This window comes from Diuraphis noxia, unplaced genomic scaffold, assembly GCF_037042655.1.
Source record: "Diuraphis noxia isolate RWA-SAM2 unplaced genomic scaffold, SU_Dnox_SAM2 contig0001, whole genome shotgun sequence".
In the NCBI taxonomy this organism is placed as follows: Eukaryota; Metazoa; Arthropoda; class Insecta; order Hemiptera; family Aphididae; genus Diuraphis; species Diuraphis noxia.
Genome location: NW_028301711.1, coordinates 44,800,189 through 44,872,277, shown reverse-complemented (window position 1 = coordinate 44,872,277; position 72,089 = coordinate 44,800,189). Strand labels below are relative to the sequence as shown.

At 27.5% G+C, this 72,089-nt stretch overlaps 3 protein-coding genes and 1 pseudogene across 4 annotated transcripts; 3 read left to right on the top strand and 1 right to left on the bottom strand.

Annotated features, from left to right (window-relative positions):
- The first annotated feature begins 14,502 nt into the window (after positions 1 to 14,502).
- LOC107165188 (venom dipeptidyl peptidase 4-like) lies at positions 14,503 to 44,173 on the top strand. Its single transcript, XM_089216463.1, has 16 exons — positions 14,503 to 14,630; positions 16,433 to 16,637; positions 19,879 to 19,973; positions 20,060 to 20,134; positions 20,878 to 20,930; positions 22,295 to 22,500; positions 23,120 to 23,289; positions 23,364 to 23,464; positions 32,533 to 32,665; positions 32,735 to 32,952; positions 33,686 to 33,893; positions 35,183 to 35,370; positions 39,644 to 39,838; positions 42,046 to 42,206; positions 43,674 to 43,879; positions 43,944 to 44,173. Exons 1-16 carry the CDS (start codon positions 14,628 to 14,630, stop codon positions 44,031 to 44,033), a joined length of 2,307 nt encoding a protein of 768 aa, XP_089072589.1. The 5' UTR covers positions 14,503 to 14,627; the 3' UTR covers positions 44,034 to 44,173.
- A 2,943-nt stretch (positions 44,174 to 47,116) lies between these two features.
- LOC149060759 (uncharacterized) lies at positions 47,117 to 48,015 on the top strand. Its single transcript, XM_089217978.1, has 4 exons — positions 47,117 to 47,371; positions 47,449 to 47,553; positions 47,752 to 47,883; positions 47,947 to 48,015. Exons 1-3 carry the CDS (start codon positions 47,117 to 47,119, stop codon positions 47,854 to 47,856), a joined length of 465 nt encoding a protein of 154 aa, XP_089074104.1. The 3' UTR covers positions 47,857 to 47,883; positions 47,947 to 48,015.
- Positions 48,016 to 57,089: 9,074 nt separating this feature from the next.
- On the bottom strand, positions 57,090 to 60,164 carry LOC107165189 (mitochondrial import inner membrane translocase subunit Tim23-like). Its single transcript, XM_015513311.2, has 4 exons — positions 60,137 to 60,164; positions 59,776 to 60,022; positions 59,486 to 59,658; positions 57,090 to 57,217 (listed from the first exon to the last, which is right to left on the bottom strand). The coding sequence occupies exons 1-4, from the start codon at positions 60,162 to 60,164 to the stop codon at positions 57,090 to 57,092; spliced, it is 576 nt and encodes a 191-aa protein (XP_015368797.2).
- Positions 60,165 to 64,179: 4,015 nt separating this feature from the next.
- Positions 64,180 to 69,544, top strand: LOC107165201 (isopentenyl-diphosphate Delta-isomerase 1-like; annotated as a pseudogene). Its single transcript, XR_016189843.1, has 4 exons — positions 64,180 to 64,288; positions 65,925 to 66,380; positions 66,440 to 66,674; positions 66,815 to 69,544. The product of XR_016189843.1 is annotated as an isopentenyl-diphosphate Delta-isomerase 1-like (transcript).
- Positions 69,545 to 72,089: the final 2,545 nt, after the last annotated feature.

Below are 72,089 nucleotides of genomic sequence, written 5' to 3'. Positions count from 1 at the left end.
ATTATGCATTAGGAAATTGTGTTTCTCAAGATTTCTGTATGAAAAAAGGGATAGGTCTCGAATTTAGAAGAAAATTTGGTCAAATTAAAAAACTAAAGAATCAAAATAAACGGGTAACAGAAATAGCTTCGTTACAAATAAATGGAAAAACTATTATTTACCTAATTACAAAAGAAAAACATTGGCAGAAGCCTTCTAATGAAAAAATGTTTTTAACTTTAAAAAATTTACGAATTTTCTGCGATTCAAATAAAATAAAAAAACTCGCATTACCAAAAATATCTTGTGGATTAGATCAATTAGATTGGTCTGAAATACGCACAATGATTCGATTCCATTTTAAAGGCTCTGAAACCAAAGTACTAGTGTTCATTGATGACACATATACAGAAGAAGATAAATATAAGATTATAGAAGAATTTCACAATTCACCACTTGGAGGTCATCAAGGAATTTCCAGAACAATCAAAAGAATAAAACAACAACATACATGGAAAGGATTGAAAAAAGATGTGCAAAATTTTATATCGTCATGTCAATCATGCCAGCGAAATAAAACCCTTAATAAAACCGTCAAACAACCCATGGTTATAACAACTACATCTTCAAAACCCTTTGAACGTATATTCCTAGATATTGTTGGACCAATCACCACGTCTATAAAAGGAAATAATTATATATTGACACTACAGGACGATTTAACAAAGTTTTCTGCTGCATATCCGTTAGTATCTCATGATGCGAATTCAGTATCGAAAGCATTCGTTGAAGGTTTTGTATGCCAACATGGAATACCGGAGTCAATCTTAACAGATTGTGGTACAGAATTCATGGGTAAAATATTTACTGCCTGTTGTAAGCTATTGCAAATAGATAAACTGCACACGACACCATATCATCCTCAATCTAATGGTGGACTTGAAAGGTCACATCAAACGTTAGCCGCTTATCTTCGACATTATGTCGATAAGCATCTTGATGACTGGGATGACTATGTACCATATGCAATGTTTGTATACAACACAACGATACATACAACAACCAAACACCAACCATATGAATTAATATATGGATTCTCTGCCTCAATACCACATACATTAAGTAGAACTCCTCAACCTAGATACAACTACAATGATTATGTCTTCGAGTTGAAACAAAAACTTCAAGAGTCACACAAACTAGCTCGAGAAAACATATTATTAAATAAAGAAAAATCCAAAGAAACATATGATCAAAATCGACGTGAAATTAACTTCAATGTAGGTGATCGAGTTTGGATAAAAAATCACCAACCGAAAGGCAAATTAAGTCCTAAATGGCTTGGACCGTATTTGGTTACTCAATTAGAAGACAATGAAAATGTCATAATACAAAAAGAACGAAAAGAAGTGAAAATGCACATAAACGAACTTAAACCGTGTTTCCCATAAAATAAAATAATAAAAAAAAAAAAAAAGGGATAGTGTAATATAATATAATTTCGTATTATTAAATTTAAGTGTAAAAAAAAAAAAAATATAATAATAATAATAATATAATATATTTTATATATTAACTTGTAGTCAAATAATACACAATGGTGTTTCAGAATAATATGTATGATGGAAAATCTTATTAAAACAGAACCCTTGTACAACATCTCGTATGCAAAAGAATCACCAGGAATCTACTTCGACTATATCTCCGACATGCATACAACAGCTGCAAATTGGGAGATAGCAGTATATTTAAATGTCTCCATTTATCAGGCACATTATTTACAAATCAAAAATTTTCAGAAAGAAACTCTAACACTTTGTAATGAAGCGACCGAAAGTTTTTCAAATGAATGCAGTTTCTTATGCTTAAAAAAGAAATTTTATACATCTGAAATTTGTTCGTTGTTTAAGACTACATCAGAAAAAGTTCTGAACGAATTTGAATTTGAGACTAACAAATTAGTCCAAATAGTTGAAGAACAGGATCATTCAAAACATAAACGTGATGTAACCAACAGTATAAAAGAAATGATATATACTCTGTTCGGGTATATAAAAATAGACGATGTTTATAAATTATACTCAAATATTAGAACAATGATAAAAAGTGGTCAGAAATCTCAAAATTTAGCAGAAAGTAAATTAATAATTACTCCTGCGAATACTAATGATGCAATAATGATCAATAAACCAACTATAGACGCAACGACGGAAATACAAAATAACATAAGACAAATTCGACGATTTATTTTATCAGAACGTGAAGAGTTTAGTGATGAAAATATCAAAATTATATTGGAAAATCAAATTTTAAATCTAAAATTAATATATAACCAATATGCTTTAGAAATAGAAAAAATTATTCAAATCTTACATTCGGCTATGTATGGGAAGTTACACCCTTTAGTACTATCATCAAATCAATTGCTAGATGAAATTAAATTGATAAAATTAAATCTTTCACCTGACTTAAACATTCCTGTAAAATTAGATGTATCTGGTATGTCTGAACTGTATAGAATAATGCAAACTACAATCGTTAGAAGTAATGATTTAATTATATTCATCAATACGATTCCCTTAGTATTAAGTAACATGTATAAACTATATAATGTTCTACCAAACCCAGTATATTTAGAAAATAATAGATTTATGTTTATACAACCTAGATTTAAGTTTATAGCCATAACTATTGATCAGGAATATTTTATTAACTTAAGCGAAAACGATGTTAGTTTGTGTACTGATACAAACCGTTTTAAAATTTGTAAAAACTTTTTAGCCAAAAGGGTAGTGACATCAAACGAATGTGAAATAAATTTAATTTCTTATTCAGATATAACAGAATTAACAGATTTTTGTAAAATAAAATACACTTCATTTAAACATGGGATTTTTCATAAGCTCATGTCATCAAATTCGTGGATTTTCACGGTAAAACACCAAAATTTAGTTTTAACGTGTTCCAATAAAGATTCAATTACAGAAGTATTAACTGGATCAGGTATATTATCCCTAAGCGAACAATGTTCCGCAATTTCAGGAGGTTATCGCATAATTCCGTTTAGAACTATTTATTCAGAATTAAAATCAGACTTCATACCAACTATGAATTTGACTCAATATATACATAATGTTAACACAATAAAAGAATTTGTAGCCCCAGAAGTGGTATTTTCAAAGTATAAAGATGATAATGAAGTCACTATCCCAAAAGATAATTTATATTATAAGCCATCTTCAATTTATATAAATTATTATGTTATTGGTTTAATTATACTATGTTGTTTACTAACAATTATTCTGTCAATTATAATAATAAGAAAAATATTTAATTTTAAGAAAATTAAAAATGCCAATGTAAACCAACCGAGTTCGACGGAACAAAATGAAGTAGAACTTAAAATAAGAAAAGGAAAATCATTACCCAAAATAATTGTTTAAAAGTAGGATAATGATCTTCCGTCTAACCCGGGGGGTGTTATATGCCCACACTATAGACTATAGAGACGTTTGTTTTACAGAATATAATAACGCCTGTATGTAGTAGGCGTCTTATCTTAGTTATTTTGCTTTTGCGCGACAAGACGATAGTATCAGTCCTGTCGGCAGTTTAGTCTGAAACTCGACTCATTCGAGCTGAGTAGTGTGCTTGCTTATAGTATAAATTACATGTCAATTTAAAAACTAATAAAGTATATAATATCAATCATCATTTAAATCTAAAACGTGTGTTCTTTTATTAATAAATTATTTAATAACATTTGATTATCACCCACTACACAGAGAACGGTTTCAACAAATTGTCGTCTTCGGATACAACCGGAGACACAATATAAAATATAACGGGACATCACAGGCGTACGCGGTGGCGTTCATAACAACTGTTAGCAGCCAACGCGCCACGCCAAGCCACAAAAAATAATGTAAATTACATGTCATAAATTTCAAAAAAATAAATAAATAAACTAAATGTAATAAAATTGTAAAATTGTGATATTGGAAAGATTTCTTTATCTTTCAGAAATAAATCTTTTTTTTTTTGAGGAGGTGTCGCAGCAATTTAACTCTAAGAATTCATTCAAGCGATCGTAATAAATAATAGAATATATTAATACTATTTACTATACATTAATCTATGAATTAGTATAATCGATTATAAACGAATAATACAATATATCACATTTGACTTTTGAGTAATAGCCTTAACCTCATACAATTCATAAATTGTAAACATACATAAGTATTCAGTAGTGGATCTGAAGATCATTTGAGGAGGGGGTAAATTGGTGTCATAGATTGATAGGTAATAACAAAGTCGTTACCGAATACACATTTCCGATTTTAATATTAAAAAAAAAACCTTTTTTGTATCATTTATTCATAAGTTTAATGTTATAGCTATGACTTATGAAATTCATATTCTATTTATCATACGGCGCTATAGCTTAAGTAAAAAAAATTCCTTAGGGAGGGGTAATTGCCACGTCGCCCCCCCCTCAAATCCACCAATGTAGGTACTTGTATACAAAAAACTGTTGAACCCGAATTAGCTTATAACAATAATTAGATACTACTAATTACTGTATTAGTATTCATAAGGAAATCTGCAGCAATCGTGACTCTTCCAAATCAAAATATTCTAAATTATTTATAAGGAAGCTCAGAGACAGCATAGATAGAGTGTACCATAGCCATTAACACCTAAGCCCCTTAGCGTGCGCCGTTCATATCAACACTAATTTTGTTTAATTTACTAGAAATTAACTATCATTTTTTCACTGTTGAAAAAAACACATTAACATTTTGATCGCTTGCAGCTCATATACTATAATGTATAAGTGCAAATACAAGAAAAGAAAATATACATGGTGAAACTTTTGAGGCTTACTATAGTTGGAAATTAGAAATATGAAAACTGTGTTGCAATCAAAAAAAATATCGAATACAACATACTATTAAATATAATTATATTATATTACATATTATTCTGTACTTATTATTACAGTGCACATTCACCAATATTTGTTTTCTGCATAAATATTGCATTAAAAAGTTTAAAAATTGAAAATGTCTATTGTCTATAAATAGTTCAAAAAAGTTCAAATATTTTGAAAGATATTATATAATTTTGTCTATGAAGTAATAAAATGTTTATAATTTATATTTGGGGAAAAGTTTAATTTTAATCTATCTACGGCTATTTGTTTTTGAGTTACCCTATAAAATAAGCTTCTTTAACTAATTAGTTACCTAGGTTACAATACAGTTATTTTGAAAAATGTTTTTGATATAATATATTTATGATACATATTACATAATATGTGTTTTCACATCCTGATGTCAATGAGACCGGTTGGTAGTCTTATTTTTTTATTTTGATGGTTTATGTGCGTGTATGCTTATTTTCTACTACTGTCAATTATTTTGTGTTCAATAAATGTATGTGATTTTTATATTAAAGTTATGTATAAATTCACTATCTCATACTGTTATTCAATGTGCAAAATTATTGTATTTGAGGAGATGGTTTTACGAGGTCAAATTCGATACTCGGTTTCTACGCAACGTATAATTGAATTTTAAGTCACTTTATAACTTATGTACTTGAGCAAGTTAAAACAGCAAAGAGACGTTCCCAATGCAAATATTAAGGTTAGACTTAGGTAGTCGAATACTACCGTTTATGTATGTTGTTTTTATATATGTATTAGTGAGTATTGTTCTAATCGATTATTATTTATCTTAATTGTAATATTATGATTAGGTATATAATCAAGGTTTTATCTTAAATTGATATTTTATTTTGTTAAATTTACTATAATTTATATGTTCTAATATGATCAGAAAATATATTCTAATGTTAAAATAATTATAATGAATAATATGGTTTATTTAATTAAATACTCTAATAGTCTAATACCATTATAATTAAAATCTCTGAAATAGCGTTCAATTATTATAATTTACTTTTCAATTATTTATTAATTGAATACTATTTATCAGATTCACATGATATTCAATATGTTTTACATATAATATGAAATTATTTTAACCCATTATTATTATTTATTATTTAACAAACAATTTTAATATTTACAATCATTACAAAAACAGCAGAGTTATAGTAAAATTCATTTTTAATGCAGATATGCTGTGTCATCATCTTAGAATTTTTTAATGTTCAAATCAAATTTTTAGAATCATTATTACAATTTTTCATAATTTATAACCATTGGCCAAATAAAATAAAATAATGGATAATTATGGATTTATGTCAAACATATTATTTTAATTAATATATAAAAGTATTTACATTAAAAACAAACAAAAATTATTTGTTAATATTAGATTACTATTATAGTATTCTAAAATAAATCTGTACGAATGTTATCAATTATGAATGATTGTACTCCGTATTCCTAAAAATATAAAAAGGTACAATACCTTGACAACAGAATATACTGTGATTTGAATGTTGTTGCAACAAAGAATGAGAATATTTCTAAAAAATTCAATTTATTTAAAGTCAAAAATTTATTTTTTGTTATATTTATAAAGCTGCCATAAACAAAATGTTAAATGCCAATGGAATGTTGCAAAGTAAACGTAAAATTATTGTTAGTACAACTATATTAAATAAAGGTAACTTTCTATTGTAAAAATCAATGTTTTATAAGAATAAAATAGGTTACTTTTAATTTATAGTAGTTTCAAAAATATTTAGGAAAACAATAAAACTTCAAGTATACAGTTTTTCGTCAAACAAAAATAAAAAACTTAACTTTTTCATTAGAAATTGTGCATGAAAAACATTTTAACTAATTTAATTTAGTTTATTTGGGTTATTTACCATACATACTTCTATTTAGAATTTTTTCATATGTGTGTATATATATATATAACCTAATATGTTCAATTTATTATCGATTCATTTTTGAAGGAGCGTAAATAACTTCTTTACGAATATATTCATATGTAGCTATTTATGTGAAATATCTTAATGTATTTTTAATTAATATTATAGTTGACAAATTACCCGGGTTACACTTAACAACAAAACACGAGTTTGGAAATAAGGAAGTGCTGCTAAAATGTAACGACACACAATTCGTGGAAATTATAAAGCAAGATATGTACAATATTGATATGGTGGATAGATTACTTTTGTTAATAAACTCAATATATGGGTGTACTGATTTTCATTTCAAAGGAAGTAAAACATATCTTTTTGGATCACGTATGTCAGGTCTAGCACTTCAAAATAGTGATGTGGATTTATACTTTTCTATCGGTAACATTAATATTTTATATATATATATATATATATAACATTATATATACTAGATGATCCTCGTGCACTTCGTTGCCCATTAAAAATATCGACTCTATATGATTCAAAATTATTGTATAATTTGTGTTTATACCTGGATAGTCATGATCAAAACTTCCCATGACAAATTTCCGTGGATTTACTCTATTTTAATCTTTATAAAAGATTTTTAACAAAATTATTTAAAATATAGGACAACAAAATGAAGGATCACTTATCAATAAAAAGTCTATAGCCTGTAGATATGTGGGATAGTGTATAGCTTTCTGATGGTAAAAAAAAAAAAAAAATGGAAAAAAGTTAAATAGCGTCGTCACAAAATGGCAATAAAAAAAGCTTGTTCTTTAAGGAAAGATTATTTATATTATGTACCCCTTTTAACCCTTGTATTTATATGAATTTGAAAAATCTTTTCTTAGGAGTTTTTGCATCATGAATTGAACTTACTAATCAAATTTCATACTCATAGCTTTAGTGGTTTCAGGAGATTTTTTCATTTTCACTTTAGGTACTTGTTTTTTCACCGTGGTATCACAGCAAATATACCTAAAGTGTATTTTAATTAATCCAAATATCAAATAAGGTAATTAAATTGAAACCAAGAACTCGGATATATCTTTTTTTTATATCCCAAATTTCTTCTTATCTTCTTATTTAATCGAATCCTATAAAATAGATGATTTGAGTGTGTGAACTTTGTACCTACATCAACATTGTTGGCGTGATTAATCAATTTGTATTGGGATCCTATTTTTGGAGTTTTAAACACGATTTATAATAATCTGATAAATTAATCAAACCCTGTGTATTTTTTTATTTAGTTTGCTGTAAAAATTTAAACAAGAATAGTTCAATATTTAATTTTTGATTAAATTCTATAGCTGGAACTTTTGGTGGAACATTAAGTTATGATCATAATGGTCAAATTAAACTAGTACGGTACTTTGGAAAAATGCTTCGTAGTAAAAAAAATGAATATAGAAATATACAACAAATAACTAGAGCACAAGTTCCAATAGTGAAATTTGTACATGTCCCTACTGGCCTAAATTGTGATTTATCTTTTAAAAGTGGCATCAGCACACATAACAATAAATTAGTCAGGTAAATTATATACATTACCATTATTGAGTAAATTAATAAATTAATATTCTTAGTTTGTTTTGAAAATTCAGATTGTATTTATCATTGAATGAACGTGTTCATTGGGTAGTTTGTGCAATTGTTAAACGTTGGGCGTTACAAAATGATGTGAAAAGTCATAGTATGTTTACTACCTTCGCTTTAACATGGTTAGTTATATTTTATTTGATGGCTGTTGAAGTTGTACCTCCATTAATATTACTCAGAGAACATGCAGATTCTTCAAAAAGTACATTTGGATCAGATTTCATGTTTATAGAAGGTACATTGATTTTTTTATCCATATTTATGTATACGTATACTTGTATTAAAATTGCAACTAAGTTTAATTAAATGTGCCTATTTTAATAACTGTAGGTGTATACAGTATACATTTTACAAATACCTATAATATTATATCACAAATTAATTGATTTGTTTTATTTTTATTTTAGATTGGGATTGTACCTTCTGCACTCTAGAAAAAGCCAAACAATTTTGGAAAGTACCAATGATTTCTTGTTGGGACTTATTATTTGGATTTTTTAAATTTTATTCAAACTTTGAATATCTTAAGAAATTTGTTTTTTGTCCAGCTATTGGAAAGATTATATCTAAGGACAATTTTTATAAAATTGCAATCTTAAGACCCGATATTATAGGTTTAAAAAAAAAAAAAAAAGGCAACCTTACTGACTGGTGTGCAACATTAAACAATAATTTTCAAGGTGAAGGTCTTGCACTACAAGATCCTTTTGATCTTTTTAACAATTTAACAAAATGTATAGAGCTTAGAAAGCTAAAAACTTTCTCTCATTTATGTAATAAAACCATGGAATTTATGAACAATTAAGTTCAAAAAAAATATTATTTTTAATTTTTATAATTAATACAATAACATTTAGCTTGATAAATAATTAATAAATATTATAACAAGTTTTTAACTATTAATTCACATTTTAGATTCTAAGTGGAGAAGCTAATGTAATTATTCTAATACGATGTGTGTGTATTTTTTTTTTTATATTTGTCGTCACTTTTTGAAGCAGTACATATGATTCTATTTTTAACTTTGAAGCTAGTTTTTGGTAGCAAATTAGATCTAGTTAGTATTTTAAGGGACAAAAGTAAAACATTTATGTACTTTAATGATCGGATTTAACAAAAACCAAAATTAAGGAAGGATGAAAAGTTTTACGTAACGTAATTGTATTTGTATTTTTAATTGTATTTGTTATTATATTTGTTAGTTTTTAGTAATTGACAAAATTGATATTGTTTTTTGGTACAACTTAAAAACGAATAACCATAGATACTTGAAATTTTCACCTTATTATATTTAAATTATAATTTTTTCACATGTTTAAATTTTAAATCTATTTTAAAAAGCCTTTATAGTAATTATTTGACATTTTGTTGAGTTTTTTTTTAATTTCAATAAAAAAATATGTACTTGATCAAAGTTTTAATATTTAATATAAGATTAAAACAAAAACATTTACTGGGAAGTCACATGAATTTTGAAGTTAAACATTGGATAACCACTTATGTAGATTCTTCTTCTTCTTCTTCTTCTTCTTCTTCTTATTATTATTATTATTTTATTTTTATTCTTTTCAATCGATTTATAATATTTTGTTGTAATTAAAAAATTAATAAGATTTGGAGATACTTAAAATATTTATCAATTTCTTATTTTATCATCATATAATTTTCGAAATATTTTTATTGTTTTTGAGCTGTTTATAAATATTATTAATTTTAGTAAAAGTAAAAACTTCTTAATACTTTTCTAAATAATTGAGAAAAACAAACTAAAAATTAAGGGAAAAACGGGAAATTTTACGCACACTCATTTTTCGACAAAATCGATTTTGGTTTTTGATGTAACTTTAAAACAAATGACCATAGATACATGAAATTTTCACCTAATGTTTATATAAGTATATTCTATCCACCATGCAATTTTCAAAAAATTTCGACTTAAGTTGAACTATTCATAGGCATTTCAAATTTTCGATCATTATTAGTTTTTTAAAAATTAATATCGATAAAAATTTATTTTTTAGGTAGAAAAGCTTGAAAATTTAATACAAGGCTCTTAACATATTGTTACAATAGCAATTGAAAAATAAAAGAAATTCATAGTCACAATTTTTTTTTATAAGCATTCAAAGTTTGAATTTTGACAAAATACGTAAAAATCACGAAAATTCACAAATTATTTTAAGCTAGAAATTCATAAAAAATTTTCTTTTTAAATCTAAGATTTAAAAATTTAATACAAGATTCCTTACAAGTTTTTCAATCTTTATCACAAATAAAAATTCCACCTGAAATTCAAATTAAATTTTTATGAGCATTTGAAATTTAAATTTTTACAACATTGGATTTTCACTTTTAGCGATTTCCTTATTTTGGTGTAACTCTAAAACAAATTACCACAGATACTTGAAATTTTGACTGAATGTTTATATAGGCGTGTTATATATTTGATAAAATTTTCAAAATATTTAGATTTGTTTTGAGCTGTTTACTGACATTTTAATTTTTAAACTTTATTAGTTTTTTTTTCTATAAATATCGATAAAAATGTATTTGTTCGGTAGAAAAGCTTGAAAATTTAATACAAGGCTTCTAACACATTGTAACAATAGAAGTTAAAAAATATTAAAAATTCGTACGCACAATTTTTTTTTATAAGCATTTAAAGTTCAAATTTTGACTAAATACGTAAAAATTACGGCAATGTTCAAATTATCTTAGATAGAAATTTATAAAAGTTTTTCTTTTTAATTCTAAGATTTGAAAATTTAATACAAGGCTCCTAACATATTTTTACAATAGAAGTTGAAAAATAAAAGAAATACATAGTCATGATTTTTTTTTATAAGCATTCAAAGTTTGAATTTTTACAACATATTATGTAAAAATCACGAAAATTCGTAAATTATTTTGTGCTAGAAATTCATAAAAAATTTTTCTTTTATATCTAAGATTTGAAAATTTAATACAAGGCTCATTATAAATTTTTACAATAGCAATTGAAAAATAAAATAAATATATAGTCACAATTTTTTTATATAAGCATTTAAAGTTCAAATTTTGACTAAATACGTAAAAATCACGAAGATTCGCAAATTATTTCAAACTAGAAATTCATAAAAATTTTTCTTTTTAAAATTAAGATTTGAAAATTTTTAATAATCTATAATATATCCTAGACAGATAAACCGTCTTCGCTCAGAATCGTTTTTCGTATACAATGATATAATATCATTGGATTCAAATTTAATTCCATCCATTACAGTAACCCACTTGTAACCTACTGTACAGCAGAGCGACATACACGACTTACCCGCTTTTTAGTGTTTTTTTTTCTATAAATGTTAATACAAAATATTTTGCTAAGTTAGAATGTTTGAAAATGTAATACAAGGCGCCTCATAAGTTTTTTCTATAGCAGTTCAAAAACATTACAGAAACCAACATAGACATTTTATTATTTTTTATGAATATTTAAAATTAGATTTTGACAACATTCATCATAACCACGACTATTTAAAAATTACGCCAAAGTTAAAAAATTTAAATAGTTAAGTTTGTTTATTTGTATTGTTCAGGATTGAACATTTTTTACAAGGTTTATATTTGTAACCGAAAAATCAAAAGAATATATTTTCTTATAATATATTTACTTAATTGTTCATTTTAATGGAAACTATGATTATGATTTAAAAATATTATTTGTGGGACTGGTGACCTAAAACATCTACGTTCATCATAAATTTTATTAAAGGTGCTCAATGATATTTTTACAAAATATTTAGATACATTTCAAGCTATTGCCTAGGGAATAATACCATTAACCTATTCACAATATATTCTGCGGTACGGTGTTATTGGCCCAAAATTCAGGTAATAACAATAATATCAAAATATCATTTAAATATACACCATTATATCAACTAAAAATTAATAATATAATATATCTATGTAATATTTTTGGAAAAATTTAAATCAATCTACCGTTATATTATCAGTGAAATAAATTACTTTTATACGAACATCAAAAAACACGACATACAAATATAAATCAATTTTGATTTTCTAAACGACAGCCTCTCTTTTGAATCGTTTTTCATATTTAAAATATAACATATTTGTTCACACCAAAGCAATAATCTGCGTTTCGCAGTCTGCTCTTAATTAACCTCCCTTCTCACCCACACGCCTATCGTTCCGTTAATTGTAAATTATTATAACTGTTGTGTTTATTTATTCTTTTTGTGTTTGTGTTCAATTTAATGAGTTATCGGTCGACCTGTTGCCTCATATTATCATAGATCTATGATTATTATCATATACTTATCTATCGACTATCTTAAGAATTGTATTATTTACGTTCTACGGCCAACGCACCATTATTATTATTTAATATTTATTATTATTTTTCTACAATTATTCTGTTATACATCTTCAACCAATTGTTGGTTCTATTGTTCCTAAATAATGTATGTATATGCTTCGTGTTCAACCTAAAAATAAAATCCATTTTTACAATGTAATTCTTCGCATTATTTTTATTGTTATTACCAACTTCAAAGTTGGTCCTGCAGCGCTTAAGTCCACCAGCAACTGAGTTGTGTGAGAGGCCGTCCAGTTCGTCTAGCTTGAATTTGCTGACTTGATAGCTGGGCATCGGTGTCGGTTCCCTATGTCATGTGCGTTCTGTGTTCATTGCACATTCGATCACAGAGATCCCTTCCCCATAATTAAACTGTATCATTCCGACTTCCTCGCGTGTTATCAGCTCTCGTCCTCGTATCGTAGGCGTCGTCGTGCTGCAGTCCGGTTGCCGAGATAGGCAATTACCGTGAGGTAACCGATACTAGGCGTTTGTTTTGAGCATTCAAAAAATCCACATAACATTTGGTCTTGGTCGATACTGAGTAGTCCTTCCCTCTTTTATTTTTTTATTTGAAAAATTTAACACCATCCGTTATTAGGTACTGTAACTCACTATGCAGTCTGCTGCACTTATTTTAAAGCAGAGATATACCCACTTTATCTTTTTTCAGGTTATTTGAGTATTTAAGTCTATTATTTCAGTAATTTAAACTTCATCCGTGAAGTTCTTAATTTATAAATTAAATAACAAAATTGTATTTTATTGGTAGATTGAAGTTTTTTGATATTATGTACCTACTTATTAATGATTTTCAACTTCAGTCGTAAATATTATTAAGCTGTAGGTACTCTTTTGGTATTTTTAGCATTTATTATACACAGTAAAAATTACTATCTATACGATTACCTTATACAATTATCCTAATATTTGGTATTACGTTTTATTTTATAGAAATTCATATTCAAATATTTTGTTTTTTTTTTCATTAGTGAATTATAAATAATTAATAATTCATTTGTCTTTATTGGATTTTAATATTGTTCATCGCAATTTAATTTAGTTATCAATTTTTATGTTAACGATATAATGATATCAATGTTGTACTTACTGTTGATAGTAATATAATAGTAATAGCTTACCACTATTTTTTTTTTTTTTTTTTTAATGAAGACTTCGTTAGTTACTGATATGCTTCAGCTGGTGCTATGCTAGTATTAATGATTGGCGTGATTTAAAAAAGATACATTTAAATTATGTTTTAAAATATAAAATAATTACCTTCTCAAAAAGAAGTTTATTTTTACCAAAAAATAGTTCAATTATAAATTAATAATTTATTTTTATTTTTCCCCTTATTTACGCCGCACTGATTGGTATTAATACTTTTTATTCAGTCTACGATCTATATTTTTTCTAGAAAGTATAGGTATGTATCATTAACAAAAACGAACCAAAGAAAAAAAACATTCGCTTCACCGATGATTTATTAAATAACTATAACTAGGTTGTAAAAAAGACTATACATTATACGTACAATATAAATAAAAATTGAAATATATACGAATATTTAAATATGGTATAACGCTGAAAATTGAAACATCTGTTTAAATACCATATGCTTTCAGACGTATATTGAATTGTCATCAAGCGAACGCCAAGCAGTCATACTTATCACATTAATGCATTCAAACGTATGGTACACGTATTCGTATTTTAGATTTAGTCATTGTAGAATTGTATTGGTGTATACAATTTGTTACATTATACAACATTTATTTTTATAATGGTAAGTGAATTAATATTGAATTATTAATGAAAATTATTGTTGAAATAGATGTTTATTTAATGATTTTAAATTAATTTAGTGACAAAAATGAATACAACATCAATAAATACTTATTAATTTATCGAATATAATAATGGTTTTAGAGAGGTGAATTGAAACTATAAAATTATTTTGTTGGATAATTATATTCTTCTTCTTCTTCTTTATATATACCAGATAAAGTATACCTAATAATATGAATATATGATATACCTAAAATACTATTTATTCAGAAATATAATTCTATTTATGAAATATTTGTTTATACTCGATAGCAGAGCCGGATTAAGTACGGATCAGAGCCGCCCTGGAGCAATATATATTTGATAGGTACTTCTTATCAAAAAGTCATCAAAACAATTTAATATGTATTTCATGTAATATTATACATTTATATGAATCTGTTGAACAATTTAATAAAAATACAACTGGTACCTTATATTATTACGTAAATAACTACTTCAAGCTTAAAACGTCAAATTATCAAAATCTTTAATTTATACATATATACAGTATACACACTCATTATAAATATTAGGATTAAAGTAAATACAATATAATAAAAAGAAAAAAACTAATACCCATGTTTAACAAATATGTTTTTTCTTCAACTTGACTGTAGAAAAAGTATTAAATGTTTCTCCTTAAATTTAATTAAACTTAATTTCTCTAACTATTTTACACTCGATGCACAGTATTGACAAATCTGACATTTTCTCTTAGTCTAAAGATGATCTTAAATATATTTTCATTTCTTTTCAAAAACCGAAAATAAACGTTCGTCGCTAGCATTTGAAGATGGTAGACTATAGATAATTCTTAAAATAATTTCTATGTTGGGAAATTATATTTCTTATGATGATGTTATTAAAGTTTTATGCAATGCAAAAAATGATTTCTTTTTTTTAGCTAAAATATTTTCCATTATACTTTTAAATTGCATTAATTCTTCTCCCAAGTCACTTTCTAAATATATATTATAAAATTCAACTAGATTCCTACTTTTTTTTCGAATGTTATCTAATGATTCGTTTCAATATTTAATAAAAATCCAAATTTATTATTTAATTCAGTGTAACTTTCCATTCTTCTATTTAATTCAAAAATTAATTTATCAATATTTTCTAAAAATGTTTCATTTTTCATTTTTTCACTTCCCATAAAAATAACGTCCAAAGTGTTCTTAAAAAACTACTACTCGATTTAATTTTGGAAAAAAACATGTGTACAATATTTAATATTTGTGTTACAAAAGTTATATGCCACCCTGGAGCAAAAGCTTCTTTTGCATCTGTATTAATCTAGCTCTGCTCGATCTGCTAAATCTGGTAATTAAAATATAATATATATAAGTGGAGGCCAACATACGTCCACTAGCCATATGGATAAATACAATGATATCAAGAGCCAAAATGTTAAAAAATAAATTTTATAGTTTTATAATTTTATCGATAATAAGTATATAATGGTTTTGTTTTTTTAATAAGACGCGAGCCGCAAGTTGGTCACCCCTTATAAATGAGACTTTATAATGATACGAGAGTTTGATAAAGTCACAATATATAATAGTACTGATTACGTATGGTCTGTGCATGCTCTAAGGGGATTTGGAAAATGATTGATAAATTAAGCCATTATATTTAAATAAAATATCTGCCTCGACTTTCTAAAGTTGTTTTAGAAAATTTAGTGATAAATATGAATTACAACTAATCATTGAAATATATTTTATATTTTAATAATAATTTAATTCCTATTTTCAGGAAAACTTTTTATGGAAAAATAGAAATGGATACATTGCGGTGTGGTTATCTTTCTGTTTTATCGTGTCGTTAATAACTATCATAATTTACTTCACTATTGATGAGTCTAAATATTCTAAACAACAAATTATAAAATCAGGATCACTTAAATTTGAAACATTATTAAAAAATAACCAACTTGATTTTAAAGCAACTTGGGTTTCAGGTAGGTATATAAAAATGTATATATTATATTTTTTATAATTTATTCAATTAACCATGTTAACCTTCAAACACTTAATAGCCGACTGTTTAATGTACAACCAAGAATAGGTTGAACACAGGATATCCTACAACTTAGGCACCGCACTCGGACCCAATCAAGAAAGATAAACTACATAATATAATTAATTTTATGAAACGAACAAAATTTTTCATTCTTATATTAACATATATTGATATATATATATATATATATATATATATATATATATATATATATATATATATATTATTTTTATTAAAAAAATTTAATTCAATTATATAAGCCAATCTTTTTATTTAACCTCATAATTCATAACCTGCTTGTAACTAAATAACTTTGTTATCGAAGTTATTTTTTGTGATCAATAAAAAAAAAATCTACCTGACTATGATGAATCTATAATTTAGACTCTAATTTTAGATTCTGAACGAAGTGATGAATGTATTGATTTTACAATTATGTGTGTTTTGTTTGTTTTTGTGTCTGTGTACAGCATAACTAGTCGAAATAATGCTTCAATTTCAAACTTTGGGGGTCGTTTCCGATGTAAAAGTGAATATCCTTGGTGCATTATAGAGGTCAAAAGTAAACATTTTCCAACAGTTTTCAAAAAAATCGAGAAAAACAAAAAAAAAATGACAGAAAAACGGGAATTTTTACACAAAACCAGTTTTTGACCGAATCGATTTTTTTATATGTTTGTAATTCAAAAACTAATCACGGTAAATACTTGAAATTTTCACAAAATGTTTATGTTAGTTTTATCTATATGCAGTTTAATTTTCAAGCGTTTATAGTTCAAATTTTTACGAAATCTGTCGAAAACACGAAAATTTGCAAGTAATTTTGAAGTTGAAAAATCATAAATTTTTTTGTGTTTATAACTAAATATTAAAAATACAACACTAAGTTTTCCATGAGTTTTCCTTCAAGTAGCTATAGAGAAAACTCGAAGCATCATTATAGGAAAAATTTTAAGTGCTTTTGAATTTTAAATTTTTACAAAATAGTGTAACGATAACGATTTATCCTCAAACGATTTTAAACATTTGTTATTATTCAAAAAGTATAAGTCATAGATACTTGAAAATGTTACCAGTTATTTAGATTGGAATTTACATGATTTATTTTTCAAAATATTTTGACATTTTTTGAAATATTTATAGACAACTGAAATTTTCAATTTTTCTGAAAAATTGTTTTTGAAGTGTCGATAAAATTTTTTTGGCCCTATCAAAATACTTGAAAATGTAATACAAAGTTCCTCATAAGTCATTCTTATAGTGATTAAAAAATTATATGAATACATAGGCATAATTTTTTTATTAGCATTTGAAGTTCAAATATTGACAAAAATTCGTCAAAACCATGAATATTTGCAAATTATTTTGTAGTTTAAAATTTATAAAATTGTTTGTATTTATATCTAAGGATAAAAAATTCAACACTAAGTTTTCCATAAGTTTTTCTTCAAATAGCTATAGAGAAAATTTGAAGCGTCATTATAGGAAAAATGTTTTTAGCGTTTGAGTTTTAAATTTTTATGAAATCACGTAATGATAACGATTTATCTTCGAACCAGGTATATGTATATCTATGATAATATAAGGTATTATGAATTATGATAACTACATGCAATGTTTTTGGAAAAATTGATTAACTATGCCCAAATCTAACCTACCCTAGTCAGAGATCCACCCCACCACCTAATGCACAGCAGAGCGACATCCACATACCCGCTTTTTAGTATTTTAATTTATAATTTCAAATATGCAAAATAGTTTTTGTACGTTTATCAAGGAAAATTATTTCAATATTTTTCTTTTCTATATACCTAATTAATGGCTATCTTCATACAAATGTAAGCATACCACGTTTTATTATTACCGAAACGTAAAATGTCTAATGTTACTAAATTATTTGAAAATAATTTAATCTTTGTTTCAAACCAGTATTTTGTGATTAATTTGAAAATTTGAATATTTAGTACAAGATTTTTCCCATAAGCTTAACCATTTAACAAAAAAAAGTTTACCGGAAAATCAAATGAATTTATGTGACCGGATGAAGTTAGATTATGGAAATTCACCCATAAATTAACAAAATCTGATTCAAAAAATCTATAAAATATAATAAAAGCACGGTTTTTTTTATTAACGTTTTATATTCAAATTTGGACGAAATTATTGATATTTGAACTAAGAATAACAATTTTAGTTATTTTGTTGTAACTAAAAATATTATTCATGAGTACTTGACATTTTTAAAGTAATTTTAATATTTTATGCACATAACAACATTTTCAAAGGTAATGTTTTCTTTTTAAGCATTAATTTAAATTACTGTACCTAGTACTAATCTCTATATTAGAATTTTTAGTACCTATATAAGATAAATTACTTCAATCACAATAATATCATAAAATATATTAACCAATATATCATACCGACAAACGACTTTCGGTCAGAATCGGTTTTGTGTCTTTACAACGATTTTGTATTACTATAGAATTTAAATTTAACCACCCGTTATAGCGATCCTCCACACAGCAGCTAATGTACAGTAGAGATAGGTATACACTTTCCAAGATACCTACACTAGTAATCTACTATACAGCAGAACACACACACCCACACAAACACAAACCCACACACACACAACATACATTATTGTGAAATCAATTAATTTATTAGTTCATCAATTCATATAGAATCTAAAATAATACCAAATTATTATACTTATTATAAAAATGTGTATTGATTTTTCTAACAAACAAAAACTGGGAAACTATGGATCTCTGAAATATTTTTTTCTTCTTTTATTATGTTCAGAAAGTCTGCAATCGACCAATTAGTGTATCATTAGTGACTTTCCTTCATTTTAATATTCCGTTATTGAAAATTTGAAAACAATTAATGAATTTATGTATTTTAAATTTTGTTCACTTACAATATGTGTGATGTTTTAATGCTACCCATGACGCTTGTTTCTATCTTCATTTGTTTCGCTCATATTTCTGAATAAAACATTATAGATAAGTATCTATACCTTGTACCAAATAAGAGCGCACCGGGCGGCCACAGGCAAAACCGGTTTTGTTACGTAAATTTGGTGCGCTCTTATTTGGTACAAGGTATATATGAAAAATTATTTTGTTATTTTAATTTTCTTTGTATTTTTTTTTTTTTTTTGCACGAATTAGATGAAGACATATTGACACATGATGATGACAAAAATATTATTTTATTGGATATTAATAAATCTATTAAATCAATTTTAGCATTCAATTCAATGCAGGTATAAACAATGTACAAGTATCAACTTATAATTGAATGATTCCATAAATGTTAAATGGTGTGTTTATTTAAATTTTAATGTTTCAGCATATGAAATATTGTCATAGATATGAACTTTCAGCAGACAAAAAATATTTATTGATAGCTTATAATCTAAATGAGGTAAATTTTTATTATTATATTATGAGTATATTCTTATTCTAAACTTTATAGTTAGGCTATAAGCCAAACATTTTTTCCATGCAAAATCCTTGCTGTTTTGTAATAAATTAAAATTATCAAAAAATAATTTTAAACATTTCTCTTAGTTTTGAGATTATGGGTATATTTACTGTTAAAAGAATAAAATAAAATTTATTTATCATAATATATATAAATACATAGAACATAGTTGACCTAACCTAACCTATGGACTAAAATTGTTTTTTAATTATTCTTATAATTTAATAAAAATATTAGATAATATTTGAAATAATTCAATTTTGAATTCTTATATAAATAAATAAATAATGAGTTACCAGTGTTTGGTTTATTATGTATTGGTTAATTTTTTAAGCACAATATTGTTTTTCACATATTTACTAGTATATTTTTAAAAAAATAAACGGAGATATGAAAAAAAATAATGATGAAACGGCTATCAAAGCTCCGTTTAAAACAAAATTTTGATTAAACCTAACTCGACTCTGATCATATCATTTTAGAAGGAAATAGCTTTTCTTTCTTTGAAATTTAAAAAGATCGCCTTAGTGGTGGTTAACTTCACTTCGGTACATGACTATTTTCAGTATAACATTTTATTTTCCACTTTTTTGTATTTTTATTTAAGTGTACTGAATAAATAATATTCATACATTCACTCTCTGAGTTTTATTTTATCTGAAATGTTTTTTTTTCATATAAAGAGTTATAGTTATCAAACGACAGCATTGTATGACGTTATCAACATTAAATCTGGGTAAGTCTAAATCATTTAAATAATTAACATATTTATGAGTATATTTTTGGGTTGTTTTGATAATTGTTTTGATAAATACACATTTTTAATAATAATATATGCATCATATAATGACTAAGTTCCTAATAAATAATTATAGGTATTTTAAAGTAGGTATATACATGTAGGTACTAGAATAGTATAGTAATTGTAACAACTCACACGAGGCCATACCCAGATTCGGCGTGGAGTGTACATTGACGAGGCTGGTAAAGGTCGCCAACCCACAGCCGAGATTCGAAAATCGGAGCATGCGGGATTTAATATATAATAAAAATCCAAATTTATTATTTAATTCAGTGTAACTTTCCATTCTTCTATTTAATTCAAAAATTAATTTATCAATATTTTCTAAAAATGTTTAATTTTTAATTTTTTCACTTCCCATAAAAATATTTTTATCGACACTTCAAAAACAATTTTTCAGAAAAATTGAAAATTTCAGTTGTCTATAAATATTTCAAAAAATGTCAAAATATTTTGAAAAATAAATCATGTAAATTCCAATCTAAATAACTGGTAAAATTTGCAAGTATCTATGACTTATACTTTTTGAATAATAACAAATGTTTAAAATCGTTTGAGGATAAATCGTTATCGTTACACTATTTTGTAAAAATTTAAAATTCAAAAGCACTTAAAATTTTTCCTATAATGATGCTTCGAGTTTTCTCTATAGCTACTTGAAGGAAAACTCATGGAAAACTTAGTGTTGTATTTTTAATATTTAGTTATAAACACAAAAAAATTTATGATTTTTCAACTTCAAAATTACTTGCAAATTTTCGTGTTTTCGACAGATTTCGTAAAAATTTGAACTATAAACGCTTGAAAATTAAACTGTATATAGATAAAACTAACATAAACATTTTGTGAAAATTTCAAGTATTTACCGTGATTAGTTTTTGAATTACAACCATATAATAAAATCGATTCGGTCGAAAACTGGTTTTGCGTAAAAATTCCCGTTTTTCTGTCATTTTTTTTTGTTTTTTTTTGTTTTTCTCGATTTTTTTGAAAACTGTTGGAAAATGTTTACTTTTGACCTCTATAATGCACCAAGGATATTCACTTTTACATCGGAAACGACCCCCAAGTTTGAAATCGAAGCATTATTTCGACTAGTTATGCTGTAAACAGACACACACACACACAAAAAAAAAAAAAACACACACATCATTGTAAAATCAATACATTCATCACTTCGTTCAGAATCTAAAATCAAGCATAACATTTTTTTTTTTGGGTTTTGTATACCTTTAGTATATATCCTTATATCCCTATATACCTTTATAATTGCCAATTATTTTATTTTATTTTATTAGGAAACAAGTAACACTTAGAGACACAAATCATAATCCAAGAAAAATAATGATCGCCAAATGGTCTCCTACTGATTCAAGTCTTGTAATTGTTGACAACTACAATATATATTATATTCCTACAGTCGCAAAACCAAATCATGCTAAACAAATAACTTTTCATGGATCTGAAGATTTCTATAACGGCATCCCTGATTGGGTGTATACAGGAAAGTCTATTTATTTAAAATTAGTGATATCCGACATTAAAAACTTCGCACGTGAAAAAAATAATCTACATTTTTTTATGAAATCATCTTTATGGTCGTATTTATACAAATCAAACATTTGTATTTGTATGGGTAGACACTCTATATAATATTATGTAGGTATCTATCTAAATCTCATATTTAGTTCGTCTAACTTTCAGAATATTTTAAATTACCGTATGATCTAGAATATAATATGCTAGGCTATAATATATTTTAGTTGGATTTTATCTGATCTCAGTGATATACCTATTAAAAAGTCTGAAATAATGAAGTGCGTGTAACTTTTAGTATGGGTGATAAGTCAGTCACCCACTAGCCACTCGTGTAAGAAAAATAAAATCAATAAATTCACTTCACCCCACCTATCACAGTAATAAGACGTATTAGTCAATAATACTTCAGAATATCTATTAATAATAATACTAAATAATATAGAAATATAGAACTTAAAATACATATGTATATATAAATATAAAGTATATTTATTCACAAAAGATTTTTCTTAAATAATTTTAACAATATCATAATACAACACTTTTATTGTATAAGTATTGTGATAATTTTTTAAACGTTTTAGAAGAAATCTTTGGATCAAATTCTGCAATGTGGTTTTCTACTCAGGGAAAACATTTGGCCTACGCGACATTTAATGAAAAATTGGTACCAAAGGTATATTTACCAACATATGGCATACCAGATACTATGTACGACCAATACAGCAGAATTTTCAGTTATCGTTATCCAAAAGTATTATATCAAAATAGTATACTTCTAAATTTAATAATATAATAATTTAAACAATAAAATATTCAACATTATAGGTTAATGACCCTAATCCAACTGTTGAATTATTCGTTCAAGTTCTAAATATAACAAACGATGAACTCATATCTATACCAGTAAAACCATCAAAACAATACACGTAAGTACCGGTAACAGATGATATTCAATACCTAGTCTGTGTGTGTACTGCGTACGGTGTACCTATATACATAAGTTATAATATACATGATACGGGTATAACACGATTACGAACATTTTACTTTTTTTTACAACACAATTGCGAACGAATGTCGCTTATCGATGAATTTATTTCTTTAGCTGAAAACCGAACGATGGCGAATGTTTTTTTAGGCTACGTTGTCAAGCTTATATTTCAAAATGTATATATTATATAAAAATAATATAATGTGACATTATAACTACGTTACAAACTAAAATAAAATTATACAAAATAATAGGTAATGGTTAAAATGTTGATTGATTAAAAAAAAATTCTATATGAATATTAATAATACTGTTCAATAATGTTTAATAAGTTACAAGCAAATAAATTTAAAACATTTAAATTGTTTTTAAAATGTTTTCTCTATATTTTTATTTTTTATAAAATTTTTTTCCTTGGTAGGAATTTTCAATTTTTTATAAATATAAAATTAGATTATTTTGGATTTTATAATCATTTAAATTTTTTATGTTGATTCAATTCTAGATTTATCTTTTTTGGCCATAGGATTATGTACTTTGTTTTCAATAGAATTTATTATTGTCAAAGTTCGTGCCTGTGTTTATTTTAAAACTGAAAACATTGTGTGTGCTGGTGGTTTTGAAACTGACTTAAAATAATTTATAATATAAAATCTTTTTTATAATATAAATATAATTTACTAACAACGAATCTGGCAATGCTGTACCGAAAAAGTCAGGTAAAAAGTTCTCAATCGTGATGCGAGAAAAGGTGCGTTTGCAATCGTTCCATACGCAATCGTATGTCACCCACATGATAGGTACATAATTAATTTCTCAAATACCTACTTCTATTCTAAAATCGATAAATATAAAACACTAAACCAGGAGACTGGCAACTTTATAGGCGAACTGAAGATCGGAAAAATCAAAATTATCTCACTAAAAAAGTCAAAATTTTACTCGAAGAATAGAGAATAGCATCATACCAAAATTACCTCTCTACAATTCATCTTTCGTACTCAAACTTATGGCTCGCTACCAGATGTTTAATGATATCAAACTCCGGTGTTATACCTCCGTTAAAATTGGATAATGTCAACAAATGTTGAAAAATGTGAAGTTTTTGCCAAAATTCTAGAAAATACTTTCTTGCCGAACAATATTATAGATATCGAAACAGAAGCTGCGGTGTACAACAAACTAGCTAAACCCGATATTCTTCCTCAAAACATACTTTCGTATACCACTCCTACTGAAATCAATGAAATAACAAAAAGATTACCAAACCAAAAAACTCTAGGACATGACCTCATCACAAATAATTTTTAAAAAAAAGCAACTATATATGTATATATTTATTTTATTCAATTCATTTTTAAAAATCGGTCATTTTCCAACTCAATGAAAAAAAGCTTTAATTATAATGATAAAAAACCTGGAAAAGATAACACAAACCCTAACAATTACCGCTCAATAAGTCTAATATCTTCAGTTTCCAAAATATTCGAAAAAATCATATGCACCAGGTTAATAAACCATTTAGATTCAATTGAAGTTATTCCGCATCATCAATTTGGTTTTACCAAAATATTCTACTAGACAACAACTTCTCCGCCTAACCGATCACATAAACAATGGTTTTGAAAAAAAACTTCACACTGGTGCAGCTTTTTAGATATTGCACAAGCATTTGATCATATCTGGCACAACGGGCCAAATGCTCAAATTAAAAACATTAAATACCCATCCGCCAATCTTCAATATAATTAAATCCTTCCTCCGTGATCGTTGTTTTTCGCATAAATGACACCAACTCAGTTACAAAAAATAACAGCTCGTGTTTCCCAAGGGTCCAAAATTCTTCCCCTACTTTTTAATTTATACATCGTGGATTTCTCTACTACATCTAACCAAAAACTTTCTTTTTACGATGACGATAGTGTTGTCTATTCAAGCTCCAGTGATGCTCACATTGTCCACTGAAGATATGCAGTAGTGGGTGAAAAAATAGAATATTATCTTAAACCCTTCAAAAAGCATAGCAGTATTATTCACAAGTCGTCATTCCAAAACCCCTGCTTCTAGTGATTAATGGCAACAACATATCCTGGTTTCCAACTTTAAAATATCTAGGAGTTATCTTAGATAAAAAATGAACTTAGAACCCCCACATTTCTTCAAAATTACAAGGCTACCAACGACTTAAAATTCTCTACCCTTTAATCAACCATCAAACCACCTTAAGTTGGAATTGCTCCCTGCTTCTTGACAAGCAAATTCTACGAACATTAGTTCTTTTTGCTGCCCCCATTAGGGGAAACTGTACCAAAACCTACATAAATAAGATTCAAGTCTTCCAATTCAAGATATTATGTATAATATCCAACGCGCCTGGGTTCATCAGAAACGAAGCACTTCATACCGACTAATAACTCCCAACATTTAAAACCTACATACAAAATATCACGATAAATTTTTTTGGCCAACTTAATAACGCCAAAAGCGCGAATCAATTCAAACTCTGCTATAAGCCTACTCTCCGGCGTCTCAAGCGTGGATGATGCATGATGCCCTATCTCAACACCAATACATATATCAATAAAAAAAGGAAAATAAATATTACACCTAGACAAATTAATTATTATTTCTTGTATCATTATATATTTATTTATCGATGTAAATTACTGAATTTTTTTGTAAATATTGTAATTAATTACGCTTACCAATTATTCTAAATGTTAAATATTATTATTATATTATCAATAAGTTTTGTTATGTATTATATTATATATATTACATATTATATTATATTAATATAAATATTATACATATTATACAGACATTTATCGTTAACAGTATATTAAATCGTAATGACATACATTAAAGTTCTACTCGCTAATAACCGATGGACAGTTCCCACCGATTGTAATATGATATTTATGATTATTGTTAATATTAACGGTATACGTGTAATATCATATAATATGAATGCTGAATATGCAACATCTCTTTCCTTAAAAAAAATCAATAGTATTTTGTGTATTACTTAATTACTATGTTAATGAGTTAGTAAGTTTAAATTACATTTATTATAATCACTTGGAGAATATCGCTGAGGTAGTTTTCTAGATCTAATTGGTCTGGGTGTTTTATTTATTATTGTAGGATCAGGATTTTGTTTTGCACCTACTGTTTCGATATTTTCAGTATTTTCATTTGTTTGTCTAGCGGGTGTAAGTGAAATTGAATTATTCGCTGGTATAAGCGATTTATCAATGAGTTATTGATCATTGTGTCTCTTTCAAATAATTCCGTAATCGAGCTTTATACATCGTGTGTATTGAAACTAATGGATTTGATAATTTTACCCTTTTGCCATTTATTGTTATTATTCCTATAATCTCTAGCTAAAACATTATCGCGTGAATTAAATGATACTATCCTATTACCACTATTGTTTATTTGTGATATTTGTCGTTCAAAAACGATAGTGGGATCTGCAACAATAATGTCATCTTGGAATATACCTATGCCCTCAATACTTGCTGCGGAAGTTTCCATAGCTTTTTGAAACTCCCCTACTGATGACTTTATTTCAAAAGGGTTACGTGTTTAGCTAAATAAACCTTTATGTGTATTAATATTGTTATATTTTCGATCAGATTCTTTAATAACCATTTGTTGGTATGCGTTTTTTAAATATATTTTCGAAAAATATTTTGAATCACTAACATTTGCGTTTAAATGTTCTATTTTTGGAAGAGGGTATTCAGTCCATTCAAATACCGGATTTATTGTTATTTTAAAATCACCACAAATTCTAACCGTTCTGGTTTTAATATTGGTACTATTGGAGTTGCCCATTCAGTGTGGTCGACGGAAACTAAAATGTTTGACTAAACGCTCAATTTCGGTTTTAGCTTTTCCCTTTAAGGGGGCTCCAGCGTATCATGTTTTAAGGAGTAATATTTAGGCAATTCACATAACATGAACATTTGGGCTATGTCTATGTGTGAGTAGTAAATGAACATTAGTGTGTGTAATCCATTATCGCGTGCCACGGACATTCGGTCGTCGACAGTATTACGAATTCCCAGAACTACGTATACCTAATTAAAATGGCAATATATCATGTTCAATTGCGCGCGTTATCTTTTACCACGGTTTAAGATATATCGTATATATTATATATTAGTATTATATATATTAGTATTATATTATTATTATTATATATTAGTATATATTATATATATAGTATATCTTAAACCGTGTCTTTTACTATTATATTACCTACTAACTACTCGGCTTTCGCTGCAATTCGCAAAAATGTACAATTACATTATACTACACAAGAGAATCACTTTGTTATTTCATAGTTATTAACTATTACATTGCTTAACATTTTTATACAAATACAATTATTAAAAAAGTAGTGTTAAAAACCATCCCCGATAGGAAAAGGAAACTCACGTTCATTTACTAAATCAATTAATTCTAAAACCATATAAAAAAAAATAAAAAATAAAAAACTTAAAAATTGATACATTTTTTTTCTCGAAATATTCAATATAGCCAATATGTAAATTTGATTTTCAGAAAAATTTATAGGTTAAAACACTTATTTAAGTCAAAAGGCTGATTTTTTAAAAATTTTTTAAATATAAATATTTTCGTTAGGTAAATTATAATATAATTTATAGTTTATACATCACAAATTATTAAAATAAATACAATAAAAAATTAATAAAATTTAACATGCACTTATTTAAAAATGTTCTTATAAAATATTTTTTTAAAACTTTATTATTATTTGAAATTACAAGGTTTCTAACATAATCTAGATCGTAATTTACATAACGAAAATATTGATAGTGTTATTATACTTTGTATTTCCTTGAAATTTAAATATATGTGGGTTGTATTAAATTTGGAAAAATATAATTATTATTGTCGCCCATTAGTAATGTTCTATACCTATCCAATAATCTTTATCGGCTAATTGTTTCCGACTTCCGAGAATCTATGACGGCCGGTCGGCAGCCGCGAGCCGCCGCAGAAATAAACTCTCGCACGCGCAGGAACATGTCAATACTTTACGAAAAGTGAAATATAATATTCATGTTTGCAATGCTATAAAAACTACTAAAAGCGGTAGTAAATTAAACATACTTCCTGAAGGCCGATTGTAATTTTGAAAAAATGGTTGAATTTATAAACTTCTAGACTATGCTCTTTAGGAATCACTTTTTCGATTTAAAATTAGATGTGCCAAAAATAAATACAAATGTAACGTAATTATTTCATGGAATTTTTGAAAAAAAAATCGTTATTTTAAGGTCTTTTAAAATTGAAAATTGAAAATCGACTTCCTAAATAACCTAGATATTTTGTCAAAGAGTTCATACATGTATAAAAAATTAAAATCGGACATTCCAAAGTATGTGTAATTTACTACCGCTTATTGGTCTAAAACGCTTGAAAAATTCGTCTGCTGCGACCCCCTTGATGTTTAAGAAATAGACCTAGGTTTGTAAAATTTAGGTACCACCCCAGCTTTGATGTTTAATGACATTTCATATTTATTAAAAATGCCTATTTTATCTTTAAAAACTTTTCTATATTTTTTTATAATACTATCGACACTTACGTCATTTTCAATACTAAACAAGGTAAAATATTTTATATTTTGTATATCATTTCGATCTATTAGTGGAGGACCACCATTGTCGATAACATAAAGGTACATTGTAAATTTTTTATTTTGGTACACCGAATCGACAAATATTTTTCTCATCGGTTTAATGTCGTTGCCGACGTAATCAGATAGCGAAATATCGTTTTTTTTTTTTTTTAATTTGATATGACTAAACAGTTGATGATATAATGTTTTTTAAACTAGACTGTGTTGTGAACCGGTATCAATTTCAAAGCTTACATTATTGTTTTCTACGATTAAATTTACTGTAAACGATTTCACCTCTTTATTTTGAGAATTTTGATCAATTATGGAAAAAAAAGTATTTGAAAGATCATAATTAACTGTTTCATTATCATCGTCGTTATCATACAAAAATTTATTTTGTGTTATATTATTTTTCCTTTCTTTCTTACCCATTTTACGGCTGGAACCCGACTGAGCACGATTGACCTTTTTCACAACCCGATTGAGCATGGTTGGAATTAAGCAATAGGAATACTGAGCACGATTGACCTTTTTCACAACCCGATTAAGCATGGTTGGAATCAAACAATTGGAACCCAAAAAAACCCAAAAAAACAACACGATTGAACACGAAAATAGGTGCGACGTTGCCATTTTGTATCGTATAATATTAATATTAAAAAATAAAATACATTTGAATGTAATAAAATAAAAATCGTTTAATGGGTTTTAATCACATATTACATATGTACCTACGTCAGTTAGTTTATTATATTATATTACAATGACAATTAATTCCGTTAAATACTGAATATAAAAATACATAATATAAAATAATTAAAGATAAAATTCTGGTTTCCCATCTATCCCAGTTATTTTTAACTTCCGTGGGTATACCTACCCATCCTGTCCGCTCCTTAGCTCTAAGAATGTAACTACAAATATACTTTGATAATTCAAAGTTCAATAAACAATGAAATACCAAGCAGCGCCTACCTCATATTCTTAGTGTGTATGCATTTTATCTCGCTTATATATTTGTAGTTAAGTTCCAGATGAGGAAGGAGCCGGGCCAAGAGAGTATCCTGTCCACTCCTTAGCTCTAAGAATGTAACTACAAATATACTTTGATAATTTATTCAAAGTTTAATAAACAATGAAATACCAAGCAGCGCATACCTTAAATTCTAAGCATGTGAAATATTCATTGGCTGGAATGGATCGTTGGAAGAGCAATAGATTATGGTTATTAGAATCATTATAGGATCGCATGGGTAACACAGTAAATAAGAGAATGACAGTTTTTTGTGGTTAACGGACATAGATGAATATACAAAAATAGACTCATACCTGGTGATAGAATAAACGCAATATTGAAAGTTAACTTCGCATAGAATAAAAACTGGTTATGATTTTAATAAAGATTTCGGTGGCATATGGATCGCTGTCGGCTACATGGACGTGGTGTAGCGTAGACTTCCGTGTTGCACTGTGTGTGGTCATTGCTTTGCTTTGCTTTGGGGGGATGGTTATGCCGTTAACTATACCAGGCTTTCACCTCTACTAGTGGGGGGAGAGTATTAAGGAAGTTTTTAATGGTTAGTCCAAGTTAACGGGTAAGGTTTAAGTTGTTTTTTGGTAGTTGGGGGGGGAGTGAGATTTACCTAGAAGGCGGATATGATCATAGTCTGAAAAGGAATTTTTGTAGAACATAAGTTTGGACTGGGACTGAATAGATGATTGAATGGATTTAAAGTTAGCAGATTTGAGAAGAACCGAATTTTATTGTAGTCGAACAAGGGCGATGTTAAGTATGTCAGGTATGTACCTGGCGTTGGTTGGAAAGTGCGTTGGGGATGAGGGTGCTGTGATGGAGTAGTCAGAATGTTGCACATGGTCAAAGAGGACACGGCCGGCCGCGTTTGTCAAGTGGCTGTGCCACAGGGGGTGTTGGAGTTGAAGTCACCTGCCGAGATTTGCCATTGCACGCTCTCTGTGTCAGTAGGTCTAGGTCGTTGGTTGTGAGTGTGGCGCCGGGTGGTTTGTATACCGCTGAGACAAGTACCTCGAGGTCGTTTAATTTGATGAGGACGGAAGAAGTTTGTATAGAAGTGTTCAGTGTCACGGGCTGGTGTACAATGCGTCGGTGAATGAGAACTGCCGTACCTCCATGAGCGGGCGAGCCGCGAACAGGGGGTAGGTCGTTTCTATAGGTAAAGTAGTTGGGAAAGTGAAGTTTGGTAGCCGGGGATAGATGAATTTCGTTAAGTAAGATAATGTCAGATTTCAGTTAGAGAGCTAGGGAATAAAGTTCATTGAGTTTTGCTTATACCATTGGAGTTCCAAAAGAGAATTTTCAAATTATTCATTGGGGAGCGAGAATGGATAGGAAGAATCTAATGGTGGACTCAATTAAGGTTTTTGAATCCTGGTTGTTTGAAAGAGCAGTCAGAAGGTTTGTGAGTAGGGAGAGAATCGATTGTATGTTAAGTTGAGGGGTTGAGGAAGAGGGTTTTGAGCCTGTGGTTACTGCAGCGTATGTCGGGTATAAGTATAATATGGTGTATAATTCATATATTACACTAGGGTATACCCTAGAAAAAAAATTACGAATACATCACTGGATAATAGTATTGCCTATTTTGAATATTGTTTTCGATTGTATTTGCCAAAAATGTACTAGTGATTAAGATTAAATTATTATTTTCTTCGTCGCCAATTTGTTACGTATTATTAATATAAATAATAACATATTATATAGTCAGTTATTGTTAAAAGTATAAATCGTAATGGCATACATTAAAGTTATACTCGCTAATAACCGATGGACAGTCCCCACCAATCGTAATATGATACTTATGATTATTGCTAGTATAAACGGTATAGGTACGTGTAATATCATATAATATAAATGCCGAATATGTAACAAGTTTGATAATCATGCATGTCAGGAACACTTTATAATAATAATAAAAAATTTAAAAAAACATAATGGCAGAAATAATCCTATTGATCGCATGATACGGCTGGTTCAATGAGAGTATCATTTATCATATTATATTTTAATATTTAAAATTTTCTTTTTGTTCTACTTTACTATTACTATTTTATATTATTTATTATTATTATTATTAATATTATTACTATTACTATTATTGAATTATTATCATGTTTAAACTCTTATATGGTATCTTAATTTTTATTGTTTTGTGTTAAATTGTTGTAAAGGGCTTTGCTCGTAAATATATATATATAAATAAATAAATAAATAAATAAATAATAATACAATATAATATAGACATTAAAACTTAAAAAGTAATTCTAAGCAATTAAAAACAATCAAAAAATATGTTTTTTAGTAATGAGACAGTATTATATACAGTTGAATGGTCAGACGATGAAAATTTGTTTGTAATGTGGATGAACAGAATTCAAAATGAATCTCATCTCGTACATTATCATATTTCTAATAATACGGCTGAAGTTAAAGAAGTGAGTAAAAATACTGTGACATCTTTAAATGTAATGCATATAACATAATTTCTAAATTGTATCTGACAGGTTATGGAATTTAAACAAGAAAATGGTTGGCTCAATTTTCGACAGTCACTCGTGATAAATTCTGAGAACCAGATTGCGTTAATATACCCAACAGAACAAGATGACGGTGATACTTACAGACATGTTTGTGTGATATCGAGTGGCAAAATTATCCCAATAACCACTGGTAAATTTGAAGTCGACAAACTCATAAAATGGGACTTTGAATTGAATTATATGTAAGCCCTAGTTAAGTGCATAGGTACTATATTATAATATTCATAATTTTTTACTGGCGGAAATAATTCCAATTACAAAATAAAACAAATAGTTGGACAATTTATTGTATACTATGTAGTATAGATAAGTTAAAATTAGATACATTAATAAACATACAAGAACTATATAATTATTAATTATACAGAATACAAAAAATAAATAACTATATTGTTTAATACATACCATTTAATATTTAAATATAATAATAATAAAATAGGTAATGTTTTTAAAATTTATATTATGTAAAGTTAAACAATTCTGTAGACTGTATTACTATTTTGTCATTCAAAAAAGTAAAAAACTTAAATAATGATAAAGATAAAAAATATTAAAAAATATAATTTTTTAATAAAAACGTTGGTTTTTTAACAACTTGAAACCATGTAAAAAAATATTTTGAGAAAAGTAAGTACTTTTTGAGATAATTAGTGTACCCACTTAAAAGAATCACCCTGTATAAATATAATTTACCAATTTAAGTTTGAAGCCAACAATGATTATTAAAATCATGTATATATTGACTATTACATAATATTATTACTAAAATGATATACCTAATCATTATTTTTACCTTGGTAGTATAAATTGATAATACTTTATTGTCTTTCTTAAAATTATCCAGTAAAGTTTTATCCTTTTTTTTTGAACAGATCTTTCGTTATTTTATGTTATTTGCAATTATAATTTTTCCAGATATTATTTAGCCAACGAAGAGCACAATTCCGAAGTGCAACACGTGTTCAGGGTACATATAAATTTGGAATATCAGTCGGCTAAACCAGAGTGTTTGACCTGTAACACGGGATGCACTTTCAACAAAGCAGAGTTCAGTGAAAAAAATACTTATTATGCACAAATATGTACGGGGCCAAACATACCTTATGTGAACATAATGAAAACTGTATGCACTTGTCATCAATTATTATTAGCTAAATCTGCCACCTTGTAGACAAAGAAAATGTTTTTTGAAATAATTATAGTTAAATGTTATGGTTCACTATCGATTACCGCAACAATTAACTTCTAAGCTATGTTGATGGGTATAAATTATGTTGAATACTAAATACACAAATTCTATTGAAAATATAAAAAATTATCTCAGGAATAAATTAAAATAATATTCATATCAATTAACATTGAACTATTATATCATAATATATTTTGATTTTCAAATAGATTCAAATATTTTAATTTATTTTACCACAAAAATGGTTTTAATTAATTTAATTTAATTTAATTTAGTTTAGGTAGGTATATTAATTATTAGGTCATTACTACAAGAAATTATATATTATAAATAGGGCCCGGAATATATGCACTAAAAATGTACAAAATATGCATTTAAAATATGCATAAATATGTGAACAAAAAAATGTATTAAATGCCTAGTTGATATAATTTAATTGTATTTTGTATGATGTATTTACTTGAGTATGTTGTATTTTGAATATCCACTCATCTAAATAAAAACTCGTGAATAAAAATCATTAAAAACAAATTTAGTTGGTATATTTTTATAATGCAATATTTCAAAGTTACCTGGAGAGTTACAGTTAACTTTAAACTACTGAAGACTTGGATACATTTCCAAATAAAAATGTATGTCGATTTTTAGCAAAGTTTTTTCTTTTCACATTCGCAGGTTTTAGCAGGTTTTACATAGGACATCGCGTTAAGGCTTAGTATTAATAATTTAATACTATTTTTCATAAATATGCATTATAATTTAGAAAAATGGTAAAATATGCATAAAAATTAAAAATGTTCCAAATATGCAACATTTAATTTTGCATACCATCACACTAAATTTGTTCAAATTTGTGTCTTATCTAGCTACATTTTATTTAATAAATAAAAATATGCGAATGCATACAATTTATTCCGGGCCCAAATTATAAATAATCATTATTTTAATGAAACAGGAAAAATAAAAATTAATGAAAATATGAAATTAAACAAACAACTATATAAAACATGTAGCCATAAGTTTATACTTAAAAAATAATGAAAATAAATTTGATAACTCAAAATTAAGTATTAACTTATATCTTATCCAAATAATTAAAATAATAACAGGACATTTCATGCATTTTGTCACATAATTTATATTTACAGTTTAGTCAATAATTTCGATCTTTAATACTTATTTATAATACTACCTACCAATACATAACATTTTTTTTTTTCAAGAATGGTGGCTATTTAACTGCTTGGGAAACAAATAAAAAACTGTCAACAGAATTACATAATGTCGCTTTATCTCACGTGACATTTATAAATGTTCCACTTACCGATAACTATGAAGCTCGTGTTAAATTGTTAATTCCACCAACAGTTGATATTTCATCGGGCAATAAATATCCTTTATTAATTTACACGTAAGTATAGGTATAAAAATATTAATGTATTAAGCTATAAAAATATGTGCTTATATTGTGTAAAAAAAGTAAGTACTGTAAAATTAACAACTTCGTTGACAGATATAACTATGAAATTAATAAATACATATAAGGATATAAATATGAAATACTTCACATGAAACTTTCACTTTGAAGTATTGAAAAATTTATTTTTTAAATTGTCTTTATTCTTTTATGTTTCTCGACATGTTTGAATGTTTCATATAATCATCACTAAATGGTAAATAAAATAAAATGATTTTATGCCTGATTAGTGATTATCAATATTTGATCTCCGATCTCGATTTAGAGAAAATATAATATACAAGACTATCTGAATTACTCGTCGTTGCTGGGTTTATGTATTGTTGTTATCTGGTAAGATTAAATATTGCCTAATTAAATAAAATTTAAATAAGATTGTTTAAAAAAATATGTCATATATATTAATTGTTTATTAAGCTTATTTTTAGTGTTATTATTATACTTCCCTGTAAACTAAATTAGCTGTAATTCTTGTTGGTGCTAAAATAACTAAACTTGTGGGCGTACAGACTCTGGAGCATGCCACATATAATTGGCGATGTGAAAAACAATCTTCTCTTATATCGATTCCTGCAAATTTCAAAGTTTGTCCTTGTGATGTATTTATTTTCATGATAAAACATACTTTTACAAGAAACTGAATTTTCTTGAATTGTAAATGATAATCTGATGGTATTATTGGTATGCAAGGAATAATAACTGATTCACCCTTTGCAGCTTCTATCAAATTATTTTGTAGACCAATAATCCGTTGACATGTTCCATTGCGCAATTTTGGTGGACTAAAATTAATAAACCCAGGAAGGTTCAGCGAATTGAGAAATTCAACTCGATAATTAACTGTATCATCTAGGAAAAATAAATTCTTGAAATTTTTGAACATTATTTATAATACATATTTTATTTTATACGTTTCAATAAATTTCCTAAATCAGTAAATATTATGTGTGTAAATAACAATTAAGCAACTATGCAATGAAGTCCAGTGGCGTGCATAGAAATTTGGTGTGTGGGACGTCATAAAATAATTAATAAAATATTTTAAATAATAGAGACTCAAATCGAATCGCATTTAATTATATTTGATACAATATGTAAATATTTTCTAAATATATCATCATAATTATTGTAGTTAATGATTAGGAAAATAAGGATTGGTGACTATGTGAGTGAAAAATTGGTAGTTTGAAATTACCTTATTAATTATTATACATAAATTGTACTAGGTCATTTTCAGGGTTAATAGATCTTATAGATCAGTGCCAATATACCCGTTAATCTTTTAAATTAACAATATTTAAAATAATATTTATAATTATTATTAATATATATATATTATATATTCAGTACAAATTAACAGGCACTGCACTAGAATTTTTTTCCAGGGGTGGGGCAGAGTGGGCAAAATATTTTTTTACGTGGGATGCAATTGTTTCAACAAAATATGCTGAGGTTATTAAATGAAATATAAATATTTTCGTATCATATAACATAATATGCATAGCTATTAGCTATATAATATAGTACATACGTTTTATATTGTATGTTCTAAACATCTAAACAGATAATATATACACTATACAGACTTTTTAATAGTTAAAACTGTTTTAAGAATATCTAATGTCAAATATTTTTTTTTGTACCTTGTGTAAGAAAATGTTTAATCACAGACCTTCAACAATTATTATATTCATAATGATAACATGACGACATACAAAAATGATAATTTCTTTATGACTTTAATATTACATACCTTTATGAATGAATAATTATGTTTCTTTTACTTACCTACATTCCATAAATATAAATTAATGTAATTGTGTTTAGTAATGAACAGATGAATTTGTTTCAATCATCATTAATGCAATTAACTTTGACGCACACTAGTAGGTACACGACAGTACGACACTTAAATACACTGATGTCCAGTGGTTGAATTGGGGGAGGACGCAGGGGGACTGAGCTACTCTTCATTTTTCTTCAAATTATAGCGTACCCCTTTATTATATTCATCAAGGAATATAGCCAATATAGGGGTACTATTAAAATAATTTGCTTAATTGTTCAACTTCATTTAGAGTCCACCTTTATTTTTTTTTCCAATTCAACCACTGCTGATGTCTTATTCAGTATACACTGTGTAGTGTGTAAGCGTATACGTATTGAATATAAACATAATAAATAATTCTAAAATTACGTCATGTAATAATCTAATAAAATGTCTCAAATACTTTAAAAATAAAACACAATTATAATCAGTTGCAATAGTTGCATAATATAACAAATATACAATCATAGGATTATCTAACGTAATAATTTAATTTTATTATTATTATTTATTTTCTACCTTTTAAAAAATAGACCGTAAGTCAGGCGTTGCATGTCGACGCATTAATACCTACGCCGCGTTGCACGCCCTTATAAAATAAAAATATTATTATATCAGTTTTTATAACGTCCAAAACTTAATACAAAAGTATTTCATGAATTAAAAATTTTTAAAACTAAAAAGGAATATTTCATAAGTTCTTTGATGTAGCTCTTATTTAAAAATAATGTAATATGACTTTATTATATCGTACATATTTTTCAGTGGGGGCTGTCAAGGAGGCTGACCTGTTTTTTTTTTTGTGGGGGGGGGGGTAGATCCCCACCTTGCCACCCCTTGGCGCCGTGCCTGCAAATTAAGTTACTTTAATAAATAAAACAAAAGCATATAATTATGAACACTTATTATAAAATATAAGATAAATTTCTATTAAAAAAATATAATATAAATAAATGATAATTATTGTACAATGTACATGATATTAAATTTTGATTGTTATTAAACAATATGTATATATTAACAATATATTTTCAGCTAGAGATAATACTAAAAAATAGATATATGCGAACTTATAAAAGATAATCGCGGTTTATATGTTACGCCGAATTTATGAAATCTGCAACGCTGTTGCCGACAACGTGTAATCGGCAACTATGCCACCAAATTCACAAAATCGGCAAATTTTGATTGCTAATTTCATGAAATAGGTACACTTTTTTCTGCCGATTTCATGAATTCGGTAACACATTCCAAATATGAAATAGTGATACCTATATAAATAATATAATACCTATATAAATAATCAAAATTTCACGCGTGTTCATTATTGGCATTACCAAGCCATTATCTTTATTCCCTATGACGATAATACGATGCCATCATATAGGTAAGTACAAACATTTTATCTTAGTTTGTATTGCTTTGATAAAATAATAAAATAATATAAGTTATTTATAGTGTTCAGTCATTCGTTTTACCTGGAGAAATAGCTAACAGTGTGTGAAGTGCAAACGGATCGACAAGTGCGCTAACATTGCGATATTAGTAATAAATAAACATATTAATATAATTTCATAACTTTCGACATTTTTAATTTTTTTTTACAACTTTTTACACATAATTTATTATTACAATATGATTTTATTATATTTCCAGTGTTTATGTACAATCATAAATATAACACATTAATTTATATTGAATTATGTGTTATCATTATTTTAAGAATGGTCTTGCCGATTTCACGCAACCGGCAGTATTTTGCATTTAAAGTTGCCGATTTCACGTTGTCGACAACAGCGATGCCGATTTCATGTAATCGGCAATTTCATAAATTCGGCGTAACATATATATTGATTGACTGAGTAATGACTATATGCAAACAGCAATAAATACTATATTGATTACCACCAGATACAATACATATATTATACTAAAACCCCGGAATATTATAATATTATGTACATTTATGTATAACATTAAAATGTAATAAATTATGTATATTATTATTAAGTGATGCATCTGAACCTTTTAGATTATTGAGTGGTTTGTTCGAAAGGTAACCACTGAATGAATTTGTGCTTTAGTCTTTAATATAAGCACTTTTGGATCAAATCGAATTCGCGGTTTATACTAATTTAATTATGTACTCAGTTCGTAATTTATGGGTTTGGTGTAATCTAATTTTAGACCACCCATTTGTAATACATATTACCTATTAGGTTCTATACTTCCATCCTGTAGTATATCAGAAAAGATATACTTAAACTCGTATTTTATAAAGGTGTATCATTTTTAAGTGAATTTTAACTATACCATTTAAAATCATCAGACGGATTAAAAATTAAAAATAACTCATTAAAATATTTATTTTTCATATAGTTATGGTGGTCCTACATTTAATGTAGCATTGGATGAATTCGATTTAGATCTGAACATGTATTTCAGTACAAACCATGACATTGTTGTGGCTAAAGTCGACGGTCGTGGCACAGGGCGAAGAGGTAGTAATACATTATTTGCAAATTATAAGAAATTGGGCACAACAGAAATCGATGATCTTATGACTATTGCAAAGTAAGTAAAATATCATAACAATTGACAAAATGCTTACGTTTTAACGGTGGCGTCTATATAAATATAACACTGGTACCAACCATACATTTCTGGAAGGGGGAGGGGGTTAGGTTTAGTATTCTTAAAATGCAGTGGCGTATTTAGGAATATAATACCTATGTACGTTAAATAAATATTGATGTGATCTATTCCAGTGGTAAATTTATATATTTTTATATTTTATGACAGCCATATCATTATATGATCAATGATTGAATGCAGATAGGTACCGAACGAGTCGTTCAGGACGACAATTCATTTTAATAAAAACACTAAATTGTTCAATGTTTTTGTTTAAATCAATTTCCTTGAAAAAAAAATACTTTCTTTTGCGAGTATAAAATAAGATTTATGAATTTATGTTGTATGACGTGTATATGTTACCGGAAATATTGACATTTAGGAAATGATGACAATTCCTAATAACGGAAGGAATATATCATTGCCTAGTTCATGTTATCATTTCCAAACGATATCAGGCAAAGATGCCATATATATTTTTCTTAGATATTTTAATTTAATCTGTCACAATTATTAATTACCCTGCTATTACACTAATAAATAATCAATGATCAAAATTAGTAAAAAATTAGATATATTTTTTTTTAATCACTTTATTAAATTCAATTCACATTTATTCAAATCGATTTTAACGAAATAATACGTACTGCACTAATAAGATAGGCACACACAACTAAGCGGACCGTGTTGTATGGACAGGTAGGGACACTTTTAATAAAACACGTAAATGGTACGTTAAACATATTATGCGATACTTATGTGATAGCCATGACAATTTCCAATCAACCATTTTAACGATATCAGTCATTACCCACCTGATATTTTTTAATAGAACACGGACAATATTGACAGTAATGGCAGTATAATGGTTTTTAGCATCTCACAGTTCCGAGTTATTTAATAGTTATTTATAATAGTTTATATGACCTGCAAGGCTGCAACATCATAGTCGCCAATGCTTTCGTGTAAGAAACCGATACGTGATATATATATATATATATACTAGGGCTCGAATGTTTATGCACTTAAAACTACTCTAATATAAATAAAATTATAAAATATGTATTTTTAGCCAATAAAAACACAAAAATATGTAAAATAAAAATAGTATTATTTGATTCAGTAAAACATGAATTAAATTTGTACCTAGGTTAGCATTAAATTGAATATATAGAAAAAAATATGCAATTTCATAAACATCCGAGCTCTAGTGATAACATTGCCTAAAAAAGTACGGAAATTATGACAATTCCTAGGCGATGATATCATTTCCTTCCGCTATTAGGAATTGTCATCATTTCCTAAATTGTCAACATTTCCGGTAACATATACATCAGAGAAAACGTAGGTAAAGATGATACTAAAAAAAAAAAAACCACTAAGATCTTAACGAAATACTCCATGATAAATTATATAATAATATATTAAATGTATTGATACTGTAGCGTCCCAGCATACAGGAGGACGAACGATTTGTGTTTAGGTAGATAATTTGGGTGAAATAAGTATAACAACTTGATTTGTGATTAATTATTATGTATTTATTTGCTTTCGAACAAAACACTATACTGATACAAGAATGATTTAATTGAAAATATTTTAAGTCCAAATAATTAATTTGTAATGGTGACTGGCATGAAGGTGGTTGTACTGACTCTGGTGGCTCACGTAGTCACGTCTGCTTTTGGTCTATTCGGTGCTCTCCTATATAGTCCTACTCTCTGTGTTTCCTCTCCTATCGATAAGATAAGTATGTGTCTATGGTTGAATCGTGCAAATGCATGCGTGCGTATCACTAGGATACCGCAGCATCCCACGCTCGCGCGGCCGTTCCGGTTATTCACATCCTGTTATTTGCGACACACGTACCTAATCTCAATAAACCAATGCCCCTATTAGGTTATCTAAATAATGATCTCAATGTTTTCCTGTCAACACGATAATTTTGTACAATGAGTACCTACTCTTAGTTTGGCAATCATAATATGCCCAAGGTACATCTACGTGTGCATGCATATTTAGTTGTCTTAGCGGACGTCAGTACATAGCAGTACTATATATTATAACCAAATCAATCTTACGTTAACTTGTCACGGAATATTTTCAATAACATTTTTCTGATTTTTTGTATATACTTTTGATAACAGATTTCTATCAAACAATCTGTCATTTGTCGAAAAAAATAAAGTTGGTATTTGGGGATGGAGTTTTGGCGGATACATGGCCGGTATGGCTTTAGCCAAGGATGTCGAGAAAATATTTAAATGTGCATTATCCGTAGCACCAATTACGGACTGGATATATTATGGTTTTGTATAATAATTTAATTTCGTTTTAGCTTTTATTATAGTTTTGTTGTTATAGCTTCTGATTTATTTATTATTTTACTATCTATATTAGACTAGATATACTCAACAGTAAATGGTTAATTGCATGTATTATAGGTAGTTATACAAGTACATAATATATGTATTTGATTTTGATAGGTGCTATTATACGGCTGCGCTGGGGCTCCAGCATCTGTTGAATATATTTTCATCTAAATTAATATTTATTATTTTACAGTATTGATATTTTTTAAAATAAATAAATAATTTTTCATGCTAAATGTTCTTTAAGTTGTTTACATCAAGTCAATTTTCATTAAATAGCTATTAATTTTAAAGTATTAGATTCTGAACGGAGCGATGAATGTATCGATTTTACAATTATATGTGGGGGACCTATCGATTCCGCCAATGTAGCATCGATTCCGCCAGTTCAGGTAGTCTAAAAACAACCTATAGATTTCGCCACCTTCCAATTTTTACCTCAGCCTAGCAGCTGCTTAAAAAAAATAATTAAATAATTAATTTTAATATAAATTAATTTAGTCAAATATATTTTTTATAATATGATGATGAAAAACTAATGCAATGTAAATTAATATATATATATAAAATAATACAATATAGTTAAATAAATAAAATTTTACAATAATAATAATATAGCTATCTACAAAATAATTCAATAATTAATTTAAATATAAATTAATTTAGTCAAATGTAGTTTTAGGTTTTACAATGGTTTTGTTATAATATGATGATGCAAAACTAATGCAATGTGAATTAATATATATATATAATAATACAATATAGTTAAATAAATAAAATCAATAGGTTGTTTTTAGACTATCTGCACTGGCAGAATCGATGCTGGCGGAATCGATAAACCTTATCCCCAAGTATAAAAAGGTTTGGTGGAATCGATGAAACCCCGATATGTGTGTGTGTGTGTGTTTGGTGGGGGAGGGGATGATTATCATAATCTTTCGAGAGAGTAAAAATACTTGAATTTTTTACTGTAATATCTTATTGACAAGAAAATTAATCCAAATGGTATTTCGAGGGTTAAAAGCCCAGTAGTTTTTAAAAACGCCAGGAGGAAACGGAATTTTTTACGCAAATCTTATTATTGAAAAAAATCGATTTTGTTTTTTTTATGTGGTAAATTTATACATTTTCATTGAATGTTTTTATAAGCCTTTTCTATACACCATCATATTTTCAAAATATTCTTTATTGACTTTTTTTGAGTTATTTATATGCATACGAGATACGAAAACGTTGATGGTAAATATTAAATAAGATTTATCTATACAGTGTAATATATTTACTTAATGAAGTATGACGAGAATGTGATGATATTAGATAAGTAAAATAACTAAAAAAAGCATGCACAGGTAGACAACAAGTGTCTTTAACCAATGTTATATTTTATTCAAATAAACTTTTAGATTCAATGTTTACCGAACGGATTATGGATGTGTACCAAGCAAATTTTGAAGGTTATCGAAATGCTAGTTTGATAGAAAATTCAGACGGTTTACGCCACAAAAATTATATGGTTATTCATGGTCTTGCTGACCTAAATGTTCATTTTCAACACTCCGTAATGTTGTCAAAAAACCTACAACATAATGCCATAACATTTCAACAGCAAGTAGGTGTCATAGTTTTCCATAATCATCGGAAAAATTCTTACAGTTATTAATTTAATATTTTAGTTTTACCCAGATGAAAATCACAATTTGTTAAACGTCAGAAATCAACTTTATCGTACAATTATTTTATTTATTTTAAGATTTTTAAATTAAAGTGTAATTTGATAAAAAAATATCCTTAAAAATTGTCATATTATATGAAAATAATATTATTTAACTATATATTCAATGTACATTTTTTATGTTGTGGAGTATTTGTTTTAAATTGTTAGTAAAATTATTCTATTTTTAAATATTGTTTTTTTTATTTATTTTCTTAATAACTCTAATAAGAGTTTCAAGTCTTCTTTTGGAATTCACAACACATTAAAAAGAATTCCACCAAAAATATTTTAAATTGAATCTTAGAAAGCTCATGATAAAATGCATGGAAAAATTCACTAAAGAAACAAAACCCAAAAATGGCAATGTTTTTGGCAAAAGTTAATTTAACCTACTTTATACTTCTAGGCAAGGCTGGGCATTAACGAGTTAAAAAGTTAAAGTTAAGTTAAAAAGTTAAGTTACTTTTAACTAAGTTATTTAACGAGTTACATTTATTTTCAAAAGTAACTTCCAGCTTAACGAGTTTCTTTTTTTTTTAAACAACTTCTAACTTAACGAGTTAATTTATTAATTTGTCCTAATATAAATTTCATATATTTAAAATTATATTTTGATTTTTATAACTTATTGATATTATATATATTATATATATAAAAATAATAATAAATTGTGGGAATAACCAAATACTTAACGATATTAACGATATGAATGTGGGTGTTTTGCATTATTTCTATATTTGAAATTTCAATAGATATTAGAATAACGTGTATAAGTACAACTATCTTATCTTATCTTATCTTATCAACCTATATAAAATTTGGGAAACGATTTACGAGTAATAATAATAGTATTAGATAATAATATTTTATTTTAATCTGCTTATTCGCAGAAAATATGTATATATGTATAATATATATTATTATAAAACAAAAATGTTATATATGTGTAATTTATTTAATTAAATCCTAATAACAAATTTAATAATTACAATTTACAAATTTAATGGGTATTAACAAGAAAAAAAATTTTTAAGTTAAGCCATCATTTTGGAAAACGTGTAGGTAAAAAAAAATACATTGAAATTATTTATTTGTTTTGTTAGATTTTATAATTGATTGAAGTATGTAAGTAGTACTTACTAAGTACCTACTGTAATTAATACAATTACATATGTTTATTGAAAATAGTTAGACTTTCATTATATATTGTGTTATTTGTTAAGCTTTGATAAAAATGTATGATAATTTATTGTACATGGAAAAAGAAAATTAACTTATTTTTAACTAAGTTAAGTTACTTTTTTTTCAAATTAACTTTTAACTTTTAACTAGTTAAATAAATAAGAAAACTAATTTTTAACTTTAAACTTAACTTACATTTTTCTGTATTAACTTAACTTAACGAGTTAAAATAATTAGTTAACTTGCCCAGCCTTGCTTCTAGGAAAATAAATTACTTCAATATAGCAAAATAATATTAACTTAACCTATACTTAGATATTGGCCAACAGGCAGTTTCTTCACTCAAAGTCATACTTTTGTGCAATGGTTTATCAAATACTAAATACTGTAATACACAAATATTATATTATATATAATATATGTAATATATATAGTAACTTACTCTTCAATGACGAGGTATACTCCATAATTATTATTAAACAGGATGGTTACTGGTTAGTACTTATCAAGTATAACCCTCGCCATTTTCAGTACATAATAATTTACATGGGCATGTACCAGTTGCCCCCAAAAATACCTTTTTTTATACCAATTTCCCCCAAACTACCTAGAGCGAAATGTACCAGTTGTCCTTAATCAAATGTACCCGTTGCCTTCATATGTTAATACAGGCTGATTTTTTTTATCAAAGAACACTCATTTTTTCAAAAAGTATTGACTTTTCAAAATATTTTTTATCATTATAACAATATAACTGTATTGTTTATTATGAATTTTATATTTCTTTCGTTTTATATTATTTTACATTATTTTTATGAATAATTATATTTATTATTTGTATATTTACCTTCCCTATTTTACAGGCTATATATTGTAATCGTGTATATATTAACATGTGAGGGCAACTGGTACATTTGGTCGAGGGCAACTAGTGTATTTTAAAAATCCCGATAACAGCCGCGAGGGCAACTGGTCAACAACCATTTACATTTTATACTTTTATTACCTGTTTTAAATTAAAATTAAAATATAGTTAAAACCGGGATAGTCGAATTGCACTCATTACCTACAAACAAATGGTCGAACTGCACTTGGGTTTAAAAAAGGTAATGGACGAACTGCACTTGGCCTCAAAAAGTATATTTTCAATAAAATTATCATGCATTTGAAGTGGTTAGGTCTTACACTCATTTTTCTTCCCACTTACAGGCTTAGGACTGACAATGATTTTAATCAATGGCGTTGTTAAAAATGATTGTTTTAAACATCACATTATGTTAATTATATATATTTACATTATAATTATTATATTATATTATACTAGGTATACATATTATTATTATTACCAAACATTTTTTTTTTTTATCGTAAAATGTAATTATTGTTATTATTATATATTTATTTAAAACGAAGTTAGACAAAAACATAAACAATTAAATTTCGATACTTTCATTTTATCTTGTTTAAATTATTATAGACGTTTGCCCTACAAGTACGGTAAAACACTTTTTACTTTTCAAATTGTATTAAATTTTTCATTAAAAAAAATTCAATATAGCCAGTTTGTAAGTATAAAATGATTATTTGAGTCAAGTAGTTTATTTTTTATAATTTTTTTTTTTAAATATCAAAGTAAATTAATTTTAAACGTAATAATATTTTTCAAAATATTATTTTTGTGAATACCCTGGTATAAGTATATTCCTTAAATTAATTCATATAATCTCATATAATGTTCATAATTTTTGATATTTGTGTAATTAATTTTCTGTCATGCTTTGTACAAAAAAAAAAAAATAAATAAATAAATGAAGGAATAAAATCAAATCAACTAAACCAATTATTACTATGCAACTGATTTTCTAATAACAACTAAAAATAATAATTTTCTAAAATCTACTATAGTATGATTTGTCATAATATTTGTTAATGTCTGACAATAAGAAAAATATGATTAAAATCACGAAAAAATTATATTTTTTTTTTAAATGTTTATATAATTTGTATAAATTAATTTTCTTTAAATGTTCGAAAGGTAAAAAATTGACTTACTATCAAGATGAAATATCAAGTAATAAACATTTTAGTATGTCAAATGGCGAGTTCGAAATTACTGATCAGAACGATAATTTAATACTGACAGTATCTGTCAAAGATACAAATAAAGATAAAAGTTTTTATGAAAATCAACGTAGAGCACAGGAAGTAATTTTAAAATTCTTCAAATGCATACAATACAGGGACTGTTATACCTATTTCTTTTTGTATGATACTTGTTTTAGATTACAAATGAAAGACGGATGAAAAAAAAAATCAACACACTTCCAAATGATCAGTCGATCACGAAATTAGAAAATATCGATAGTATTCTCGAAAAAAGTGTTTTTGTTAGTAATGTATTTAAAATGTTATGAAATCAATATTTAAATTAAAAAATGTATTAGGAAATCGATTAAAAAATAAGCGAATAAAATATTGTTCTCTGATGCAAATCTAGTTGCTAATATTGATTTGATTAGTTATCAAAGACACACTGGTTTGAAATTATAAAATTACTCATGTGATTATTTGTTATTTTTGCACAGGATTTAGAATCAAATGATTGGGAAATCTTGTACATAGAAATGGCTAAGTACATTAGCGACGAGCCTAAATGCCCTAAATACACTGATAAAGTTACAGTTAATTAAAAGGAATAGATAGTCTGTATTATAAAGGTAAACAATAATCAATTAAACATAATATATTGTCATTCATTTTATTTTATTTTTTGCGTATAGAATAAAGGTAACTTGTATGGCTATATGGATTGTATTGTATTTATTTATAGACAGTGTGATACTATCAAGGACCTAGGCATAAAACATTTTTACATTGTTTAAAGAAAATTAAGACACATAGGTAATAATAAATTTATAATTATACAATATATAATGTTATATATTTTAAAAACTAGTATTCCCCTCCACTAAAACGAATTTGGTTCAATCTTAGATAAAAGTCCATTTACCACCTAATATGATAAACTTTTATAGAAGGATAGATTTTTTTTTAGGTTATATTAAAATAATACCACAATAGTATTTTACTTTAAGTATCCTTTCGTTATATAAATTATTCAATCAGTAGGTCGTGATTCAGGTATCTAACATTTAATCAAATTAAGAATTTAGGCCAAACATCGAAACATAAGAGAAAATTAGTAGTTACATCTAATAGCTGCATTGTTAATTATTTTATAATTAAATTCAAAATATAACAGTCTAATATTACTGTACGACTATTGTACATTCATTTTGTAAGTGTATAACACATTTTTCAACAACATAATTAGTCACAAATAACACTAATATTTTATCTCTCGTTACATTGTTACAAGATACATAAATACATGAGACATGACGCTTTTATTAAACTAACTGGTTACAACTTACAGCAGTTATTTCAGGGGCGTCATTTAAACTTTTTTATTGTTGGTGCCAAAATTTTTGCAGGCCATTCAAATCATTACCAGGCCACTTGGATTTTTTTTTTGTGGATTAAGGGGGGGGGGGCTTAAATGGTGACAAAAACTTTATTTAATATGTCACCTATATTAGTATGAAAACATCACAATATTATTACTATTTTTTAAAAACTATGTGTAGGTAGATACTTTTAATGAGTTTATATCATATTGTGGATGCCAGTTGTATTTGGTAAGTAAATTTATGGGTATAAAGCACCTTAATAGTTCTTAATCGAACCTAACCTATACATTTTTTCTCCCTGCACACTCAAAATAAATAATATACCTAAACTGAAATTGGTTTTATGGGTTACATTGTTCAAAATGGCACAAAAAAAAAACATATAATATATTAGGTAATATATAATACTTAGGTATATCGGCGCTTATATTTATTGTTGACAGGCCAAAGAAGGCGTTTATAAAAAATGTTGGTGCGAATGTACACCCTGCACCCCCCCCCCTCCTCCCAGAAAAATGACGCCCCTGAGTTATTTTGTTACTTATAATTACGTTCAAAGTTACAAGTTCAACAATTATTTATGTTTATTTCTTCAAGAAAATAATGACTCCAAATATCTGTTAATATGAGGAGTTTAAGAGGAATATGTATTGTGTAATTTATAATTTAAATTTAAAGTATCAATAGTACAATTTATAATAGCATTGGTTACAAAATATCACAACACGCAATAATGTATGTTATAATACAGCAGTAGTATTATGTATAATTAGAACATAATGTATTAATGTTACATAAATAAAATATACAAACATTAAACATCAAATGACAAAATATATTATAAATTATTATGTCGACATGAAATATAGATAACACACTTGCGCATGGAGAATTAGATAATTATTATATACTACATCCTTTATATTATAAAATAAAATAATACATTTGAAATTTATAAAACTAATACTGATATCATATTATAATTATGATATATTAAAATTTCTCTTTGAATAAGTACATGCAGTGGCGCGCACACACACACACACACACACACACACACACACACACACAAACACGCATTACAGTAGGACGCTACTTAACTGCTATTCAAGGGGTTTGATATAGGCAATTTTAATTACATTTTAGAAAAATTAAAATGTTCTGTCTTAATCTGTCTTAATTAGCCCCCCCCCCCCCAAATCTACAAATTTAAAATGTATAATTTTTTATATATATTTAAATAATATTGTATATTATGAGAGGGTCATATTATTAATTATAAAATAAAAATTATCACTGATATTGTAGATATCTATATCTTTATATATATCTATATCTATAATGAAGTCGCTTTTTTTTGTTCGGGATAAACTCCGAAACTACTTATTCAATTGTCGTGCAATTTTTTTTAAATTGAAGTGGACATCACAGAGAAGGTTTAAGGCAAAAAATTAGTCCGATTAAGTTAATAAATAATTAGTTATTATTTATTAAAATAAACGTGTAAATTATATACCTATATATATATATTATTATACATATTGTATACTGCTAATAACCAAGGTATTGTGCGCTCGCATCGCCTGGCAAATATTTAAACATTGTTATTTTATTAACTGTTGATTGTTGACTGGTTTAATCATTTAAAGGCGTAATTGATTGTACTACTTTCATTTTTTAAATGCCTAGGCGAAAGTTAAACATTGGCAGTGCCGTAGAAACCACCGGTGCAGGCGTTGCAATGCACCGGGGCACTTGATCTTGAAAGGGCCTTACGCCCTTACCGATCATCTGATAATGTGACCTAAAATATACAACAAAGAAAAAAGAAAATTATGTTATAAAATTATGGGGCATCTGAACATTGGTCGATCTCAGAATGATGCCAAAAGAATGCGTGTATTACGTAGAGAACGACAGTCAAATAATGATGATGTTGTTAACGACAGAGGTTCATGGTCGAGAAAAGATTATTCTGCTATGAACTATGAGTTAACGGTTGATTACAAAAATAACCCATCAGTTTTTATAGGAAATCCTACAATAGTTTTGTTCTGCTCTGAGATGGAAAAACGAATGCAAAACGTTATGTTGCTCTAATGGCAAAGTAAAATTAGATGATATAATTATACCACCAGAACCATTGAATTGCCTTCTAAATGGAAGTCACACAAAACATAAACAATTCACACGCGATATTCATTATTACAATAATGCTTTCCAAATGACTTCATTAAGAAGCAAGCAGATAGTTCATAAAGGGTTTATACCTACCTTTAAATTACAGGGTCAGGTTTACCACGTTGCCTGCAGTCTTTTTCCATATCATCCTGATGACCATACATTTTTGCAGATTTATTTTATATCCGATCCTGATACACAAGTATCTACACGATGTAACCAGGGCCATAATTACCATTAGGCAGGATAGGCAACTGCCTATGGCCTCCGTTATTAGAGGGCCTCGGATTTATATATGAATCTTATTTTTTTTTTTTTAGAGTATTACTTTTATCATATAAAATAAAATATATAAGAAACATATAATTCAAAAACAAAAAACAAATTAATCCTTATCACTTATCAGCAAAAATGTAAATGAAAATAAATAAAAGTCTATTTTTATACATACTGGAAACACTATACGGGCCACAACCATCGGCCACCACTCACCAGTCTTAACAAATATCACAACTCACAAGTATATTAATAATAAGTAAGCATTCAACAAACGATTATGAGAACCGTCACTCGTGACTACTGACTCGCCAGTACTCAGTATATTATTTTCATTTACAGGAATTCTTCTGTTTTCTTATAAAAGTGATTTATTTTGTTATTGTTAACGTTTGTTTGAACACAGTTTATAATACGTTTTTGGTAGCTGAGATTTTTTTTTGTATATTGTAATTGTATTTAATTAATTTGTTTTAAATGTCGTCGAGGAAGACATGCCTAGACAAAGCAACTAACACAAAAAAGCAAGAAAAGTTGTATTATAAAATAGCAAAATTAATAATTTCTATTTTAAGTACCTATAAAAATGTAATGTTTCCTGTTTTTTTTTTTTTGGTTAATAAATAATATAAAAGAAAATAAATGTTAAATTTTGTTTTCAATATCAATAATTAATATATAATATTATATATATTAATTAATAAATAATAGTTACAAGAAATCTGTAGCCTGTAGAGATAAAAAAAAATGTATATTATAATTATGTTTGTGAAAATGTTTTAGAAAATACTAAATTGTAATAAATTATAATTTTGCTAAATACAACTCATTCGTGGAGGGGGGCTATATATACGCTATTGTTGACAAGGGGCCACATTTTTTATTTTGCCTAAGGCCACAAAATGTCTAAATTAGGCCCTGGATGTACCTAACATAAATTCAAGAGAGATCCTCGACAGCGTATTAATGAGATCCCTACAAGACATACTCATAATAGACATGTAAAGTCATTTAAAACAGCCATTGAAAGCGTTCCTTCTAATCAGTGGCGTAATTACGGGGATGCACGACGGTGCACTCGCACCCCCAGGTATTATGTAGCAGGTGCAAAGATATGCTTTTGCACCTGCAGATGCTGAACTTTATACCTATTGAAATACAATACCAACTAAATTTCATCGATTCGTTGATTTTTTTTTAGCTTATTTAAAAATGTTGTATCACTTTAATTAATTTCATATAAATATTATATTTTTATATGTATAATGTACGAATGTACCATATATAGTACAGACACAGCACATAAAGTATTTAAAATATAGGTACATACAGATTTTGATATTTGTTTATGTTATATTATTATCAAATATAAATAGATACCTATAGCACACGCGAGCAATGCAATTAGCTTTAAATATGAATAATATGACTTAATTTATCATTACGATTATTGGACCGATAACATTTTGCACCTGCTAAAATTTAATGGAATTACGCCAATGCTTCTAATGTTACAGACTATAAATTGGTAACAAAGTTCCGAATGGTGAACATCGCGGTCGTTATAATGCTCTGTCAACGAGCGAAATAGCCGTTATAATTACAGGACAACAATTCGACAAAAGAGACTTTGTACTGTCATGTCGTGATGAAAATCTTCAAATAATTTCTGAATTGCACCAATCCTACGACAGTCTTCAATATTCATTAATGTTCCTCTACAGTGAAGATGGATACTCGATAGATATCTCTCAAGTCGATCCTGTTACTAGAGTTCCTACACAAAAAAAAGTTTCATGTATGAACTATTATTGCTATCGCATAATGGAACGCCAGAAAAATTCAAATCATTTACTTAGATATGGCATGTTAACCAATATATAGTTGATCAGTATGCCAAAATCGAATCTGAGCGTTTGGCGTTTCTATGACATAATCAAAAGACATTACGTGCTGAAAGTTATATTCATCTACAGGACGCATTGCGCTCAAATGAACAAAACAATAACATTGGACAATTAGTTATATTGTCATCAAGTTTTACGGGGGGGGGGGGGGGGGGTGAGGTATCTTCACGAAAAAACACAGGATGCAATGACTTACGTAAAAAACTATGGTAAACTAGAATTATTCATCACGATGACATGTAATCTACACTGGCCCGAGATCTTAAATAATATCCATACTAATTCAAAACCTCAAGACAGTAGTTACAACATAGTAAATCGAGTTTTTTATTTAAAGATGCAAAACTTGTTAACTCTCATTAATAAACATTATATATTTGGCCCTCCACGGTGTTATATGTATACGGTTGAATGGAAAAAGCGTGGGTTACCGCATAATATACACCTTCTTCTTTGGCTTACAAACAAAATCCAACCAGACCAAATTGACAGTGTAATTACAGTTGAAATACCAAACATAGAAGAAGAAGGTCAAGAACTGTATGATATTGTTGTAAAGCACATGGTTCATGGACCATGTGCGGCTTTTAGCCATAACTCACCATGCATGATTGAGGGGAAATGTTCTAAGAAATTCCCAAAACAATTTCAGAGCAATATACCTCTTCTGGTGATGATGGCTACCCAAAATATAGAAGATTATCACCCGAAGAAGGTGGAAAAATATGTACTATTCGAAATCATGAAATTGACAACAGATGGATTGTACCCTACAACAAACTTTTGCTGATTGTCATATTAATGTAGAATTATATAGTTCTATAAAGTCGATAAAATATGTAACTAAATATATTAATAAAGGCAGCGACCAAGCTACGTTTAGCGTGCAGTCAACAGATGAAGTGGACCAATATCAGTTTGCCCGCTACATTTGTAGCTCAGAAGCAGTTTGTCGGATTTTATCATTTAGTATACATGAGAGAGCACCAACTGCTATCCATCTCACAGTTCACTTAGAAAATTGTCAAAGGGTATATTTTTCAGAAAGCAATGTAAGTGATGTTGTTGATGATCCGCAAGATACGACACTAACAACGTTTTTTAAATTATGCGCAGAAGATGAATTTGCTAAAATGTGGACTTTGATAAGTATAAAGGAACTGTGGTAGAAGGGCACCCTGGCGTCAAAAAAACCGATGCTCTGGGCAAGGTATATACAATCCATCCTAACAATACCGAGTGTTTTCACGTGAAGATGCTGCTCCATATAGTTAAAGGTCCAACTTCTATTCAAAGTCTTCGCACAGTGCAAAATGTCATTTATGATACTTTCAAGGTGCATGCAAAGCGTTGGGTTAATTGGATGACGCGTCTCATTGGGAAAACACGCTATCAGAAGCGTCTATATGTTGTACACCTAAATCACTAAGATGTTTATTTGCTATCATTTTGTCAAATTACTGATCCTTTGATGCTTTGGCAAAATTATTGTGAAAGTATGGCCGACGATAAACTGTATCAAAAACGACAGGAATTGTCATCAAATGATATTAGTTTTGACCAAAGTCTATTTGATGAAGCTTTATTTGAATTAAACAAAGAAGTGGAAGTTTTATCGGGAAAATCTATAGTACATTTTGGTTTTCCTTTACCGATAAACATAAATAGAACAACAATTAATATTGAGTGTTTAAGAGAGAGAAATTATGATCAACAGCAACTATTACTGTCCGTTCAAAATGAAAATCAATTAAACCGTGAACAAATAATTGTATATGATTCAGTGATATTGTCGTCTGTTAACAATAATTAAGGCAAAATATTATTTTCAGATGCTCCTAGGGGCACGGGTAAAACTTTTTTGATAAATTTACTTCTTGCAAAAGTAAGATATGGTGGAAAAATTTCTCTTGCGGTAGCGTCATCTGGAATTTCAGCTACGCTATTAGTAGGGGGCCGAACAGCTCATTCTACATTTAAAATTTTAAACTTGCTTTGAAATATGATAGTGACAATACTACGAGTGTCTGTAACGTTTCAAAGCAAAGTGGTACTGGTAAATTGATGCAGGACTGTAGTCTAATTATTTGGGACGAAGCGTCAATGTCTCAAAAAACTTCAGTTGAAGCTTTAGATAGAACGATGCGAGACTTGCGACATAATAATAGTCCTATGGGTGGCTGTACATTGTTGTTCTCTGGAGACTTCCGTCACATCTTGCCTGTAGTTACAAGTGGGACAAGAGCTGATGAAGTCAACGGGTCTTTGAAAAGATCCTACTTATGTCTTTATATAAAAATATTAGAACTTAAAACTAATATGAGAGTGCTATGTACAGATCAAGATAATATAAATTTTGTCAAAGATTTACTTTTAATAGGCTAAGGCGAATTTCAAGCAACGAATGATAAAATAAATATTAAAAGTTTCTGTAATTCAGTACCCACTATAACAAAATTGATTCAAAACGTGTACCTGAACATTCAAAATATATCTTCTAAATCATTGAAATGGTTTCAATAAAGGGCTATTTTGTCACCAACAAATGAGCAAGTCGAAAAATTAAATGATTTGATTCTATCTTGGTTTGACGCTCAATCACAAATGTACTATTCAGTTGATACAGTCTTAGAAAAAGAGGATGTAGCCCATTTCCCAACTGAATTTCTTTACTCTTTAACGCCTTCTGAAGTCGGGGGGACATACACTGATTTTATAAATAGGGGCACCTATTATTTTAATGAGAAATTTGAGCCCACCCACACTTTGCAACGGCACAAGACTACAAATCAAAAAAATGAGAAGTTCATTACTCGAGTGCATAATATTAACAGGCTGTGGTAATGGAAAAACTGAAACAAGTTGTGTGAGTAGTTAATTACTTCAATGTTTCTAGGTATTTCTAAAATCTTAATTTAGACAAAAAAAACAGATCATTTTCGAGTACTTACTATAAAAAAAATCTACGGATTGAGACATTGTGTATAGCATTAAAAAATGATGCCATTTTTTGTTACGCTTGTTGCTTATTATCAATTGACTCTGGCCATGTCGAACAAATATTTATTAGTATTAGATTTAATAATTGGAAAAAAGTAAGTTTTGAATAATAAGTTTAAAATTTTAAAATTCTATATACAATTAACTTTATAGGCAGGTACTCGTGACTAATATATATGTATATATATATATATATATTATAATAATTATATAGGCTTCTATATACTATATATATTATAATAATTATATAGGCTTCTATATACTATATAAATATTATATTTTAATGCAATCTGGATATACGATGAGTTTTTATTTTATTGTTTTAGTTAAGTGGTTATATATATAGATTCAAAAGTGAATCGTACAAAACTTGAATTGCATAATTCATTCATAAAACAATAACATTTAAAATAATTAGTTCTTAACACGGCAAATTTAAAGTCGAATGCATCGGTATATACAATATATTTTAATTTAGTATAAAAATGATGAAGTTACATAATGAATTGATAAATGTATAGATGACCAGAATATTTAGGTATATATAAAAAAAAATTTGATAACACAATAATAACAAATACCTTGTATAATAATAAAGATAATATATTAGGTAATATAGGTTGGTACATATATATCTTATCAAAATCAAAACCCTTTTATGTGTGTACTTTAATTTAGGTACACAATATAAAAAAAATTAGTTAGTTTTTGGCATTTTTCTTTGACATTAGAGATTTTGTTCTCGTAAATTATTTCTTTTAAATTATTATTTTTGAATGAAATTGAATTTTCTGTATGATACTTGATAAAGTTAATAAATATCCTTTAAAGGGCAACATTTATCATATAACTATTTTAATATGTATTTTTTAGTTGGATGAAACTTAAAAATAATATATTTTAAGGGCTAATTTTTGTAAATATTAATAGAGTTTTCAAATCTAAGACTGCGGGATCGCATAAACTTATAATATAACAAGTGTATATAATGTGTATAATTGATGAAATTTAATAGTTTTTATTATTGAACAATAATAATAATAATGGAATGTGAACCATCGAATGCTCGTGATGTAGATTTTATAGTTATCAGTTTTTAAAATGTATGATGGTTTCCCTTATATCTTCAAACATTTTAATCCTTGATGAAATCAAACTGTATATTGCTGTTAAACTGAAGCCGAGCAGACCACCAATGCCGCAACTTCTAAGACCACCTGAAATATTTTCATTTTATTTTAATTTAATAATTTTAAAATAAATATTTAAACTGAAACAAATAAATTATTATGTATACTCAGACCTACAAAGATTATATATATATATTTAATTATCTCAGTGGTTCCCAAACTTATTTCCACGGTGCCCTTTTTTTGGACCGACTATAGACACTGTAAATATCACAAATGACTGGAGCAAAAATTCTCATAAATGACGAAATTTTGAAAAAAAAAATATTTATACATTTTAAATTATTTATTATGAGCCGTAGACCACGGTGCTCTTAGAAAATGCTGTGGCGACCCTAGTGCACTGCGGTGCACCGTTTGGGAACCACTGATGTCCATATATATTTGGAATTAAGGCATTAAATACTTAAGTCATTAGCCTGGTACTGTGTGAGGGAACATTTAGTTGGAACACGTTTTGTGTGTACGGCAAGGATTTGTTGCTAAAAATCTAAGAAAGGTCACTCATCTGGGAGTTATTAACAAAGGTCGGTACGTACATTCAGAACGTTTCCATAGTTGAGCGTACGACCACACCACTCTTGGCCACAAAGATTATATTATTAGTCGAAATAGGAACGAATAGATGTGGCCGTTTGGATATGGGATAATAAATTTGACGTCAAAAATAATATTAAATCATTCAATAAAAATATAAGTAAGAATTAAAAAACTAAAATAAAATATAAAAATAGATATTTATATTATAACATAATCATATATTTATATTTATTATAACACATTAAAAATTTATATAAATTATCAAAAATTGTTATTTTTATTATGTTAGTATAATAAAAACTTTAAAACGAGTTTAATCAAAATGTTAACATACTTTCATTGTTTTTATAATTCTTATATATCAGCCAGAACGATAACCAGTGTTGGGATTAGATAAGTACTTTTTTATCTAGATAAAGATAAAATATAACACAATTTAAATTTATCTAGATAAAGATGAAAGATAAATACATTATTATCTAGATAACAAGAAAGATAAATTTAATTTTTTTAACACATTGAAATCCAAAACATTTTAAGAGTACACCTTTGATACTACTTAGTACTTCAATATTATATAAACATCGGCTATACGAGTAAATTAATGTTAGCAGTAGACATTATTATTAATAAATAACTAAGGTAGGTATAACTGAAAAAAACATTTTTTAAATTAAGTATAAAAATCAAGAAAAAACTACACATTTTACACGATTTGTAATAATGTAATGTAGGTAGGTACCTATATTTGATTACCGTGTCCGGGCCTAACGAAAATATCAATAATAAAATATAATACTTGTATAATAAATAACATTATTATGAACATATTTTTTTTTTTACTGAGATGACTCGACAATTCAAATTTAAAGTATTGGCTAGTTATCATAAAAATTAATTGACAATCAAAATGTGTATTATATTTTTTTGTATAGAGATGAATTTATCTAGATGAATGAATTTTTTATCTTAGATAATTATTTAGATAAAATTCAACTATTTATCTAGATAAGATAAAAGATAACTGAATAATTATCTAGATAAGTCTCAACACTGACGAAAACATAATTTTTAAATAGAATCACTCAAAATATTACATATTTATTTTAATTTCAACAATATTAAATAACATTTATAAAATTTTCCTTAATATATTACTGATTATAATTATCTTATTGGACGTATTATAATTTACTATAAATCATATTTTTTTCATATTGTGTGTTAATTTTAAATTTTTTCTACTGATATTTATATTGATTGATTTGTTGTATTTATTTATTTTATTTTATGACTAATAATTATTCCCACGTACAAATGGCTACTATATTACTAGAAGTAGTGCTTATTTTTCAAAAAACAATAGAAGTGAATACAAATTGGATGCTAGGTGATTTCATCACTTGTGTAAATTTAAATAAATTGAAGAATTACTGCGAGTAAAGTATCAAAAGAAAAAAAAATTCCCAGTTCCAACCATGTTTATGGGTACCTAGGCACTTTTACACTTCTTGTTTTATACCTTTTTTCATGACCCAAATATTAAAAAAATTACATTATCCGATTTTTAATTTATTGAGGCTTAATGAAAAATTTGATACCTAAAAATGAATTATACAATTAAGTTACATAATAATATAACGTATTTAAAAGTTATGTTGTTTAAACAGTAAAAATTAATTCTATACCTACCAATGCATACATTATAACAAACTTAAATAAACTATTAAAATTACAAAACTAATTAAAACTCACTTGTAGATCTATATAAAAGTCCCGTGCTTGTTCCAGCAATAATATTATTATAAATGTCATCTTTTTGGCCTCGAGTCTTCTCTAGTATTATACCAAAAATACTATAGTATACCACTAATGTACCAAATTTTTCTGAGATACTAGATCCATGTTTTAAAACGCTATTTAACAAACTATAAATCTCATTTTATTACTTCCTAATAAATACAATATTAATATATATATATATATATATATATAATTCAAATTTATCAAATGGATACAAATAAGATAATAATAAAATGTCTTACAGTGTTCTGTTGTATGTACCAGTTTGTTTATTGAGCAATACGATTTTCATACCACAATGTACTCCACGCATAATGCCAATTGTAGCACCCACCGAGTACCATGTACCGATTTCAATAAAACACATTTCAAAACGTCCCCGTTGCTTAGAACCAACACCGTCTATAAATATATACTCTGACTGAGAATGCTGAACTTGTGAGCCATGTTTTAAATATGGCGATGGGATCAATACTCCTTTTTTATCACCTGTAATAACAGAAGTGTTTGAGATTAATTCTAAGCTTACTTATTGGTATATATACACATCAAGTATGGAGGCCATAGATATTACATGCACAAAAAACATAATAGACTAAATACCTTTATTATCATCATTTAAATCTAACATGTTTGTAGCCGCCATCCTAAAAACAATAACGAAAACAAAATAAATAAAAGCATAAACAACCGTTTTAAGTTTTCTATTTATTTTACTTTGTATAAAAACGTATAAGTAGTACCTATTGTAGCGTACGATGACTGTAACAAAGATACGAATGCGAAGAATGCGTAGCAATCTATCCAGAAACGCTTAGTTGATTACACCGTGCACTACCAACAGCATGCTACGAAAACTATGGTACACACACTGAGTACACATACCTGGGTACAAAGATCGATAATACTACCACCACCTACGAGCATATTTTGCACCCGTTGTGTAGACCGAGGGGGTTTACATTCATGAATGTTGGCGTGTAAGGTAGTGGCGCCACCTATATGCGTAGTGAGTTTGATCACGTCCTCGAATGCATTCAAATCCGGTAGTGGAATATCGATATTTTGTTATTTCCAGAACAGGAAATTTCTGTTTGAATTATTTATTATTGTTTGCTTTTTTAAATTAGTGTAGATAGGAAATATTTTATACATTGATCATTTTTACACGATCCTTGCTTCCAGGTGACTCTTCCCGCCACCAGAACGGTTAAATTTGGGGTGCAAATGGTAATGATGTCATGGGACAGTTGCAGCATCCCGTCCCCTACACCGATCCTATTGATTGTCATCGGCCCACACACCATAGTAATATAAAGAAAAAGACTTTAATCGTATCAAATAGAATTCATCGACTTTTATTGTGAAATTAGACCATATGAAAAATGATAAATGATAATAATGTAACAATGTAAAATATACATAACGGAAAATTTCAACCCCTTAAAAGTTATTTTAATAATAAAATACCATGGTCACGTACAAGCTTAGATCATATACTATTGATATAGTTACCTCATTATAAAAACGTTCTACATGTTTTACATAGGTACACCTGCACCTGCTGCACTCTGTATACACCTGCACACCCTACGATTTTTGGTGACGTCCATGGGACAGGTAAAAGGTTACGTAGTGATCACGAGTTCACGGTAGGACCCGTGATGGATTGTAAGAACGGTTTTCGCGAGCTTCATTGTCAACATCTGGTAATAGTAGTAAGTAACAAATAAATAAATTGAGTTCGATAAGAAAACAATAATAATAAGTAATACATTATAAGGTTTCATTATCAGTGCACCACAGATATGTTCGGCATTCACCTCCATGCATCGTGACCAATGTAATCAATTGACATATTATTAACATATTGTGTAATGCTATTTATTTATACGTGATTTTTTTAATTATTTGCCAGCTGACATCCGTTATATTATGAAATCTGAAATAGGGGATAACATTTTTTTAAATTCATATTACATACAATAATGACGAATTTTAGAGTAGGTAACAAAAATTATTCAAAAGAAAGGGAAGGGGTCCCTAAATCGGCTAAACCCCCTGGGTACGCAACAGGTTGCACACTCTGCGTCAAAGGTGTGGACGCGTCTCTAGTGTTGAAGAAATCATTATTGACTGGTGACAATGGTGACTGGAGACTGATTTCTACGTATTTCGCATGCGTGTCAGTACTCGCTACATAATATTTATAATTTATACACATTATATAGAAATATATGAAACATTCGCTTCGAGGACTAGGCGGCGTGGTCGTGACAAACGGATTAAGAGAGGTAGCTTGAGTTTCATTTTAAGAGGACAGCCAATACATAGTTTTAACAGCCCCTGATAATCATAAAAAGCTTCACTCGTTTTCACACTTAATATTCCGTCTATTTTTATAAGTCTATGAGTAGTATGAAATAGAGAGTTCTCCTGGAAATCTTTACGATCCTAACGATCCTTACAATCTCTACGATCCTGACTATTATTAAGATCCTTACAATCTTTACGATCCTTACAATTTTTACGATTCTTACAATGTTATCACATCCACCGCCGCCCGATCATACACGTACGCGATGTATGTTTTCCCTCTCCTTGACCTCATATGGGAATACTTCAGAGTTTAAATATATCTTGGCGTTTTTTTTTTATTTTACTATGATCGAAAAATGACATTGCTTTACTTTCGACGCATTGATGACTAAGTATAACATACATAAATATTCTACATTTAGCATTATGAAAGCATGTACATATTGTAGAACGATTTAATCGCACATTAAAAGAAAAAATGTTTAGAGAGTTTACGGCGCGTGGCTCAAACGAATGGATTTCAATTTTACCGTTGCTGCTTAACGAATATAATAATTCAAGGCATAGAACTATAGAAATGACACCAATACAAACAGATTCCGACCCCGCTTTAGTAGTAATAAAACAGCGTAAAATTAATTATGAAAAAATTAAATTCCAAGTCGGTGATAACGTTCGTATCAGTACACAAAAAGGCGTGTTTACCAAAAGGTTATTTGCCAAACTGGTCCACGGAAATATTCGAGATCATCAAAATAAATAAAACATTACCCATTACTTATCAATTGCAAGATTATATGGGTAAACCTATATCAGGTTGTTTTTACTCAGAAGAAATATGGAAAACTAATTTCCCAAACGAATATTTAATCGAAAAAAGCTATTCGTAGGAAAAGCGATAAAATGTTTGTAAAATGGTTAGGGTTCGATAATACACATAATAGCTGGATAAGTACATTTGATTTTAAAAAATAGTGCTAGTCGTCTTATAACTATGAACGTGTTTGGTAGTTCTCAGGCTAGTGATATTAAAAAAATTATTTCCGATATTCAATCAAGTAATAAAACAATTCTAAATGATGTGAAATTTCATCAGAAAGAAATTGATACTTTGAAAAGTAATATTGTTGATCTAGGTACATTTAAAAATAAAATCGTTGGAAAATAATATACGAACAAGTAATAAGTCTTTATTAAATTGTAAAATCGTATGTCAGAGCTATTTAATAACTATATGCTATGCTGCAACTAGTACAGCAATAGGTATCTTCGTGATAATTTCACACATGTGCATTTGCCTCAATTCCCCTATGCTAAATTGGCTTTAACCAATAAGTGAGATCAGAGAGACTCACTGTAATATGTCCTAGACTTTCGAGAGGCTCGGCGTTGATGGAAATAATTATACTTCAATATATATTAGATAAATGTTTCAAAATTAGTTGTTATTTAAGAGGGCCTAGGATTTAGTTCTGTGCCACTGCCAAAAATATGCGTGGGGGCCTGGATCTATTCATTGCTTATCATCGAAAGGTACACTTGTTCAGTTTGTATGAGCCATTGTTATATTGTTCCAGTACTTATTATGTAAAAGTATAAAATGTATTTAAACAATAAATATTTACAAATAATATTAGAATTCATATCACCGATTATCATCGTAAAACATTATTTATTATGAAATTAATTTAAAATATAATATATTCGTATAAGAGCTTGAAATATTTCAAACAATTTAATACAAATATGGCTCTATATAAACAGTACCTAACTTCAATAAAATATTGGTCGACCTTGAGACTTATAAAAAAAAAAAAACATTTTCGTGCATGAGATTGGTTGTGTATTTGAAATGGTCAAATAATTATTTGAATAAATTTAAATAATAATAAACGATAGGTAACAAATTATTTAATTAAATAGCAATTAATACACATACACTGAATTCATGACTCTTGAGATAGTTGTGTATTAGAATCTAATTATAGAAACTAATAGAAGTTAATATATTAGGACAATTTGTTAAAAATAAGAACTATACAATTAATGTCAATAGACAATAAATGATAGTAACTAAAAAATTAATGTTTGTATTGTTTGTTATAAATATTCAAATTTAAGAGGGAAGTCTTATCATTGGTCAAATAGTATCATCATATTATATGACTGATAACATAGTAGATAATTGGTAAAAGAAAGCTGAAGCTTTGAATAAAATATTACACTATTTACATCAAATCGTAATGGAACATTACTGACATAGAACATAATATTAAAACTGACATTAAAATACCATGGTTCCTTGAAAAATATTTCAGTTGAATTTTTAATGCTTAAAATTCACGGTTATCACTTTTTTTCTGAGATATTCGTGATAACTGATAATGTAATGTTAATTGTAAAAATGTAATGATCTTAAATGTAATGATCTTTTATGTAAGTATGAATAAATAATTAGTTTAAATGTTGTGCATGCTAATAATTACTAAATTTCTACGTAAATTAGTGGTGAGTATTAAATTTTGACTATAAATGATACATCAAGATATTGTGTTAATTCAAATAATTTACAGAAAAAATGTTTATAACATCAGAATAATGTAATCAAGCTATCGCCTATCAGCTGTTTGACCACAGTCTGTAATACACTATAAAGATTTAAATTATTATAATTATTCTTAACAAACTGGTTGAGACCTGACTGTCGTATACAGTCATAGTGTCTTCTGCCTATTGTGCTACGATCAGTGTAGTTTTTCTGAGTGTGCAGTAAATAGGTAGGTACTAATCAATAAGTTCTCATTTTCATAAACGGATTTCGATTTTTTCATTTGAGGTATATCATTGTTTTATATTATTTCGTTTCTTTGGAAGGATGTACAATATACCTAGATACTTTGGATTTTCAAGGGTATACTGTAGGTTTTGAATACAATATTTTGTCTATTTATTTGTGGTTATTGATTGATAAATTATTATTATTTTAATTTGTTATTTTATATCCTTTAGCATTCAGAAATTAGAAATTAAAAATGTTAATTAATTAGGTTTGTATAATGTGTAATAAGCTGAAGTGTTACTATACAAGATACCTACTTAAAAACACTTTAATTTTATGTTTTTAGCCCAGTTTTTAGTTAGTAAAAAAAGCTTTTTTCTATTTAGAATGCTGTTATACTGGATAATTAATAGTTTATTTATTTATTTATTTTTTTAATAATTCAATTATTAATTAAAAATATAAAAATTTTATTAGTACCTAGATAGGTATTTATTAAAATTATATTAATACTTATAATTATAACAATGTCATAATCATTATTACCATAAGGTTCTACACATTTTTTAAGGCCAAAACTAAACATTACATAATAGTTTATAGGCATACCGCATAGGAACTTAGAGATTCAATTTTTTCAGAAATAATTTTCATATCTTAATAAGCTTTTTTATTTGTTATACTGAATGTTGGTCAATAATTATTATTCAGCTATCAGATAAATGTAATTAAAAATACATATGTACTTTTATATCAGGTATGCTAACAGAAAAATCAAATTGAATAATATTAGATTTCACTTTAATCCAAATATTTGATCTAATGTTAAAACTGTAGATGTTATTCTAAATCATCATTATTTTTTTCATTTCAAATAGGAATATTAGTTTGGTTTGAAACTTATATTAGTATTGACTTTTTGTTTTATTTTTTAAATTAAAGCACTAAATTTTTGGTTTAGTATAAACATTATAAAACTAGATATTTATTTATTAATGTGCATTAGGAACACATCATTGCCGCACAATAGAGATAAAAATAAGTATAGTACAACAATAGAAAAAGAACATATCGATCTAGTAATTATTATAATCTATACTTTTCATTAATTTCCAAACTATTTCACTCTCATAGTCTCATGATATGTTACCTATAAAATGTAGACATTTCAGTATAGGTACTTAGTAATGTTAACTTGTAATCCATTAAACACAGTTGGACTAACAATGCCATTACTAGCACCTTACTTTACCTATTTAATATTTTAATTTATTTGTATTCATTTATCAACAGGTTATATATTATTATGAAGCTGATTTTTAAGTCACTGGGTACATTACCCTTACGTCGGTTTTTATCAACTGTACCCCAACTATTAAATCCTGTACCAGAAGCTACCCTAGAAGAATGCTGTATTCTTGTTAATCAACATGACCAAAAGTGTGGCTTTGTGAGTAAACGAGACTATCATAGACTAGTAAATGGGAACCTTCCTTTATATTGTGCGTTTAGTGTTTTCTTGTTCAATACTTAGGATGAACTACTATTACAACAGCTTTCATCGACCAAGATCACATTCCCTGATCACTATACAAATTCTTGCTGCAGTCATCCGTTATACGAGATTCAACATGATCGTAAAGATTTAGAAGGAGCTAAAGCTGCTGCTTGTCGTAGGCTGGTTTTTGAATTAGTCATTCCTGCAAGCCAGTGTCAACCTAAAGACTTGCAATATATAACCAGGATAAAGTAATTACAAGTAATCAATATATTTAAAAAAATTGTGCCTAACTTGATGTGTTTTTTAGGTATATGTCTGAAGTAGATCAAACCTGGGATGAACACAAAATTGATTACACATTTATTTTGCACAAAGATGTTTCTTTGGACCCCAATCCAGATGAGGTGATTATACTTTCCTATATATTCTTAAATCAAAAATGAATAAATTCTTAAAGAATTTGAATCATCCAATTATACCATGTTTCAATCTCATTGCACAAAACAAACTGACAAACTGGTGGGACAATGATAACCGACTGTGTGACGGAGAGAAGACCTGTTGCCATATCCTGCTGGCTTGTGCCGTTTCACCATCATCTCACAGGAAGGCACATGCCACCCTTCGCAACGAGCCCTCATCCCTCCAGAACGGATAGCGGCTCCCCGGCAACTCAATTAAGGCTGGTGGGACAATCAAAGATCTCTGGAGAAAGTCATGAATCATAAAAAAATTATTACCTATTAAACAATTTTCTATCATGGAAAATATTAATTTAGACTGGGACTATATAAACATTTTTACTGCTTGAAGTATGCAAAGGCAGTCAAGTTCATAAAAATAACTCAAGTTTGGTTAAGTTAGAGAATATAAGATCAATAAGTTTGAAGTTAACTCTTAACTAATAAAAAATTAACTCAATAAGTTAAAAGTTAATATAGAAAAAAAAATCTTAACCCGGTTTATAATAAATTATTATAATTTTTTCAATTGGTATCTGGATCAAATAATAAGTGATATTGGTTTTTGTAATTTCTTAAATAAACATATGAACAATTTTATAGAATTTTTATCGTGAGGTACTACACTGTTAAATATATATACTTATCTTATTTTACATGATAATTAGATTTTTAAACTATGCACATCTCAATTAATAGTTTAACAAATATTAAATTATTAAGATCATTTAATATAATATGCCTATCTAATATTCCAATCTGCCTACTTATATACTTATATTCAGTGGCAGCTTGAACTTTTTTCCTTTGAATCACGTTTAATATTTTTACACAACCCACCCTAAAATATATTTATTAGTTATTACTTATTACTGTACATTATCTGCTGAGTACACATTGTGGCTATATATTATATTTATTATTTATAGTTTAATATTTAAATAACCAACCTGAAAAAATGGTCCAGTCTACCTTTTCCAACCATAAGACCCACCCACCCATCCATTAATATTTTTGTGAATCACATGATTCAAATATACTTCCTTCGAGCTGCCACTGCCTATATATATTATTTTACGAAGAAAAATAAAGAAATGTTTATGCTATTTATAATATTAGATTAATCTCCATCTTTGATTGTATGACAATTAGGTTGTTAAAATTACATTGTTATTGGTTTAATTATATTATGTAATGAGTATTAATGACACTATTGTTCACATTAAGTTAGAATATCTACAAATTGTATCACATAATTTTAGTTTACATTTAAAAATATTATAACATACCATAAGTTCATAACATACTTATATATTTTATAATAATTACAATTATTTATCATGATTTTTGTTTCAATTGTTTGGTCAATTATTATTTTTATTTTTAAATTTCATAAATTATTTGGCATAATCACATACTTATAGATTATTTAATGAGGACAATAAGTATTATAATAAAAAATATGATTTTATATTATATCAGTTTTATTCTTTTAGGTTAGTAATTTTATATTTTTACTTACATTTTATTTTTAAGTTTTATATATTTTTTTGTATATTATGTGTGGCTAGTTTTTAATCATTACTATACAATTTATTAATTTTACACTGTTACTTGATTTTCTTTACTGGCGGAGTTAACAAAAAAAAAAAAAATAATAATAATATTTAATTAGTTTATTACTAATGATTAGGGTGCGGATTTGTATGTATTTACATATTTGTCGTGAATGATAATATTTGAATGATTCCTTTACAGAAATATGTTACAGGACTATCTGATTATTTTAAGCTATGGTTGATATTACATATTCTTACATATTTAATCTAAATTACATATTTTTACATATTTTACTGATATTACATATTTTTGTTAAATATTGAGCTATTTACAGAATTAGTAATGTATCGCCGTTTTATATTATCTGTGTCCTTGTGTTTTTCGTATTTGTTGAGTCTTTTTAGTTTTTGATTGTATAATATTATTTTATTTTATTAATATAGTTATATTCTTATATCACTGTGTTTAATCGAAAATGCCGAAAGTTGCTCCTAAAAAAAGAGACCTCGTAATGAGGTACGTGCGAGATTTTCCAAACGAAACATTTCGTAGCGATTCAAATATTTTATACTGTGATGCATGTGATAAAGCCGTATCAACTACTCAGCGCTTTCAAGTTACACAACACATAGGAACCGCAATTCATATATCAATAAACAGCGAAAGACAACAACAGTACAACAATTCATCACCTCGTCATCGTCCAATAAATCAACTTTTAATAGTGACTTATGCACAGCTTTAATTAAAGCAGATATACCATTGCGAAAAATCAAAACCTGTCTCTTGCTGATAGCCTGGGTATTGTCTCTAACACCGTAAAGAAATTGAAAGAAGCCCCTGGGGAGGTTGGAATAAAAATTAAGAAGAAAGTTGAACAAGTACTCAGTAAAAACCCAGGTTTAAAGACAATTGAAGCTATTGCAAACATTCATAACGGCAGCAATACGCAAACTTCTCTTCAATTTAGTATTGCTGAATTAGGGGCTTTTAAATTTGCTCCTATAACTTACATATTGCGTCCTAATCGACGTCGATTTACTTTTGACAACCTAAAAAAATATATGATTGTCAATTGTTTTGTTGACGAAGAAGTAGATTCAAACTCCAATGAATGAATACTTACTAATTACTTTGAAATTTTTACTTTTTAATTTTTAATTTGAATGTATTCCTAATTAATATTAATAAAATAATAATATAATGTAGTGTTGTATAATTTATATTTACGTACTTTTTTAATTTAATCATTTTAAAATTTTTTTATCAAGAATAAAAACATTTTTTTTTTACATATCTTGTATTTTTAATTACATATTTGGATAAAATTAAATACATATATATGTACATATTTTTGAATTTTTAATACATACAAATCCGCACCCTACTAATGATATTATTTTAAATGTTTTTGAATATATAAATATTTTAATTTTGGAAATGCTTGGTTTCTTTTTTTTTGACACAAACCTGACAACTATCGAAGCTGTTGTGCTTCATGAAAAAATGTATAAAACAGAGCTGTCTGATTACTGCACAGAGCCTTTCAACTATATTTAAATGTGTGATGCGATCCAGAAAAGTTGAACAATCTTGTATTTCTAAGAAAATTGATTTACTATTATACTGATAAAAATCATAGTAATAAAATAATCAAAGATAAATTATAGAATGAGATTAGCATAGAAATGGAGACATCAGGTTATTTTATAAAAATATAAAATAAAATAATTTTACTTTTTAAATGATGAGTACATAGTATATCTTTATACTTATGTTGGTATCTATGGTTAAAATTAAATCAATAGTTGAAATATTTATTTATTTTCAAACTATTTGGAAGTTATAATATGATATTAATATATTAAACATAATATTTTTAATTGATTTATTTTAAAATTTAAAGATATGTTACAAAACTTTTACATTGCACATACTTTGCAATGGAATTGAACCAATGTCTGAATTGAACAATTCAAGAACTTCTCTTTACGCAATTCATCCAAAAAAATTAAAAATTGTATTATTTTCTGAACGTGTTTTTATTTATTTCGTGCACCCTAATTTTACGTTTATTTTCATTTATTTCACTATTTAACAAAAAATTGGCACAAAAGAGGTATAATACGTTAGCTTCGTCAGAACTCATCTTGACCACTGGTGTAAAAAAAATTTGTCTCGTACAATTTTGTTTTATCAGTGTGAATGAAATTTGTTCCAAGCTGTTTGAAACAAAATGTTTCGACCAGTTTGGATCAGTTTTGCTCTTTCGGTGTGCGCCCGGCCTAAGCCCTAATAGTGTCAAAATTTAGTTTTTCCGTAGATAGTCAAGACGTCACCCCAGGGTTGCAAATTTTGTGGTGTTTGAGGGGGTGGTGAATATTTGAGGGTCAACATGAAATAAAAATTATAAAATTATAATTAAAATTTTCTTAAGGGTGGCAAATTTTCCTCGGGACGGCAACATCGCCAAACGCAGCTCTGCGTCACTCGATGACGTTTCCGTGGAAACTTCACGTGTGTCGAATGAGCGTGCCGTTTGCAGTATAGATACTGTAAGTGTGTGTGTACGTGTGTGTCCGTCACAGATCGTTTGTTGAGCGTGTTCACCCAACGTTGACATTGCTTATTGGCTTTTTAGTGTCTTTTAGCCCTGTGGTATAAAATCCACCACCTTGTGTGGTTATTACACCGTTCGAGTCACGCTCGTAACTATAACGGTATGTTCACCGGATTATGAACCAAATTTTTCAGCCAAGGATTGGAATTCAACCGTCGACGACCAAGCCAGTATTAAAAATTATTGGGCCGTAGATACCGTATCCACTAACTTCGCACAGACTGTATCACACTCAAACCAGCAACCCATGCACGTTCGGCGCGGATAACTTTCTTGATTTCACCATAAAATACGGTGATGGTGTAATATACAACCGGAACCGAAAGTTCACGAGACAAGAACTTTCCCGTGCCCACACGGTTCACACAAAGTGCGTCTGTTTCAGAGACTTTCGGGGTGCTTCTAAAGATTCATTGTGAACTACCTACGCGGAGTGTGTCACTCCGTTAACACATCTCACTGAAAATATGTCTCAGAGGTGAAACTCAACAGCAAGTGTATGAGATGTTCCGCGTCATCAGATGATGACAATCCTCCTTCCACCATCGCGGAACGGGAAGCCATCCATTCGTCTGAATGTTAAGCCTATATATGTATATATAGCTATATGATATGTATAAATAAAAAATATATTTATCATTAGACATTTTTTTTTTGTCATAAAGATTGAAAAATTTGTAAGGAATCTTGTATTAAATTTTCAAATCTTAGATTTAAAAATAAAATTTTTTATGAATTTATAGCTTAAAACAATTTGTGATTTTTACGTATTTTGTCAAAATTCAAAATTTTAATGTTTATAAAAAGAAAATTGTGACTATGAATTTCTTTCAATTTTCAACTGCTATTGTTACAATATGTTAAGAGCCTTGTGTTAAATTTTCAAGATTTTCTACCCAAAATATAAATTTTTATCGATATTAATTTAAAAAAAACTAATAATGATCGAAAATTGCAAATACCTATGAATAGGTAGTTCAACTTAAATAAAAAATTTTTGAAAATTTCATGGTGGATAGAATATACTTATATAAGCATTCTATAAAAATATTGACCCCCAAATATATACCTACCAACTAAATTCACTTTCTGATCGAACGAGGTACTGAAGTCAAAAATCGAAGCACTTTTACTGCCCCAAAACGTGATGACAGACACAAAGAAAAAATATTCATGGTTTTGACGAATTTTTGTCAATATTTGAACTTCAAATGCTAGTGAAAAAAAATTGTGCCTATGTATTCTTATAAATTTTTAATCACTATAAGAATAACTTATGAGAAACTTTGTATTAAATTTTCAAGTATTTTTATAGG

Bases quoted from the DNA above. Each gene is read 5' to 3' on its own strand.
- LOC107165188 (XM_089216463.1), top strand. The intron at 32,666-32,734 runs GTGAGTAAAAAT...TGTATCTGACAG, and splicing joins ATACGGCTGAAGTTAAAGAA to GTTATGGAATTTAAACAAGA. The intron at 35,371-39,643 runs GTAAGTATAGGT...TTTTTCATATAG, and splicing joins TATCCTTTATTAATTTACAC to TTATGGTGGTCCTACATTTA.
- LOC149060759 (XM_089217978.1), top strand. From the start codon at position 47,117: ATGATTAAAATCACGAAAAAATTATATTTTTTTTTTAAATGTTTATAT. The intron at 47,372-47,448 runs GTAATTTTAAAA...TACTTGTTTTAG, and splicing joins ATCAACGTAGAGCACAGGAA to ATTACAAATGAAAGACGGAT. The intron at 47,554-47,751 runs GTTAGTAATGTA...ATTTTTGCACAG, and splicing joins TTCTCGAAAAAAGTGTTTTT to GATTTAGAATCAAATGATTG.
- LOC107165189 (XM_015513311.2), bottom strand. From the start codon at position 60,164: ATGTTAGATTTAAATGATGATAATAAAG. The intron at 60,023-60,136 runs GTATTTAGTCTA...CTGTTATTACAG, and splicing joins TTTAAATGATGATAATAAAG to GTGATAAAAAAGGAGTATTG. The intron at 57,218-59,485 runs GTGAGTTTTAAT...AAAATATTTCAG, and splicing joins ACTTTTATATAGATCTACAA to GTGGTCTTAGAAGTTGCGGC.